General features: G+C 46.9%; 2 protein-coding genes and 1 non-coding gene across 3 annotated transcripts in view; 1 reads left to right on the plus strand and 2 right to left on the minus strand.

The window, feature by feature from the left end:
• Window positions 1-22,057: 22,057 nt before the first annotated feature.
• Window positions 22,058-49,579, minus strand: LOC149348874 (scoloptoxin SSD14-like). The gene is made up of 14 exons (XM_089541862.1): window positions 49,131-49,579; window positions 48,531-48,599; window positions 46,051-46,281; window positions 41,965-42,087; window positions 39,779-39,873; window positions 37,328-37,514; window positions 36,278-36,432; window positions 35,167-35,304; window positions 34,109-34,254; window positions 30,236-30,429; window positions 29,177-29,294; window positions 27,695-27,817; window positions 23,745-23,858; window positions 22,058-22,210 (listed from the first exon to the last, which is right to left on the minus strand). Exons 1-14 carry the CDS (start codon window positions 49,577-49,579, stop codon window positions 22,058-22,060), a joined length of 2,295 nt encoding a protein of 764 aa, XP_089397988.1.
• Window positions 49,580-53,395: 3,816 nt separating this feature from the next.
• Window positions 53,396-53,469, minus strand: TRNAI-AAU (transfer RNA isoleucine (anticodon AAU)). Its single transcript has one exon. It is a non-coding gene; the product is annotated as a tRNA-Ile (tRNA).
• Window positions 53,470-55,406: 1,937 nt separating this feature from the next.
• Window positions 55,407-71,764, plus strand: part of LOC149348876 (ESF1 homolog) — a 23,578-nt gene continuing 7,220 nt past the window's right edge. The window contains exons 1-7 of the mRNA XM_089540989.1: window positions 55,407-56,096; window positions 56,875-56,982; window positions 57,823-58,162; window positions 59,866-60,040; window positions 63,267-63,492; window positions 66,220-66,369; window positions 69,447-69,574. Coding sequence (XP_089397115.1) covers window positions 55,676-56,096; window positions 56,875-56,982; window positions 57,823-58,162; window positions 59,866-60,040; window positions 63,267-63,492; window positions 66,220-66,369; window positions 69,447-69,574 — 1,548 coding nt within the window. The 5' untranslated portion in view covers window positions 55,407-55,675. The remainder of the gene's footprint in view (window positions 56,097-56,874; window positions 56,983-57,822; window positions 58,163-59,865; window positions 60,041-63,266; window positions 63,493-66,219; window positions 66,370-69,446; window positions 69,575-71,764) is intronic.

Raw genomic sequence — 71,764 nt, forward strand, 5'->3', positions numbered from 1 at the left:
AGTAAGAAAGAAAGAAAGAAAGGAAGGAAAGAAAGAAAGGAAGGAAGGAAAGAAATAAGGAAAGAAATAAGGAAAGAAAGAAAGAAAGAAAGAAAGAAAGAAAGAAAGAAAGAAAGAAAGAAAGAAAGAAAGAAAGAAAGAAAGAAAGAAAGAAAAAGGAATTGTGGCTTTTGAGGAAAGGGAACGGCTCAGTACTGTCTCGAAAGACAGAAAAAAGAACGAAAAGGGCAAGTAAAGACAAAGGCAACGCTCTCTCGCCCGGTGACAAACGCGCGCTGTCCGATCCTTCCGCGCCCAGCCCGTGTAGTCGGCCTCCCACAACAGCAGACACTCCCCCTCCACTGAAAAGCGTACCCAGTGAATGAGAAAAAAAAAAAGGCTGACCGGAAGCGACGTGCCACACAGAGCGCGCCGTCGAGAAACACGGAAGCTTCTTCCCCCTCCTTATCGATGACCAAGACCGCCGAGCAAAGGCCGCGCCAGACGTGTTATTGTAAGGAAGTCTACACGCAGGCACGCCACAAGCCAGCGCCCTTCGACGTGCCGAGCTCCGTAACGCATCGCACACCACCTTCTGCGAGCTTTTATGGCGTGCCAGACCCGTGCGGCTCCTTTTTTCCGAACGGAGCTTTGAAAAGGGCAGAGCGCGCGCGCGTCTATTTTTCAATGCGAGAGGCTACAACAGTGAGTGATACGCCTACTGAGAGTACGGTTAGCGGCAATACGAATGCGGACGCATTGCGAGCGTTCAAGCAATGATTACTCCGTAAGTACGGCAGAGATTTCGCCTTTTTTTCTAAATAGTTCGGAAGAGGGCAGAGTGGGTGAGGGAGTGAGTGAGTGAAAACTTTATTAGATCTTTCAAGGGTTTCGCGGTTGTGAAGTCTCCGTCGTCTTCTCTGGCGCTGGCGACTTGAGGCTTCTCGTCAGCAAGGGTGGGCCCCTATTCCAAGGCTCCACTGAGTCGTGCTGCATCAGTCGCGTGCTGCACTAAGGCCCTTTGGGTCGCGAGCTCGCCTCTGGTGAGCCGACTTTCCCATTGCTCCGCACTCGGGTGTTCGTGTTGGTGGAATGCTTTGTTGCGTTCGCATTCCCACGTGATATGATAAAGTGTAGGTGTGGCATCGCACCAAGGGCAGGTGGCGCGGTTAATGACATCCCAGTCGAAATCAAGAGGAAGAAGTGGGCTTGAGCCGGGCATGTAATGCGAAGGCAAGATAACCGCTGGTCCTTAAGGGCAACGGAGTGGCATCCAAGAGAAGGCAAGCGTAGCGGGGGGCGGCAGGAAGTTAGGTGGGCGAACGAGATTAGAAAGTTTGCGGGGATACGGTGTCCGCAATTGGCGAAGGACAGGGTTAATTGGTGAGACATGGAGGAGGCCTTCGGCCTGCAGTGGACGTAGTCAGGCTGACGATGCTGGTGAGTTTCCGACCGGACGAAGAACACCGACGAGACCACGCGAATAAGGCTAAAATTCGTGCGTGCAAACTGAGAGGTGCCCTTCGTATTGCGTATTGCTTCTACCTGTATGCAAGTACCACCTCGGCCAAAAGTAGCCAGGCAGCAGTGGTTTGCTTCTCACTTGTGTAGTGGAGACCTCACGGTTTCCCTGAAGACCAAAAGGTGTTGGAAGGTGAGGAAAAGGGTTCTCCTTACCCTTGCACAGATTTACAGCTTGATGGGCAGCATAAGAGCTCCACTATACATTCTAAACAGCAACACGCCTGTATGGGTGTAAATAGGGAGTAATCTGTCCACTAGCGCTCTTTCTTTTATAAAGGAAGCGCGCTAGAGATCACCTTACTCCCTTTTTACACCTTTCTGCTTAGAGTGTATAAGCAAGAAGCAAACCATGCAGCCTGGTTACTTCTGGCGGAAACTGTACATGCAGGCAGGAGCAATACGAAAGGCACCTTTCAGCGCACTGGCATTTTAGCGCTATCTGTGCAATGAAGTTGAATGTTTTTTTTTTTACTTTTAGGTGCTCTTCGTCCGGAAGAAAACTGCTCAGAAAGAGGGCGAAATCTCACTCCTACTTAACGGAGTAATCATTCATTTAAACATTGAGCATCAGAATGATGCCCCAGGCTTCCGGCCTTGTCTCAGAAAATGTGACCGTGACCGCGCAGACCTATCTGCCTTACGATCTACCATGCCGATTCCTCCATTTATCCTAGGGAAAGTCTCTTTTCCCGTTTTCTACCTCTTGACTCAATTTTTTTCGTTCTTTTACGACCAGCTATATTTCCTGCCATTTTTTTTAATATGCTTTTATTCCACTCAACGTTCCCACCTTATCAAAAACTATGTATTTGTTGTTTTTTCGTTATCGCGCCGACATAACTCCCATCCATTGAAAACCTTCGGTCTTGGGGGTACCCCAAAATGACCTTGAAAAATAAATACACACCTGTCAATGTTTTATAAAAAGATAGTCTCTTAGCTCCCGTTTGAGTGTGGTACGTCACAAGCTTGAAAATGTGTATCATCGTGGCACCGTGCTAATTCGTCGGTAATAGCGGCACAACTTTAGCCGCGCACTGCTCTAACAACGTATGGTATAACGATGATACTCGATAATTATCGAAGCGGCGCGAGGAAAGGAGACAAACACCGATAATGAGGCACACACGAGCGCTCACGTGTGTCTAATTATTATTGTTTGTCTCTGTTCCTAGTGCCGCTTCGTTCGTTATGAAGTACCAACTAGCCCAACATTTCGATCTTGTGAGCAATGACACACTATACATACACGCCGCGGTGGTTACGGCATTCGGCTAGTGAGACCAAGGTCACGGGTACGAATTCCGGCCGCTGGGGCTACATTGCGATAGCAGGAAGAAAGGGGGGGCATGTGCCGTATACAAACCGAGGTAGCCGAAAACAAGACAGCGCACACCACTACGGCGTCCCGCTAAGCACAAATCTGCTCCTTAAAAGCGTCAAACGCCAACTTCTATGCCATAGCAATCAAGCCCAAGGACATCGATCAACAGTGCTACCTGCATCAGATCAAAGTTCTCAAACACAAAGTACACGGTCTCGGATCATACGTCGCACCCATTTCTAGTATCTGTGCGGTAGCAACATATACCATGCAAACATGGGTTCGTCGACACGTCACGTTACACATATCGTAAACGAAGAATTGAACAAAGCAGTCATTATAACCTTTGCAGACACAAAAAAAAAATATTTTTAACTAATATTTGCCTAACGCCGCTTCAGTTTTGACCAAAATGTTTTAGGGGAATCCCCCAAGGTGGAGTAGATTTGTAATAAGGGAGTAATTACTCATTGACGTCCACCCGAGCGCAGCCATATGGCCACGAAGGAAAGCTATACAGCTTTCTCAGAAACTTCGTAGTTAAAGAAAAATTCGTCCTGGTTGGACGTCAATGAGTAATTACTCCCTTATTACAAATCTACTCCACCTTGGGGGGATTCCCCTAAAACATTTTGGTCAACACTGTTCCCACTTCGAGTTATTGATCAATTCGCTCTCGCCCTACCATAAGCTTGCCGTCCCGGTTAGCTCAATTGGTAGAGCGACTGCTCCGGTGAAGCGGTGGTCCCGGGTTCGATCCCCGGACCAGGACGAATTTTTCTTTAACTACGAAGTTTCTGAGAAAGCTGTATAGCTTTCCTTTGTAGGCGCTCGGGTGGACGTCAATGAGTAATTACTCCCTTATTGCCGCTTCAGTTGTTGCATCGCAACAGAAAGCTCTGCGCGAGCGAAAAAAAAAATTCACCGTGAGCGCCGATGTAAATAAAAGAGAAAATATTAACGTTTACTCAGTTCTTGTCCGTTTTCTTTAATTGTTTTTGAACTAGTTTACTCCAGGCTCTCGAGCGTTAGCATAAGGCGTTTTCCTGTCTATCATCTAAGTAGGCATGAAAGCTCGTTTCGTTGCGTTAACGAGATATAAATATTCGCAGCGCGAAGCTGTCATCCTAAGAGTTTAAGCTGCACCAGTTAAAATTCAGAAAATCGGGTCTTAAGAGAGCGAGATAGAATCGCCATCGACCTCAACGACGAAACACGATTGGGAAGCCCACGCTTGGCCTTGATAGCATTCATTGAAAGAGCGATAAACCGATAACCTCGCTTGATCGTCGCGTCAAAATGCAGCAAGATTTTTTTAACCTCCCCGTGCTTAAAGTTGACTCGAACGCATTGGCGCGAAATTTGCGAGAACAGTCACATGGTTGTCCGCGCAGGGCGAAACGCGCTACAGTTGTTCCAGCACGGCGGAACGGCGAAAGTGGTTCAAGAGGAGGAGGGAGGGTTGGAAGAGGATGATGGAACGCATCTTCTCCGAGCGCGCTCCCGAACACTTACCGCTCAGGCTGCTTCTTCCGTCAACATCCCGTCACAATCGATGGCAGCATCGGTGGGGCACCTCCGCACGCGGGTTCTTCGGACAGCGCCAGGTTTCTTCGCATCCAGCGAAGGAATTCGTCAAGGTCCGCGCGTCGAAGCAGGGACTCACTAGCGGACCACACACACACGCACCGACAGGCGCGGACAGCAAATCGACGCGCGAATTCCGTAACTGGCCCTCTTCACTCCAAACGCGCGCCGCCGCCAACTGGGATGCCATGCGAAGCGGAGTCAGTGGCAGAGTCGTCGCCGTGCGCGGACGTCGTCGAGAACTGCAGCAGCGGCAGCTCGCCCGAGCCACGGCTGCTCCCGCACCAAACTCTCCTCTCGGCGTGAGTCATAATTTAATGGCAGCAGCGACGGTGGAGGCCCTCGGGAAGCCAAATTGCGAGCAGGGCCCGAGCCGATCCCAGCTCAAAGCAAGCACAAAAACGGAACGCGCCCGATCAACCCAGCGGAGAGCACCCGCTCGCCGCAGACGGCGTGATGCGAGTTGGGCGAGTGGCCTATTTGTGTGCGTGCAGTACTTCAGCGGCGCCACGCGCGTTCTCAGAACGAAGCGCTACTAAAGAGTTCCGCTTGACGTGAATTGGCGCTACAGTCGCTAGCGAGCATTTGATGTATGTACGAGATTTTTTGCTTGAGACGAGGAAGAGAAGGTTATGAATGAATGAATGAATGAATAAATGAATGAATGAATTTATTTCGGAAATGCTAAAATGCACAACTGCCGTCTCTGAGTAAACACATGAATGATGAAGGGGGCGGGCTTGTTTGGGAATCATCGTGGAAAGCGACAGCACGAAGCAACAATGACGAAAGAGAGACACGAGAACACAGGACAAGCGCTGAACTACCAGCTGAATTTTTATTGAAAACCGCTTACATTGAAAACGAGATGCAATGTACAGCACAAGAAATATAGCGCAATGGAACGTAAAAAACATACAGAACTTTCTATGGTAATCAAACATTAGAAAATAAACCACCGCGACTTCTTAACAAACTCGCACAAAACGATATTGACCTCCAAAATACTACACGCCACAAACTGTTCGAGTTTTTTTTACACGACACCTAACCTTTTTTTTCTGTGATTTGTTTACCAAATTCTTCTTTCTTTCACCATCATTGTAAGTTTTCTTTCCAGCCAGGACAATGCTGTTTATTTTATGCTGACTACTGTAACCTGATAAGAGCTTTGCTATATGTATTTTTTCCTTTGTTATCTGTATTTTCTGTATTTTCTTTTTTTGCGTGTGTGTGAAAAAAACCAAACCACTGCATTGCTGCCAAAGTGGGGGCCCGTGGCTTTGTCAAGCTGTCAAACGGCAGCTTTTACTACGGGTCCCCGCCATCATCTGTACCATGGTGGCAAAATAAAATTTGAATTTGTCCTGTGTTCTCGTGTCTCTCTTTCGTCCTTCTTGCTTCGCACAGCCGCCTTCCACATGAACAGTGGCTTTTGCTTGCATTGATCGATCATCCACGAAAGGCCCACTGCGCTCATCGAGCTTTCCTTACTGAAGAAGTGAGCGTTAGCGCATAAACTGAGATTAAAAAACATTCACAGGGTGTATGGTGTGAGCAAATGCCGTCCTTTAAACTGGAGTTTACGTTCACCTCTGACAACGCTCATAATCTTTTACAAATTCCGCTATAAAAGCTCGTTGCAGAGATTTCGCGTTTAATTGACGTTGAAATTAAACTTCTCCTTTGTACCCAACACATGCACGGAGGTGCATCAAGCAACAGATGCTGGTGCTTCATAATATTAAAAAGGATTAGGGTGGAGGGTCAACCAAAAGTCCGAAGGATGCACCGGCAATTGAATACACGCTTTGGACCTAGATTTTATGCTCGATCTGGTTACCCAACACTGCTTTCCTGTTCAACTCCATTGCCCTTGAGTTCCATCGTTTTCCTTTCTTTTTTTGTTTTTTGCACATAATCCCTTGCCAGTACATCAGTATTTTTTATAGCACGGTGTGCACAAGCTCTTCAAACAAATGAAGTATCACCAGTATCACGAGTCTCAACACTTGAGTGTGATTAGGAAAGTACACGGCGAAGAACCAGCGCTTTGTTTCACATTTTCCACACAAACGTAATTTTATTGAAGGCGCTTCATACCCAATTTTTTCCTTTTCCCTGACAAACAGAAAACAATCTCTACAATTTACTAGTGCGCATATAGTTACTAGAGAAATAACCGAGGACGGGCGAAAAAAAAAGCAAAATTACGAGAAATGACAAGAGCATCAAACCTAACGGGGCAGCATCTAAACCATACCTAAACCAACCTAAACCATGGCGGAAGCAAACTGTACAGTATGTGTCCGGCACACTTTAACTTAGTTTCGCGTCATACGCTGTCGTTATAACGACAGCGTATGACTCGTTAGGCCCGTGTTAGGCCCGTGTTAGGCCCCGCTGTCAATTAAGCTAACGTATATTTCTTTCCTTCAAATAACCTCGCTAAAAGATTTATATAAGCACCTCGCTGCAAAGTGCTCAGTCAAGCGCCTTGGCGACCGCCGCTTCTCGTCTGACTGCGGCGCCCCTAGCGGCACGTTCAGCGACAGGCGCAAGCGCTCCTCGCCGTTGTCTCACTATACCCTTGGAACAATGCAAGAGCGCGCGCTTGGCGCCCGCCGCGTTGCCGCGTGGCGCATGCGCGTTGCGCCCGGAAACAATAATGAGAGCGCGGTGGAAGAATGGAAAAGCGAAAGGAGGGTTTGCATCGTAACGGGAGGCGGCGGACGATATCGTTCGGAGTAGGAAGAGGCTCTCGGAGCGCGCTAAGAATGTAAAAAATGAAACGAGAAGCGACGCCCGTTCTCGTACGTTGCCTTCGAAAACTGAGCTGCCCGCCGCGACCCGCTACTTGCCGCTGCGCTGCCGTGCGTCGCGCTACGCTAAGCAACCCGCACGCTACACCGCACGTCACGCTCTGGCGGGCTCGAGGCCGCCGCCGCCGCATCAGAATGCCAAACTTGACTTCGAGAATGAAATCTCGGGGCGCTCTGTTGTGTTCGCCAGTCGGCGCTGCCGCCATTTCTGTGGCGCGGTCATTATCAGTGCTTTGCCTCGCGGATGCGCCGCGGAAATTGGCCGGAATCTTCTCTCACGCTGCAGTGCGTTTTCTGTTGAAACGGAACGAACACGGAGCCCCGGATGATGGATGGCTGTGGTCGTGACTTTCGAAATACAAAACCAGTGAATAAGTAGACAAATTGCGGCAGGAATTTAAAAATAAAAAAAGAAAGAGCGGGGGAATGCCTCCGCGAGCCGTCGTCGTGTTGAAGGCGAGAGCGGACCAGGACGATAACTTAGGCGTCATGTTTCGTGACGGCATTTTGTAGGGATTTCGGAGGACGGTACAAAATGGCACGTAATAGCATCCCTCTCGCTTTCTTGTGTGTTCAGTACCAGCACATGGGTACTCGCGGACACGATACTTGCAATACACCTTTGTTCACGACGTTGAATGCATTGGAAGAGACCGCTTCGACAGGGGAACGTGATATTGGTTTCCACCAAATGGCATGCTTTTAGAGTCGGTCCGCGTCGTTGCATCAGTAAGCTCGCCGGGCATCCTATAGCTGGGCCACTGCCGTTGTGGAATAGATGGTTCCCGGGGGCCGTCAAAAGGCCCTCTATGCCTTTCCCGTTGACCAAGTTTCGTTGTTTTTCATATAGACTTAAAAGACAGCACGAGGTTGTGCTACAACAAGCCGCACGATGGAGATCTTCGCCCAAGATTCTTACAGGCTCCCGCTTCCCAATTTGTCATACTGCAAAACGTCACATCACTTCATTCACCTTGAAGGCCCCCAATTTGTGTTTATTACATAAGAGGTGGGTAAAAGGTATAAACAAACTTATGTGCAAAAGTGTAATTTTTTTTTCATTCATTCTTTTTTATTTACACCAAAAAGATGTTGGTAGGCACCGGCAAAAAGCGAAAAAATTTTCGCTTGAAATGCGCCGGCGCCCCCCTGTACATGGCATACTGCGAAACAGCACACAAAGTAATCACATATCAATTCATACTCTGTTAGTTTGTAGATGAAAAACTATTAAGAAAACAAAAACAAAAATATACAATGGTACAGATCACTCTTCCACCATTCATTTACACTGACAAGTTATGAGAGGAACCTGGTTTTGATGGAACGCAAGCTGCATTTTTCCAATTGTACGTTGCTGGTACAAAAGGTATTTAAAAGTCGTGGCATAGTGGAACACAACATCTGGCAACCGAATCGAGTTCTAGAACTTGGAACGTGCCAGAATTCTTGATGCCGAAGTGTGTAAGTTAGTATATTGGCCTTAAGATCAGCTAGCAGCAGAAACACGTGCTGGTTATTATTGACAAATTTCTTGTACTTAACACATAAACAGTAGTCATATAAATTATGTACAGGAACAATATTGTAACGTTTAAATAGTCCGTTAGTATGAGAATAATAGTTTATGTTTGCAATATAACGGATTGACCTTTTTTGCAAAAGGTATACTCTGCTAACATTCTTCTGAGTAGAATTTCCCCATACCAAAAAACAGTAATTAAGATAAGAAAGAAACAAAGCGTTATAGATCAAAATCTTAATAGAAATAGGAAGAAAATAGCGAAATCTAGCGAGTATCCGGGCACTTTTTGAAAGTTGTACTTCGACATGTTCAAAGTGGGCATCCCATGACATGTTTGCGTTAAAGTAAACACCTAAAGTTTTTATTGTCTCAACAAATGTTATTCGGCAATTTCCAAATATAATTCATAGTTTGTTGGCATCACACGTTGCCGTGGACGAAAACAGACAGCTTTTGTTTTTGAGGTATTCATAAGTAGTGAGTCTAGTTCACTCAATTTATTTAATGCTAACAGGGTGTCATTAACTGTGTGCACCAAAGACTGCATTTCACTACCTTGAAATAATAATGTAGTATCGTCTGCATAGATAACATCGATTATCGATTAAATATGGCGGTTATATAGTTCAAAAACGTGGTTATCGATGTTGAATACCAATTTGCTCCTGCAGTTGGTAAGCGCCGTCTTCTTACAAAGTGGACTGGCTCAACAAGAGTAATACTGTGGTAGTGGTGAATAAGGTTGAGCGTCCCGAATGAGATAAGGTTATGAGGGACGCCGTAGTGGAGGGCTCCGGAATAATTTAGACCACCTGGGGATCTTTAACATGCACTGACATCACACAGCACAGGGGCGTTTTTAGCGTTTCGCCTTCATTCAAACACGACCGCCACGGCAGGGGTTGAATCCGGGTCCTTAACCACTAAGCCACCACTGAGGGTTTTGGGGATAATAAAATCTTCCACACCTACCACTTAAAAACAAACATGCAGGCAATTTCGATGGAGGCGAAATTCTAGAGGCCCGTGTACTGTGCGATGTCAGTGCACGTTAAAGGACCCCAGTTGGTCGAAATTTCCGGAGCCCTTCACTACGGCGTCCCTCATAGCATGAGTCGCTTTGGGACGTTAAACCCAAACAAACCTAAACAGTTAAATACTCCAATGTCGACACCATTGGATCCGGGGAAAACCATTATGTACCGATCCAACGAGCAGTTCACCGTGCAATGAAGGTAATTTTTTTTTTCACGCCTGCTCCACTGCATAAGACATTGCTTCACCGTCGAGTCTGGCTGTGAAAACGTAATTCCTCTTCACGCCCCGCTAACTGTTATGCAAGCAACAAATCCGCCCAAAATGCGTAGACCAACGATGTTGGCCTCTTTAAAGGCACTGTAGAGCGTTCCATCGGGCACACGAAGATGTCAGGACAACTGTCAGGTAGGACAAGATGTCAGGTAGTCTTTGTATACCTTTGCGAACAAGTAGATGCAGAACACCCGCGCTGCCAATTGCACCGTGCTACCGCCAGGTGCAGGCAACTATGCAGCGTGCAGCGTCCCAAGAAGCCCAATATTGCAAATGGCTCTCACTCTGGTCCCTTGTGGAACCGGCCTATGCCAACGCATTTCCAATATTGGGCCGACTAGTTGTGCTGCTTGGGGATGGCGGCGCCCACGCAGCCGGCATGACTTTGTCAAGAAAGAAACTAACCTAACCTAACCTAAGCGTGACAAGCAACATCACTGGCTGTCCCTCGTCAAGAGTTCCAGCGGAATAACACTCAGATCGTGGTGAAACAAGATACTTTGTGTATAGTATAGTATAGTATAGTATAGTATAGTATAGTATAGTATAGTATAGTATAGTATAGTATAGTATAGTATAGCATAGCATAGCATAGTATAGTATAGTATAGTATAGTATAGTATAGTATAGTATAGTATAGTATAGTATAGTATAGTATAGTATAGTATAGTATAGTATAGTATCAGAAGTGCTGCCAGAAATATTTTTCAGGGGGTGTTTTACGCCACTGGTAACCCAATAAAAAAGATCCTGCGCCCAAACAATATCTTACTCGATTTTTTGTTTTAATAAAGCCGAAGGGTTAGTTGTTTCGTTCACTCTAATATCTAAACCAAAATACGAGTGCCCACAGACCTCCAACGACGACGTGATTCGTAAAGAACTTTTATCTAAAAAAAAAAAAACACTCGTGCGAAAAGTCGCGGCTATTCACAATATTAAACTTCAACTTAATGGCGCTATCTGGTTTTTAGAACAGGAATCATTCTTGTCAACAAACCGACAATCTTATTATTTCCGTTTTTGCATTTAAATATATCGATGTGGTATGGAAATAGCATGGGCGAAAAAAAAGTCAAAAGGAGGAGCGGAGGGGTGGATGCAAAGCTCACAAAATTTCAGCGGTTGTTCTGACACCAAGACACCCTCCACCCACCTGGCTACGCACCTCTATAGTATAGTATAGTATAGTATAGTATAGTATAGTATAGTATAGTATAGTATAGTATAGTATAGTATAGTATAGTATAGTATAGTATAGTCAAGGGCGTCCGCAGAATTTTTTGCAGGGGGGGGCCCCATTGGTTGTTGGCGCCGGAGGGGGGGGGGTATACTCGTAGCAAAAAGGCACTATTTGCGGAGTAAATTTATTTATTTATATATAAATAAAAAAATAAGTAAAATACGCACATGAAAGAAAAATTACAAACAGCAAATTAAAGCGCGGCTAGGAGAGATACATTAAAGTTTATCAACGAAAAAACAATTAAAATTAATAAAAAATACAAAAAGATACTATCACTTCGTGGAGAAGAGTGCTCAGTCTTGCTGCATACGGGTTCTCGACTCACCCGGATTGATGACCAGCACACAGCACAATATGTTCACAAACACGCAACTACAGTCACTCAGTCAGTCTTCCTTGAACAGCAACTGTAGGCGCCTCGGATTTTTCTGGGCGAATTGTGTAATTACACGGGTGATAAATTCATTTCTGTGCTTCACTACACGCTCTCGGTGCATACTCATCATACACATTGAATGGAAAAACGGTTGAACGCGTACGTTGAAAACAAAAGACAACTATATATACAACAAAAACTTCTTTACAAGATAAATGCACGCTCGCCGCTTCATACACCTCGCTCCATCTTGCTCGCGCATCCGCACAGTCGAGCAACCGCACACACACTGCTCGCCGCTCGTCGTTTTCTCGTCCGCTGTCTTGGTTGTTCTGACCTTCGTTGACAACCGGCCACTAAAAACACCGAAGCACAAACACAGAGGCGCGCACACGTGCAAGGGCTTACTTGCCGCAATATCCCCGAATGCGCACTTTGGGGGGTGAAAGGAACGCCGCGCGACTTCCGAGGGGAAGGAACACTCGCCACTCCGGTCGGAAAATTTGTTGTTGTGTTTTTATGAGGTTCAGAGCCCCAAAACGCATCAGGCTATGAGGGACGGAGTAGTACAGAGTTCCGGATAATGTCGACCACCTGGGTCTGGGTCTCTTTACCGTGCACTGACACGCACAGTACATGGGCGCTGTTGTGATTTGAGACCCAGCCAGAGGTTACAGGCGAGCCAGGCAGGCGCCATCGGTCTGCGTTGACCAAAGGCGCTGGTTTTCGGAGAAGACGCAAGAAACGCTGGTGTGGGGGCGCCTCTGGAGACTGCGTCGCCGTGAACAAAAGCAGCTAATCCCCTTTGCCGAAGATTCTGAAAGCGGCGCTTCTACCGAACTGCGCTCTCCCGTGGATCGGAGGAGACAGCGAGCGGCGGCTGCGGCGCCAACCCACCGCCCGCTTGACCCTGAGCAGCCCGACAAAGCGGGGGTGGATACGGCTGATTTGTCCTTCCCTCCTGAAGAATTAATCGGTGGCCGGCGTACGAACGTATCCTGATTATAGCGAGCGACGAAGGCGAAAACAAGATGCCCTGTGCACTGTCTGCCTCCGTGTCGCTATCTGTCTAGAGATCAAAGAAACAGACACCCATCTCAAGGCGGCTCGAAACGCATGCTCGCCGGTGCCGCTGTATGTGTGCAACAGGTCGCCCTTCAACAGAGCTAACGACGGCGTGGTTTGAAAACGGCGGAACGACGCGTGCCTGGACGCGGCATTTCGCAGATATGTGACCCAAAGCGTGGAAGCGGGGCTGCTTTTGCCCTTTGGCTGAGCGCACCACCGCCCCTGGCGTGCGGCCATCACTCACGGTTCGAGTGAGTGATTTTCCAGGGGGGTGCAGCCGCCCCCCCTTGCCCCCCCCCTCCGGACGCCCATGAGTATAGTATAGTATAGTATAGTATAGTATAGTATAGTATAGTATAGTATAGTATAGTATAGTATAGTATAGTATAGTATAGTATAGTATAGTATAGTGTAGTGTAGTGTAGTGTAGTGTAGTGTAGTATAGTATAGTATAGTATAGTATAGTATAGTATAGTATAGTATAGTATAGTATAGTATAGTATAGTATAGTATTTATAGACTGATTTATCACGCCGTTAAAGAAATATAAAGAAAAAATCCAAGCGTGGTGACAACTGCCACTACCCTGTTTCAAAGGGGACGTCCTATCTTGCATGCACATTTATCAGCAGTCTTAACTGCTGTTCAACTTTGCAAGCCAGATCAACTTGTCGCTGAATATCCCTCATTACATTGTTATCAGGTTCAATGGTGTCTTGCGCTGTTGTCATAGAAGACTCCTTTTGCAGACAGTGGAGCCTTCAGAACATGCCCAGTATTTCGTATGCCCATTATAACGTTTTTGTTTTAATGTAGTGTTAGTAGTAGTAGCAGTAGCAGTAGTAGTATTAGTAGTGGTGGTAGTAGTAGTAGTAGTAGTAGTAGTAGTAGTGGTGGTGGTGGTGGTGGTGGTGGTGGTGGTGGTGGTGGTGGTGGTGGTGTTGGTGGTGGTGGTGGTGGTAGTAGTAGTAGTAGTAGTAGTAGTAGTAGTAGTAGTAGTAGTAGTAGTAGTAGTAGTAGTAGCAGTAGTAGTAGTAGTAGTGGTTTATTTAAAATAATAATAAAAGGAAAGAAAAATTTTTGCTAGCCGCGGCATCTGCCATCGCTACGGAGCACCTTAGCTGGGGCAGTGGAAATAAACATGGCTGAGGCTTAGCTAAGGTTAAGCCTAGTCAGATGCGAAGCATATTGATGGCTAGGCTTGGTAATACATGGCTTTCCTTGGTTGACGTTCATCCCGCTCTTCATCGGTCTCTGTGGCACGCTGAAGCTTTCGCTTCTCGTTCAAATCAGCCCTTCTTCTAGGCGGCATCCCAACACCTGGCCGCCTCGTAAGTGCCCGGAGAGCGAGGCAAGCTCAGTTTTATACCGCTGCTGTAGCGTCACGTGGTCAGCTGCAGCGCCTCTGATGCGGAGCCTCCACCGCCGCGGCCGACCGCGCGAGCCGGCAGCCCATCTCTCCTCTGCTGTGACGTCATGTTGTCACGTGGTCAGCCGCCGCGCCTCTGATGTGGAGCCTCCACCGCCGCGGCCGACCACGCGAGCCGGCAGCCCATCTCTCCTCTGCTGTGACGTCATGTTGTCACGTGGTGTCACGTGGTCACGCTAAAGGTCAATGGTAGCTCCACCGCCGCGCTCGACGGGCTGTAGTGTAGCTCTAGTAATATGCTTCGCATAAAAGCATAGCAGGCAGTCAAGAGAAATGAAATGGAAGAGCTGGACAGGCAGAAAGGATAGGGGGGAGAGAGAGGCACAATATACAAGTATTGAACTCTGCATTTTTTCCCTTCTGCAAAACACCTAATGTTCCACCTATTGAGACACCAGATGTTACTCTTTTTGAACGTTTTTTTCTCACAACTCTTATAAGAAGTGTTATGCCTAGCCATTTGTTTAATAGCTGCACATTAATATAGTCTTGTCTAAGTTTTCTCTGGCAATTAGTGCCAATATTTTTTTTTATCAAAATCATTTGTTTGTTTTTAATGGGTAGTCTATGAAAGCCTTTCCGTAGCTGAAGTTTTTGTTTTTTTGAAGCGATTATTATTGCCCGAGGGAATAAAAGGGTATGTAATGGTGGATAACGGTACGTAATATCATGATGGACTGACGCCAGCGTGACATTCTATCTTAACAGTGGCGCATTCTAGAAGTGTCAGACTGGATCTAGCCAAGCTTCTAGAAATTGCCAACTCTACTTGACCTTACTGAGCACTGTTTTCTTCTGATTACGGCAGTGTGTAATCTTTTCGCTTTCTACTGTAATGTCCAACCTGTAAGCCAAGCCTCACGGAGTTGTACTTTCAACTATTTATAAAACAGCGTTTTAAATAAAATTTCACCTTATTTTCCGTCTTTCATAATTAGCTCACAAACAATCCGAATTTCACCTGCAAAGCATTCGATTCGTAATCGATTCGGTTCTTTAATTATTCCATTTGTACTCGACTAGAACATCATCTGCATTATTCGTATTCAATTCGCGAACAAGGCTATATTAATCGTACTCAACTCGGTTTTTAAAAACTATTATTCGCAGCCCTTTTGTAGTTGTTACTCTTCGATACATCCGGTGTCACATAAGCGAGATAAAAAATGTTTGCGTGAGCATGATGGATATGTCTCAATTTCTCTCAGTCTTCCGCTTTTGTTGCCCTCAGTATTAACCGTTTCAGGGGCCGCTTAATGTGAAAGCCTTGGAAGGCTTTCACATTAAGCGGCCCCTGAATAGCACATAATAGCTAACTAAGCAGCACAGGTAATCGGCCTAATATTGGAAACAGATGGTTTCAATCTGGTTCCTTTGCGGGACCAGCCTCTGCCAATATATTCCCAATATTGGGCCAATTAGCTGTGCTGATGCTTGGGTGCCTAGGTACATCGCTGTTGAATTCTTCGATACCCAGTCTATACCCATTTAAAGAAATCAGAAAATATTACATGTCCAAGTGATCATGCCTGATTGTCACTGACAATCCGCAATTACACTTCTTTTTCTGTTTCTTAATACTTGAGTTTGTTTCTACACCCATATCCTTTTCAACTGAATAATTTCTCCTTACACTAAGTGACCATGTTTACCTACCGGATTTTTATTCTATTGTATCCATGCTATTTCCTCCTGACGAGTGAACTGTAATCTTGACTGTCTTCTCTTGCCTTACTAGACTATAACCGCCTGTGCATTTTGTTCTTATTAGTTCATAGAATTGATCTGTCATTGTTCCATGCCTTAAGCCAGGGTAATTTTATGTTTATCCATCATGTTGTATGTTCTATTCTATTTCTATTAATTTATGCCGTATATTACAAAATTTTACGCTGTGTTCTGTCTAGAAAATGGAATTTATTTATCAGGGTGTACTGTGAGCTGTACTGTGTATAGCATCTTTTTTTTTTTGCACATAAGCATTGCCACTGTACCGCTGCCAAGTGCATGGCGGCCTGCGGCTCTGTCAAGCTGTCGTTTGTGACAGCTTTTACTGCCGGCCTCCAGTGTCGACCGTGTACCCTACGACACAAATAAAGAGATTATTATTATTAACATGGCACATCCCTTTTACCGCGAGGCGCTAGATGCGCATGCGCGTACCCAACAGAACATGTGTATAGGTGACGCCAGATGAAACCGAACCACGGATCACGCTATGTCAAAAGATATCCACTGTCATTTTCGTCCCACTACGTATAGATCCTGTATGAATCTGAACGAAATCAGTCACATCTTTGGTATACCGGGTGTTTTTTTTTAGAAGGTCCAACATTTTTAAAGCAAGGTAAATTTCTTTAGATTTATTTTAACCCTGGGGCTATACTGAGGGCTACGGCGGACACCAGGTAAGAGGCAAACTACTTTAATTAGTTCGCTGATTAACTGAATACGTTAATTAACTTTTATAATTTTTATTTTAGGGGATATGTTGTATTAGGAGAATTGGAGATCGTCTTCCAAACAGTCCAGCCAAGAAAAAAGATTTTCATGAAAAATTTTTTGCGCGCGTAACGAAGCAAGAAAAAGTCACCCTGGTAGGCAGCTTCACACTGTAACACAGCGTCTGTGAGCGCCTGTGACGTAGCTCGCTCCGCCCTGCACTTCGTGTCAATGCGTTTTTGTTCCAGCGCGGCATTCCGTGAGGCCGCGGAGCGAAGCGAGATAAGCAGCGATAGCGTAGGCCGCCAGTCCGGGACGCGTGACGCAAAGCCCAGGGCGGAGTGAACTACGTCAGAGGCGCTCCCGCCGCTGCGTTACGGTGTGAAGATGCCTACCAGGGTGACTTTTTCGCGCCTCGTAACGTGCGTGAAAAATTTTTAAATAAAATTGTTTTTTCTCGGTTGGACTGTTTAGAGGACGATCTCCAATTCTGCGAACATATCCTTTAAAACAAAAATTAAAAAAGTTAATTAACATATTTAGTTAATCAGCGAACTAATTAAAGCAGTTTTCCTCTTGCCTGGCGCCCGCCGCAGCCTCCAGTATAGCCCCAGTGCTAAAATAAATCTAAAGCAATTTACCTTTTCTTAAAAATTTTGGACCTTCTAAAAAAAAAACACCCGGTATATTTAACTGCGCTCCACCTTGGCCGTTTCGTGCCAGAAGCGCTGCCTCTCCTAATTCAGTGCCCGATATTGTTAATTTCTGAGATTTTTATAATTATTTTTTTGTGCGTGATATAGGAAATGCGTAGAAACAACGCGTTCGGCACCAGACCCGTTTAACCGCCAGCCCTTACACATATAAATTATGCGGTCATGTGACTTGTCCAATTTCGGTGAGACCGTCTGCAAGCAGCGTTCCTCGGCGTCCCGCCACAAGGTGCCAGTCGGTAACTTGAGACAGTCTATAGACTCTCCATAGACTTTTGTCTATCAAGTCTATATACTGGCTGTAGACAAATCCTAGAGCATAGTCTATGCGGTCATGTGACTTGTCCAATTTCGGTGAGACCGTCTGCAAGCAGCGTTCCTCGGCGTCCCGCCACAAGGTGCCAGTCGGTAACTTGAGACAGTCTATAGACTCTCCATAGACTTTTGTCTATCAAGTCTATATACTGGCTGTAGACAAATCCTAGAGCATAGTCTATGCGGTCATGTGACTTGTCCAATTTCGGTGAGACCGTCTGCAAGCAGCGTTCCTCGGCGTCCCGCCACAAGGTGCCAGTCGGTAACTTGAGACAGTCTATAGACTCTCCATAGACTTTTGTCTATCAAGTCTATATACTGGCTGTAGACAAATCCTAGAGCATAGTCTATGCGGTCATGTGACTTGTCCAATTTCGGTGAGACCGTCTGCAAGCAGCGTTCCTCGGCGTCCCGCCACAAGGTGCCAGTCGGTAACTTGAGACAGTCTATAGACTCTCCATAAACTTTTGTCTATCAAGTCTATATACTGGCTGTAGACAAATTCTAGAGCATAGTCTATAGACAATACAAATCCTATATAGAAAGTCTATAGCCAATCTATAGATTGATGGTCATACACTTTCACTAGACTTTTGTCTATAGTATTTTGTCCATAAAGTCTACATACTAGCCATAGACAAATCCTAGAGAACAGTCTATAGGCAATACAAATCCTATATAGATATTCTACTATAACCAATCTATATATTGATGGCCATAAACTTTTACTAGACTTATGTCTATAGTCTTTGGTCTATAAAGTCTACAGAATGGCTATCGATAAATCTTAGAGCATAGTCTATAGACAATACAAATCCTATATAGAAAGTCTATAGCCAATCTATAGATTGATGGTCATACACTTTCACTAGACTTTTGTCTATAGTATTTTGTCCATAAAGTCTACATACTAGCCATAGACAAATCCTAGAGAACAGTCTATAGGCAATACAAATCCTATATAGATATTCTACTATAACCAATCTATATATTGATGGCCATAAACTTTTACTAGACTTATGTCTATAGTCTTTGGTCTATAAAGTCTACAGAATGGCTATCGATAAATCTTAGAGCATAGTCTATAGACAATACAAATCCTATAGACAGTCTATATTTATGGCTATATACTTTTACTAAACTTTTGTCTATACTCTTTGGTCTAAAAAGTCTACAGACTGGCTATAGACCAATCCTAGAATCTAGACAATACAAATCCTATAGAAAGTCTATAACCAACCTATAGATTGATGGCCATACACTTTTACTAGACTTTTGTCTGTAGTCATTGGTGTATAAGTTCTACAGACTGGCTATAGACAAATCCTAGAGCATAGACTATAGAAAATAGAAATCCTATAGACAGTCTATAACCAACCTATAGATTGATGGCCATACACTTTTACTAGAATTTTGCCCATAGACAGTCTATAGACTGTGATCAGACAAAAGGGCATATCTATAGGAAGGCAATAGAGTCTACAAGAACTCTATAGACTCTCTACTGACCACTTTTCTAAGGGGTGACCTTTGCTATACACTCAACGCCACCCTAAAAAAAAGATGCCCAGGCTTAGCTTGGTTAAGCCAAGAATGCGTTGCATATTGCGCGGTCTTTTTGAGCGAGGTATTGCTCGGCGGCACTCGATTTTCTCAGCAGCTTTTCCTCCGTGACGTATGTATGGATGGATGGATGGATAGGAGCGCCCCCTTTGAAACGGGGCGGTGGCAACCGCCACCATGCTAAGCCGTTCTTTTTTTCCTTTTTTATTTTTTTTCTTTCTTTTATTTCTTTTCCTGTTTACTGTGTTTGCAATTCTCATCAAGAATCGCCATCATCATTACGTACGGTTTTTCCTTCGGCTGTCGTGACGTCACGTCACGTGGTTTGGTGGCTGCCCGGCCGCGCCCAAGGGCTGAACTGAGTGATTGCAATATGCTACGCATAAAAGGTTACATGCTCTCGGTCGGGAGACCACCAGCGATCGGGGGCGTGTGTTTGCCCTTCTTCGAGATACTCGTTAAGCCGAACCGACGCTGACCTGACCGCCCTCGTCTGCACGGGGCGAAGGCGTGGGAAAGCGAACTTTGCCGTCCGCGCAAGCGGGTGCGCTGTATACAGTGGGAGGCCAACGCCGACGCCGAAGACGTTACCGGGGCGTTCGCGGAACGCTGCGCGCTGCAACAGCGCCGAATCACGCATGAACTGGTATCGAAACTAGTTCCGGGATGCGACTTGAAAGGGAGCCGACGGCGAAGAGAGAACAACAGTGAAAGAAAGACGGAAAAGAATGAGCGAACGAATGAAAGGAAAGAAGCACCGCTGACAGCGTCTGTGTGAACGAGTTTTGAGCCGGCCCCAATCGTCGCCGGTCCACGCAGCGAAGGCTTGCACGGCGTCTCCCGTGTACAATGTTGTTCCGGTTGCGGAAGATACACTCTTCCTTCTATTCTTATTTCTATTCATCTTTTCGCGAGGAGAAAGAGAAACAGGGTCCCCACCGGTCTCTTTTCGAAGAAGCGGATCGAATTTCGATTTCAGCGCCGGCGGTGGTGGTGGCGGCTGCAATTTCGCGATTATCCCCGGGGAGGTCGAAATATCTCCTCCGTCAGTGACGCTTTCCAAAGCTCCGAATCGCTCGGTGCTTCCTCGCCAGCTCGTCTTTTTTGAAGAAAAGCGTCTCCATCTGTCTTAGAGAAAAAAAAAACAGCTCTCCAGCCTGTGAAGAATGGAGAGACGGAGATTCCAAGCTTTTCTCGAGAAAGCGCCACCATTCCTCGCCTACGAACGGAGGCAGTAAGATCTCTATGTGAGATACCGTGCTCGCGTATCGCCCGTGACGTAACAGGCTTCCTGCACCGCGAGCGCCACCTATGCGATATGAAGAAACAGAAAAAAAAAGCGGGTGAGAGAAAGACTTCACAGAGTGAAATTGAAGGGGCTTCAACAGTTTGAGTAGAAGTTCATTCCATTCTATTCCACTCTTCGTCGTATCCGCCCCGATGATTGGCTGATCCACGCGATAAGAAGCACCTGGTGGCGCTGCAGGCAAAGAGATAAAAGGAATAGAAATATAATCTTTAAATCAAACGAACCATGCCATCATCATCATCAGCCTAACTACGCCCACTGCAGACCAAACGCCTCTTCCATGCCTCACCAACTATCCCTGTCCAACTTTCTGCCGACCCCCGCTACGTTTGCCTTCTCTTGGAGTCCACACCATTACCCTTAGGGACCAGCGGTCATCTTTCCTTCGCACTACATGCCCTGCCCAAGCCCATTTCTTCCTCGCGATTTTGACTAGGATGTCATTAACACGCGTTTATTCCCTCAACCACTCCGCCCGCTTCCGATCTCTTAACGTCACACCTATCGTTTTTATTTTCATAGCTCGTTGCGTTGTCCTTAACTTAAGCTGAACCCTCTTTGTTAGTTAGCCTCCACGTTTCTACCCCATTTGCGAGTACCGATAAGATACAGCTGTCGTATACTTTTCTCTTGAGGGGCCATTCATGATATGAGAGAGCCTACTACATGCGGTCTACCCCATTCTTATTATTCTAGTTATTTCCCTCTCATGATCCGGATCAGCGGTCGCTATCTGCCTTAAGTAAACGTATTCCCTCACCACTTCCCGCACCCCGCTACTAATTGTGAACTGTTGTGCCCTTGCGAGACTGTTGAACATTACTTTGGTTTTCTGCATGTTACTTTTAAGACCTACCGTTCTGCTGGGCCTGACTAACTCATTGACCATGCCTTGCAGTTCACCTCCTGGCTGACTTAGCAAGGCAATGTCATCAGCAAATCGTAGATCACTTAGCTATTCTCTATTAACTCTTATCCCCAGCTGTTCCCATTCCAGGCCTCGGAAGACCTCCTATAAACAGGAGGTGCACATACATCGTGTCTTCCTACCTGACACCCTTCCTTACTGGAATTTTATTGCTGACTCTATTAAGGACTGTGGTAGCTGTGCAGTTATAGATATCTTCCAGTATTTTCACAGACTCTTCTACACCCTGCTTCCGCAGTGCGTGCATGACTGCTGAGGTTTCCACTGAGTCAAATGCTTTCTCGTAATCGACGAAAGCTATATACAGAGGTTGGTTAAATTCTGCACATTTCTCTATCCCCTAGTTGATAGTGTGAATACGGTCTACTGTCGAGTATTCTTTATGAAAGCCCGCCTGATCATTTGGTTGATTGATGCTAAGGTTGTCCGGATTCTATTTGCGATTACCTTAGTAAACAGCTTGTATATAGCAACGGACAGTAAGATGATCGGTCTGTAATTTTTCAAGTCCTTGACATCTCGTCTCATGGCGTCCATAGTTCTTATTTCCACGTATAGCATATAGTAGACAAGTAAGCGATCGCTTCATCTGAAGCTCACTCCCCGTCCACAAAATTGTTCGTCTGGCGCCTGTAGTCGTAGGCGGCGTAGATGCGCCCCAAGCGACGCTCCATGGCCATGACGTCATTGGGCCACGAATCCTGCAACTCGGTGGCGTGGCCGAGGAACTTGAGCGTGTCAACGATCGCCTGCGCGTGTAATGCGCATGCGCGCAGCAGTGTATTAAGGCGACAGCCTTTAATGGCTCATACTGTCGTCAGTTAACAAAGCGTGTCACATGCGTTTAACTCGGGAACTAAAAAGATAGAATAATATCAATGATTGCATCAGATAGAGGAGTAAGAAATGAACCAAGAAGCCAAGTTTGATGACTGTAGGTTAATTAGTTAATTAATTATAGGCAAAAATGTCGAAATTGCGTCGAAATAGCGCGCACGTCGATATAGCCACGGGAATGGTGTGACGTCACATCCACCGGAAGTGGTCACGGCATAGTGAAAATTTTCACAGAATGGTCGGAAAAACGTCAGATTTGTGTCAAATTAGATGGAGGAATGTGTAGTTAAGCGTGATTAACACTTAAGATCCCCGAGAAATGTACAATTTGGGCATCAATATAGCCACGGGAACGGTGTGACGTCACATCCACCGGAAGTCACCACAGCATAGTGTTCTCGGCTTTCGCCTCTCAACACTTTAGTTGCCACAGTGCCCACGCAATTTTTAGTACTTCGTTTAGAACAGTCTCAATACCCGTACGACCGTCTCGAACAGTTAACGGGACACTGAGTAGTGACTCAGATTGGACTGTATTGATGGATATGGTCGTTTTGACGACGGTGAAGCTACATTCGCTGTAAAAAAGCCTTTACGAGCTAGAAACTATCAAAACCTGCAAGACAGGTGTTGCCACTACAAGCCATTTTCACTAACTGAACTGCGGTGTCATCGCATACTTTTAACGCGGATTTCAGGGGCTAAACCATGTTGCCAACTATATCTACGCGGCGATCACGGAGTCTCCAACTCATTCGACGTCATCATCAACGGCATGAGCTTGATTCAAGTGGCAAGAAAAAAAGTATTCAAAATTTAACTCTAATTTCCTCAGGCACAAATACGATTACTTTCTCCGGACAAACGCCAAATGGGTTACCAAAATCCAAGCTATCAAAGTTTGCTGAAAATATAAATTAGTTACGAACTTTCCTTAGTGTCGATCCTTTTGAAAAAAAAGAGCAAAACGCTGAGGCATCGTGTGAATATCGAGCGTTAGCAATATCGAACGAATATATTGCGCAATTAGCTATCTTCGCTGTATCTGATACAAACTTTTCGTTATATCCGGATATCCACTTCTGCAATGCCAACGTATACAGCGCAAGAAGACAAATCGTTTGATACCACTTCGAATGTCCTACGTCGATTAGTTTGGCCGTAATGGACGTTTGAAGCTTCAAGAAGTCACGGTTTGGGGAACCCGTCAATGCGAATCCCTCTAATAAGCTACGCTAAGATTCGACTAGTACTCGTGTGCTCTGTAAAACGCTGAATCGTTTGATACCACACTGAACATTCTACGCCAATTAGGTGGTCCACAATCTGAGTACCAACGGTACCACCCAGTGGTCACACTTGAATCACCTTGTATTTCATGCTAACGCGACCTTGAGTAATGCGAGTATTGGAGCTAACTCTCTTCTACACTGAGGCGGAACTTACGCGGCTGACCAGATTCTCAGCGTACAACGTCTCCGGTATGAACTGGTGATGCAGGCGACCCGAGTCGACGGCCTGCTTCACCGTCTGGCCCATCCACAGCACCCGCATCACTACCTGCGCACGGAAAGGCGAGTTCTTAAAATTTCGAGGACACTTTGGCAACTAAAGTGTTGAGAGGCGGAAGCCGAGGACACTATGCCGTGACGACTTACGGTGGGTGTGACGTTACGCCGTTCCCGTGGCTATATCGATAACCAAATTATACGTCTTTCGGAGATCTTAGGTGTTAATTTCGCTTAATTACACATTTTCTCATCTAATTTGCCACAAATCTGACGTTTTTCAGACCATTCTGTGACAATTTTGACTATGCCTTGACGACTTCCGGTGGATGTGACGTCACATCGTTCTTATGGCTATATCGACACCCAACTTGTACGTCTTTTGGAGATCTTACGTGCTATTACGCTTAATTACACATTTTCCCATCTAATTTGGCACAAATTCGACGTTTTTCAGACCATTCTGTGACAATTTTGACTATGCCGTGACGACTTCCGGTGGATGTGACGTCACAGCATTCCCGTGGTTATATCGTCGTCCGCGCTATTTCGACGCATTTTCGACATTTTTGCCTATAATTAATTAATTCTTCTAGAGTCATAAAACTTAGCTTCTAGGTTCATTTTTATCTCCTCTATGTGAAGCAACCATTCCTTTTCTCCTGTCTTTTTTAGTTCCCGAGTTGACACACTGCCAAAGGTGTGACTCCCTCTGCTAGCGGACGACAGTATGAGCCATTAAAGGCTTTCGCGTTAAAATTTCAGGACACCTTCGCCATTCTTTTCACGCCGTGTAAATCAGGCTTGCAGCCTACGCCACGGACCCAATTGTGGCGCCATCTCTTGAGCAATTTCGCAAACTGGCAGCTCTCACACTTTCTGACCGGCCAGTAAATCGTGGTATGAACGCCACAGCGTAACGATCAGGGTATGTGGCATATTTACGGGTTCTTCTCTTCACGAAAAAAAAAAACGAACCTTTAACGCTACCACGGGGAGAATAATTGACAGTATTTGTACCCTACTCCCTTCCCATGAGTGCGCACGAACCAATCCCACATGCCTGCTGAAAGCACAAAGAAAGAAATAAAAACGAATAACCGACCCTTCGACGTAACGGACGGCTTCGTCATTATCGTCACCATCGCCAGCCCATCTACGTACACAACTCTGTAGAGGTGGTCTCTGCGAGTATTCTAGTCTGATTCAGAAAGCTGTGCGTGGAACCAATAATTTACAAACAATTTTTCAAACTTGCCGCTCACAGCCGATTAGGGCGACACCTCACCGCGCGTTTTTACCCGCCCCTACCACATGACGTAAACTGGGCAGCCTTGGCCATGGACTGGGCGACCCTTCTCATTGGCTCTGCCAAATGACGTCACGCGCAATTTTTGCAATATTTCATTTGAAACTGAGCACTGATGCTCCTTGAAATACTATTTTATTGAATGCTTATTATTTTTTAGAACACACGTATACAGAGGTGAGAATCCAGCGCATTTCTTGAAATTAATGTGGTACTTCCGGTAAAGAAGGAAATCCGTCTGCTCACAAAAGCATGTGTTCTCGTCAAATCTTGGCGCCCGCCTTTGCGAGTTTCCTAGCTGCGCGGACGAGCCGTTGCTATAGTGTACTAGAATTATATATATCGCTGCTGTCGTCGCCCTGTGGGTCTCGGTATGGCGTGTACTGAAAGGCTCGAAGCCCATCTCAGCGGTGGCTGCACGCAGCCGCGCTTCGAGCTCCGGATCCATGCCGTTCGAGCAGCAATCAGGAGACACATGTGCGAAAACTTGGACGGCGCGCCGCACCGATCGTCATCAGAAAGACTGCCAGCTATACTCGAGCAGCGACAAAGCATGCCTGCTTATGTTGGGAGCTTTCGGCAACGGCACCGCTCGCGGGCTCTCCGAGCGACGAGCTCTGCTGCTGCCTGGCTGCCGTGGTCGTCGCTGGGCTCGTTTCGCGTCGAAGCCGCAGCGGCCGGCGCTTCGGAAGTCGCCTGAGCTATAATAAAAAGCTTACTCTACACATCGCTTTACAGTCAACAGCATCATCTCACAATAAAGTAATAGTATGGTCACTTTCCGCGACGCCTTCAGCCTCGAAGCGAGCGGGCGCCAGGCGAGCCGGACCCCAACGTCAGGCCAGCGCAGCTGCAAGGCGGTTGTGGCCAGAAATTTGCTCGTATCACAGTTGTTACCTTTACCAGCAGCTCAGCTAGTATTGGTCAGTGATCCTCAAAAATGACACATTTTTCACATTTCTTGGCCTAGGGTTTATTATTTACGTCAAGAACACTCTTTAGCTCATTTTTTATGACGCCGGCAGACCTGATCCAAACCGGTCGGCCGGCCGGCATGTTCGGCGTACTTTTGACGTTCGCACAAGGAAATACAAAACAGCCATTCTACAAGAGATGATGCTTCCTAGATTCGAGCAACGACATGTCTGTTCAAAAGTGGATCTTTCGGCAACGACACCGACTGCGGCAACGCCGGGCGACGAACTGCGCGCTGGTCCCAGGCTGCCCTAGTCGTCGCTAGGCCTAATGGTTTCGCATCGAAGCCGCGGCTGACTGCGCTTCGGAAGTCGCTTGCGCTATATCAAAAGGCCTACTCTTCACATCGCTTTACTGCGAACTCGTCCCATAATAGAATATATATTCGATTTCCACGACGCCTTCAGCAACAGAGCTAGCAGGCGGCAGGCGAAGCGCCGCAGCAGCACCAAAGCGGCTATGGGATGAAATTTGCTAATTTCGCATTCATGACTTTTACGATCAGCTCAGTATTGGCCAACGACCGTCAGAAGTGATGCATTTTTGACATGCATCTATCCCAGGGCTTGCTATAAACGTGAACAAACAATACTAGCGCGTTTTTCACTCGCCGGCGGCCGGCATCAAGGCTAGCAGGCCGGCCCGGCGTGGCTCGGCCCCGAGCGCCTTGAGGAGCGCGCTGTACGTCATCACGACGCTGCCGCTCTCCGCGCTCGATTTTGCTCCCGCTTCCCGTCGTTGCGTCTGCCGCGCGCGGCTCGTCGTTGACATCTAGCAAGTTGCACGCAGGCGACGAGCTGCGATCGGACGTTGCGACGCCGTTCGCAACAGCGCACCGCAGTGAATCGCACTCACTTTCGCACATGTGTCTACGACCACCGGAAGTAAACAAGCAGAGCGCCATTGCTTGACGTATACATGGGCGGAGCATCGGCCCGTCTTTTCTTTTTTTTTTCGGAGCGAGCCCCGCGTGTATGAGCTGAGGGTGGTATGTCGGGGAGAGGAGGAACATCATTTTTAATCGGCGATATCTTCGGTGTTGATGGAGTTTGCTTAACAATTTTTGCGGTGCGGCGAGAAGTGATGGAATACCGATCTCTCGTGGGCTTTTGCTAACCTTGGCAAAGAGCTTTTGAGGGTCCCTTTAAGGACCAGTGGTTATCTTGCCTCCGCATTACATGCCCTGCCCATACGCCAATTCTGCATCTCAGCTAGGATGTCATCAACTCGAGTTTGTTCCCTGGCTCATTCCGATCTCTTCCTGTCTCTTAACGTTACACCTACCATATTCCTTTCCACAGCTCGATGCGCTGTCCTTAACTTAAGCTGAACCCTTTTCGTTAGCCTCCCCGTTTCTGCCCCATAGGCGAGCACTGGCAATATATAACTTTCATATTCTGTCCTCCTCAGCATTGTTGGTAACTTGTTATTCATGTCCAGAGACCACGTTACCAGTATCACTCCAGATGAAAGCATGTTATTGTTCTATCTCCTGTGGGCGGCGCCATACATTTAGACTCGTCGGAGAGCCGGATTCCAAGACTTAATGCCTAAAAGGTTCCTTAACTGACGTGACTTGAGAATCGAGTGCACTCTGACGTCACCTGCGCAATGCCGGAGATGATGCGTCCGCCGCCACTGGCAGACAGGGCCATGACAACGCCCTCGCCCTCTCTCACGACCAGGGACGGGGCCAGCGAAGAGATAGGCCTGCGCCCAGGTGCCACCTGCAAGATAGGGTCACGCACACCATTTGTTTGTTTGCTTGTTTGTATGCTTGTTTGTTTGCTTGTTTGTTTGTTTGCTTGTTTGTTTGTTTCTTTGCTTGCTTGTTTGTTTGTTTCTTTGCTTGTTTGTTTGTTTCTTTGTTTGATTGCTTGTTTGCTTGCTTGTTTGTTTGCTTGCTTGTTCGTTTGCTTGTTTGTTTGCTTGTTTGCTTGCTTGCTTATTGCTTGCTTGCTTGTTTGCTTGCTTGTTAGCTTGCTTGATTGTTTGCTTGCTTGTTTGCTTGCTTGATTCCTTGCTTGCTTGTTTGCTTGCTTGCTTGCTTGTTTGCTTGCTTGTTTGCTTGTTTGCTTGCTTGCTTGCTTGTTTGTTTGTTTGTTATGTCCGTGTGCGTGATTATGTGTGTGGCTTGCTTTTTTATTCGTTTCCTTGAAAACTTAGGGTGTTTCACCTAAGGCTTTGCACAATTTTTAAAAATAGGCTTTCGATTTAAAAGAGCACTTTTTTTCTGCGTAGCATCGCCAGCGGTTTACAGGCTGGCTTTACAGATTTGCAGGTTGGCTTAGCACGAGACAAACGGGGACAAGAGTCCTGTGCCCCTCCCCCGTCCTCGTTTGCCTCGCGCTAAGCCAACCCTCAAATCATGAATCGCCAACTGGCCCAAAATCTCCACTTTGATAAAATCCTCGAGGTTTTTAACCAATCAGAGCGCGAGATTTTGAAATATGGGGCCATGGGGGAAGTTTCGCAACTATACAGGGTGTTTCACCTAAGACTTTCTGCAATTTTTAAAAATAAGCTATTTGAATTAGATGCGCGCTTTTTCTGGCATAGCATTGTCAGTGGTGTAGTACATCATAATGCAGCTAAGACGTGCTAACTAGCAGGCTGGTTAACCAATATTTAATAGTTAACTTCGAGAACGCGATTATCCTCGGCGCTGTGGCCCAACAAATTTTGGCTATCTCGACGAGTTAGGTTCACTGGAGAGGTTGCTTTGCCTGCAAACTTCTCAAACCGCATGTATTTTGGCGCGATGTAGGCGAAATTTGTTGGGCCACAGCGCCAAGGGTAACCGCGTTTTCGAAATTCTAAAAACTGATATGGGTATTACTTACGGTGGACTACATGCCTGTCAATAATTAAGGAAACCAACGGTAATAGTTTAAAAGTTAACTATTAAATATTGGTAAACCAGCCTGCTAGTTAGCAGGTCTTAGCTGCATTATGATGTACTACACCACTGACAATGCTATGCCAGAAAAAGCGCGCATCTAATTCAAATAACTTATTTTTAAAAATTGCATAAAGTCTTAGGTGAAACACCCTGTATATGATCAAAGAGCTCTGACTTGACGTACCTGGTTTCGCAGCCCCTTCGTCAAGTTGTACTGGTCGAACTCGAGAGGCAGGTCAAAGTCACGTATGACGTCATTGAAGAGCACGCCCGTCCTAGGGGACAGCACTGTCGAGCCGAACCTGTCAGCACGCGGACGAGCGCACAATTAAGTGATTCGGACGAAAAAGCTCTTCAGTCGCATAATACACCAGCGGTGAAACACTCGGTTGAAAACCCATGCATACCTCGTGGAAGCAATATCTGTCGGAAGTCAATAGAGTCAATAAGACTGTCTATAGATCATCGTGCCAAAATACATGCGCTTTCGAGAAGCTTGCAGGTAAATACCCCGTTAAAATCAAACAAAATTATATCATTATTATTACAGCGGAAATTTACTAGCACGGTCATTTGCCACACTAGCCTGGAACTAGTTGCTCGTGCGCATGTGGTCTCAGGCTCGTCCTGTATGTGCGGTATGTGGTATATGGGGTTTAACGACCCAAAAAGGCAGGAGCTGTGAGGTACGCCATATCCATGAGATCTCCGGATCAATTTCAGGGCTCTCCACACGGCATCAATCTATGCTGATACGTCTCTGCTGCGATGAAACTCTCACCTAACAAAAAATGTTTTAGACAGTTTATAGATTGTCTACAGACTTCTGTCTATATCTTACAAAAAAATGTTTTAGACAGTTTATAGATTGTCTATAGATTTCTGTCTATAAAATCTATAGACTGTCTGTAGACAAATCCTAGAGAACAGTCTATAGACACTACAAATTTCATAGACAGTCTGTAGACAATCTATAGATTTATGGCCATACACTTTTAATAGACTTTTGTCTATAGACAGTCTATCGACTATGAATAGACAAAAAGCAATATCTATAGGAAGTCAATAGAGTCAATAAGAAGTCTATACACTGTCTATAGACCATTTTTATGGGAGTCTATACCGAAGTTACGTCGCTGGATAAGAACATCAGTGAGCTACGTAGACAACGTCAAGCAGAGCAGCCTGCATCCCTGACTACGCGATTTCGTTACAGAGGGAGTTCGCTATGTGCGCGCCTCACATGGAGTTGAGCGAGGAGGAGAGCACGACGGCGTCCCCGTTAGGTGCCATGAAGCCGAAGTGTGCAGTGCCGGCACCCAGCGAGCCGCTGAATGGCGACCCGTAGTAGCCGGCCTCCGAAGAAGGCCCCAGGTGGCTGGCTATAGTGCGAGCTATCAATGCCCCGGTTGCCTGAGACGAGGCCTCGGCGACCACCTGCAGAAGAGCGCGTGAACAGTGACGTCACGTGGCTCTGCGCTGGCGGCAGCAGCGGCTAGCGCGCGTGGCGAGGGTATACGGTAGCGAGGCGACGGCGAACGCGCGTAAACCCGCGAGGCGAGGCTCGCCAGCTCTGCGCAGTGACGTCACTCGCGCATGCGCAGTATGGTCGACAGAGGGAGCACCCGAAACGGCCAGACTGTGGCCAATGTAGCTCACGCTACAAAAATTAGCAGGGAATTTTGATGATCTAAAATGCGCGAGGCGAAAACCTTTTAGCGCCGATGTGACTGCCTCTGTTGCTGATTGCACGCTATTAACGTCTAGGAACGTCTTGGAATGGCGAATGAATAATTACTAATTGATAACTAATTGCTAATTAATGAATATTTACTAATTAATGGTTACGACATACTATGCCACGATTAATTCAATGATTTTTGGTTACGGCGTATTACATCCCTGATGGCGTCATCAGGACGATTGACAGCTATAGTGTGATAGTTTTCGCGGACGGACGGACGGACAACGATGAGCCATTAAAGGTTTTCGCCTTAAAAGGCGGTCATACAGTACAACGCGAGCGGTTCACTGCGGGATTTATATGAAAAAAGAAGAATCTGCTCACTAACGCGAGAGATCAAGATGTATGGCAGCAACCATAGAAGTGAAGACGCGGAAACACATCACCTACCGCAAGGAATGCCGGGAACGGGTGGATTCGTACTTGACTTGGCTAGTGTTGGGTCGAAAATTCGGATTGAGTCGATGCAGCGCAACTTTTATTAAGGCAGTCTTCACAGAAGTGCTTCATTAATTTCTACGAGTCTAATACCAAGCATTCGCTTGCATGTGAAGCGAACGAAGTGAAAAAGCGGTCACGGCGGCCGAATCTATATTTTCGCCCAATACTAGGTGAACTGAACACGTAGCCACATCCCGGCATCCCCGCGGTGGATGAAGTGCGCTTTGAGAAACTCGCATAGAGAGTGGCGCCACTTTCTCCCCTATAGGTAATTGTGAGAAGCTGTATGGCAGTGACAGAGGCGACTCTACCGCGCAGCCAAGGGACTCCCTCCATTGAAAGAAAGCGATCTCGGGGCCATTAATTAGTCTTTGCCTCCATCACATTCTCTCTTCCCTCACCACATATACGCGCATGCAGTTTTCCTAGCTAATGTGGAAAATAGGATTATGGCCATTTTCTGATTATTACTTTTTGGTTTGGTTTAAGGGAGTTCAACGTCCCAAAGCGACTCAGGCTATGAGGGACACCATAGTGAAGGGCTCCGGAAATTTGGACCACCTGGGGTTCTTTAACGTGCACTGACGTCGCAAAGTACACGGGCCTCTAGAATTTCGCCTCCATTGAAATTGTACCGCCGCGGCCGGGATCGAACCCGCGTCTTTCGGGTCAGCAGCCGAGTACCATAACCACTAAGCCACCGCGGCGACATTACACTTTCAATGTATTTTCTTCTCGTTAACATGAACGCACGCTGTTCGAAAAATGAACTGTGTGAAAATGTTCAGAACCTGTTGGGGCACATATATATTCTTGGTGCGTTGACATAGACAATGACAAGAAGAAAATTTCGACTATACCTCAACCAGGACGGTAATTCCTTTCCTGCCGTCTGAGTGCAGGACGCCAGCGAAAAGGCAGTGGTGAAAATGGCTAAGTGGTGACTTTCAGTTTTCGTTTATTTTTTTTTTCCTTTTTTTTTGGGGGGGGGGGGGGTGGGGGTTGCGTTGACTTGGTAAGGTACCTATTCGATGAGCTCTTTCAATTGCCGCATTGCATAAATGGCTGCGCAGGAATTGTTCTGAGCAGCTTCTGCGACGCTGAAAGACGCGTTGAGCAGCTGTCAAAAGACTCCGCACAGATGTGTTCGCGGGAGCAGTCGTGGTAAGAGACGCATTATCAAGCCGTGAGACAACGTGATGCATCTCATTAACCGTTAAGCGTTTTTAACTGCGGTGTATTTTTTAACTTCCCACTAATCACACTGTATGTGGTTAACACCGATTTTGCTTCGAATAAGATTCTGTTATCTTTTCCTCTTTGAAGTTGAAAGAGTGAAAAAAAAATTAAAGTTTCAACGCCGTTAAGCTGAGTATGGCGAGGGAAATCACCTGGTTTCGCATTAGCATAACATTTGCCTAAATATTGCCCTAACCTGTCCTTCGAATTCGCTTGACGCTTGCCTATAGACATTGCCTTCCATTGTCTTCCAAGACAATTTCTTTTAAGCGAGGTGGTCTTTACAGACAGGGATCGCATGGTGACCTACAGAGAAATTACACAACACTATCGTTTGCAACGAGCTAGACTTCCTCCAGCGGATAGATCCTTGTCCAGATACCAAGCCATCAACTACTTACACCTTTCCAAACCCGGCCCTCTGGAGTCTTATGTACCCAGGGCAATTTTCAGAAAAATGCGCAAACTGCGAACTTAGGGCCACCTTGGACCACATACTATGGGAATGTCCTCATGCTCCCCGGGAGGGACGAGGTATAAACACAAAAGATCAATGGGAGACCTTGCTACTGAGCTCCGACCCGGCGACTCAGTTACAACTCGTCCGACTGGCCGAAGCCGCCGCCGAGAGTCAAGACCTTTCGGCCGTCGTCTAGGCGGGTAGCCCTCTGGCTACCCTCTTTCTGTTGGACATTAAAAGTTTTCCTATCCTATCCTAAACTTTCCTACCACGTGACCTTACCCTGGCCACACCGTGTTCAAGAGCTTTCAACTCAAAGGTCAAAAGGTCAAGGGTCAAAGGTCGAGGCTTCACAAACCTGTCGGCTTTTTCAGGCTTGCTAGTGAAGCAGTGCTTTCGCACTGAAAAATTACATTCGGAGTAAAAAAGGTGTGTTAACCACATATCAGTCCTTTTTTACACCCTCTCAGAACCCACGGAATAAAGCTTAACAGCAATACATGACTTCTGGCAGCTTTCCCAAGCAGCACACGTATTTGGCCCAACAATGAAAATGGCTGGTGTCACCCTGGTCCTTTGTAAGACCAGCCTTTGCCAATACGTTTCCAATATTGGGCCCATTTCCGGTACTGCTTGGGAGCCCAGGTAATTGGCCCAGTATTGTAAATGGCTGGTGCCACCCCTGGTCCTTTGCAGGACCGGTCTTTCCCAATACGTTTCCAATATTGGGCCAATTACCGGTACTGCTTGGGGCCCAGGTAATTGGCCCAGTATTGTAAATGGCTGGTGTCACCCCTGGTCCTTTGCAGGACCGGCCTTTGCCAATACGTTTCCAATATTGGGCCAATTACCGGTACTGCTTGGGAGCCCAGGTAATTGGCCCAGTATTGTAAATGGCTGGTGTCACCCCTGGTCCTTTGCAGGACCGGCCTTTGCCAATACGTTTCCAATATTGGGCCCATTTCCGGTACTGCTTGGGGTCCAGGTAATTGGCCCAGTATTGTAAATGGCTGGTGCCACCCCTGGTCCTTTGCAGGACCGGTCTTTCCCAATACGTTTCCAATATTGGGCCAATTACCGGTACTGCTTGGGGCCCAGGTAATTGGCCCAGTATTGTAAATGGCTGTTGCCCCCCCCTGGTCCTTTGCAGGACCGGCCTTTGCCAATACATTTCCAATATTGGGACGACTAGCCGTGCTGCTAGGGGTTGCGTGTCCCTGCCTGCAACGCACCCCGTCCATGTCGGTGTAGTGTGGGTCTCCCAGAACGCTGCGTCGTCCGAAGGCGAACTTGAGCGCCTCGACGAGTCTGTGCGCCGTCATGCTGTCGTCGGGTAACGAACTGTCGGGATGCTGCTCCACGAACTGACTCAGCACGCCTGCACGGGGGACCAGGAATGGTGTGCCGAGATTGTTTCAGGAGCATCCGTCTTGTCGTCGATCCGTGCCTTCTCAGGCGATTTCACCTTACACTTGAACGTATATGGAAAGCGCAGGCAGGACACAGACGTGAAGACGAAAGGGTGGCTCGATCCAGCTTCCTTCCCCTATTGTGGTGACATCTCCGGCATTTGAACCACGCGTTCATTCAGCCACGTCAAAATATTTCTTCGGAACTCGGGATTTCGCCCTCTTTGACACATGTGAGCGTTCAATACTACTTCCGCACATAAAACACCGTGGAGCCACCTACAGGCAACCAAACACACTGAAGCCTGCACATACGACGAAAACATTTTACATTTCTTGTTATTCTGTAGCCAAATGTTACTTCGCTGGCATCCGCGGTTGCCGTTATCGAAGGAATAACTCTCGCGCAGCTTTACCACCGTGTCTAATCAGATTGACCTCCATGGTTCTCTTGTAGTGCGAAAAAGAGTTATAACCACGAGGATGATCGCTGACGACGAATTGATTAGATATACTGACAAGAAGTGTGCGAGTACTTCTTAGATGTAATGAGATAAACTCATTAATTAGTATGGGGGTTGAACGTTCCAAAGCGACTCAGGCTATGAAGGTCGCCGTAGTGAAGGGCTCCGGAAATTTTGACCCCCCGCGTTTCTTTAACGTGCGCTGACATCGTATAGTGCACGGGCCTCTAAAATTTCGCTCCCATCGAAATTCGACCGCCGCGGCCGGGATCTAACCCGCGTCTTTCGGGTCAGCAGCCGAGCGCCATAACCACTGAGCCACCGCGGCGGCTCATTAGTTAGCAATAAGAACATGCGCTCACTCTTTGGAAATGATGCCGTCTAAATTGAGCCGGCATCCGTTTCGCTTATACTCACTGAGCACGAGGCCCAAGTAGATGCCTCCAGCCGGAGGCCTGGGGGCCAGTAACGTATACCCTCCGGCCAGTGGAAAGCGGATGGGTTCGGTCACGTTGACATTGTACGTGCCCAGGTCCTCCAAGGTCATGTGACTGCCTGCGGCGATGGCAACGGAGGAAACGGAAGGAAGAGCAATTGCCAAAGAGTTCCCTTCCTCCAATATTCCCACTTCCTTCTTTTCTTCATTCCTTGTCATTTACCGGGTTTGGTTTGGTTTGGTTTATGGGGTTTAACGTCCCAAAGCGACTCAGGCTATGAGAGACGCCGTAGAGAAGGGCTCCGGAAATTTCGACCACCTGGGGTTCTTCAACGTGCTCTGACATCGCACAGTACACGAGCCTCTAGCATTTCTCCTCCAAAGAAATTCTAGCCGCCGCGGCCGGGGTCGAACCCATCAGCTGCGATGTGACCCAGTAAGTGTAACACAAACCAAGCAACCCAAGTTCCACCGATTGCAAAACCTGTCGTGTGCCACTGCGCCACTCCTCCATGCCCACCAGCTACACCTAGGCAAGTAAGCCAACCGGTGGCCAGGTGAGCAGTGGCGAAGTGGCACAAGACAGGTGCTATGGCAGGTGTGGCCATGTCCTCCTTTCATTTTTGCATGAAAGAACACACACACACACCAACGACCACCTGAACCTTGTAGAGTAGCGAAGCACCGATGCACATCTCGCTAGAACACACATTCGCATTCGGGCTAATTACTCAAATAGACTGACATTTTTTTGCGCTTCGTATAAAGTACAAAACATCCAAAACCTTCGCCCAGCAGGGTTGTTTGTTTTGATCATTTTATTAATATTGAGTTTTGATTTGATAATTGTTGAAGCCGTTCGCGCTAGATGGGGCGACACGTGCGCGGGAGTCTGCGACCCTCGGATCCGTTCGGTGTTTCGCGCACTTCGCTCAAGGCGTGGAGAGACAAAAAGCTATCTTTCAAGAACTAGCGGCCCTTACAGGCTCGGCTGCTAGTTAGAGAAACCCCACCCAGGATCTTTAGTCAACTAATATCCAGAGCTGACTGCCGTCCAAAACTCTTGCACGCAGTACAGTCTAGGCTGCGTACCTTCAGCTCGCAGGTCTTGGACGAGTGTTCCGGCCAGTGTTCCATCGTAGACGGAGGCGTTCTCCTGGGCCAGCTCGCGTAGTGTTCCGGCCAGGGCCCTCTGAACGAGCACCTCGCCTGCCTTGAGTGGCCGCCCGTCACGCCAGAAGATGTCGCTGCATGCATCAATATGTTAGAGTCACTGAATCGAGTAACTCTACAATATGTGATTCTACAATACGGTAGGGTGCTTCGATATCATGGAGACAGTTTTGTTGGTTAGGGCTGTGACAATTGCGCCATTTTGTTTCATAAGTTAAACTTTCGGCGCCCGTTTATTACTCCTGAAGGCCGCATTTCCGGCTGCCTGGGTAGCCAGATCAACTAACACAGCTGCCAGCTGCAGAAGTATTCTTCTATTTGGAAGTTAAAAAGCTTCATATCTCTGTCAAAGACCCACGGACTCCTTGAGACCCAAAATGACGGCTCTCGACCGAACAGTCACCACCATTAATGAAGGCGTCACTATATGGGTCATTGGTGATGAGGAGAGGAAAGGCACAATAACTGGTCCATACAGAGTAGGCACGTCGACCACGCCGAATAAGATATATGGGGTGAAAAGATAGCGAGAAACAAGAACCGTAGTTGAGGGCTCCGTATTATTTCGGCCACCTGGGTTTCTTTGACGTGTACTGCTTCAAAAGGCACCCGTGTACTGTGCGATGTCAGGGCATTTTAAAGAACCCTGGGTGCTCGAAATATATCCGGAGCTTTCACTGTGGAGCCTCTTTATCTCTTCCTTCTTTCACTCCCTCCTTCATCCTTTCCTTCATGGCTCGGTTGAGGTGTCCACCGAGAAGAGAGACAGTTACTACGTCTTTCCATCCCTCATAATCAATTTACACCTCACAGCACACGGGCGCATTTTGCTTTTCACCTGCATCAAACCTGGATCAAACCAGCGACTTGGATTTGATAACGCGTCCTCGTGCCCAGCAGCCGAACGCCATAACCACTGAGCCAACGCAGAGTTGACGGACTAGTCCAACTGCAACCGCATACACATACCTCAGGTTGCTGGTTTCGGTGTTCAGTTCGGAGGCAATGATGTCGGCCAGCTCTTGGCCGATGGGAAAGCCCCTTTCCGCCAGATTGATGGCGTCGGTGAAGAGGTCTGCCCAAGGAACGGACGTGCCGGTAAGGTTGAGCAGCTTCTCCAGGGCGATCATCTGACCTGGCACACCAACGTAGACGGCTGCACACGAGGAGAAGCCGCAGAGGTGAGCGAAGTACCGCCATCATCATCATCAGAGGCAGCAGCATCCCGGTTAAATCCACTGCAAGAGACAGGCCTCTTCAACTTATCTCAAATTAGGCTTGCTCAAGCTGCGGCCACCCTATCCCTCGATAAATTCTACACGTCCTCCCTACGGTGGCTTTCTGGCTTCCCCTGCTGTTTTCCTTATTTCAGAAACCACTACCCATGTCCAACATTCTTGGGCTAAAAAGTTTGATAATTGGAAAGCTCTGAGGTTCTGATATGGAAATCTTGATGATAATGGTCCATTCTTCTGATATGTAACAAAATCTTTTTTCGTAGTGTTTCCATCGCTCGCATCGAGCAGTTAAACCAATAGGCATCGCTTTTTGACGATGGAGAAATCGTCAATAGCAAGAAAAAATGCAATCCTGCCGACGGGAGATCAGCGGATATATTGGCTGTTATAGTGAAATCTTACAATGTATGAAAAAATTGCGTTCATGAACTCTTTCCCGTTCAAAAATGCTTTTGTCCAGAATTGTTGGGTATAACGGCTGAGCGCTGGATACCCATCCTAAGTCTTTTTTCTTTTCTTCGCTAGTAGGCGGCGTAGCAGTGGCATCGCAATTAGAAAACTTGACACAGAGCACATGCCATGACCTCAGTTGACCAGCGTCTCTCGCTCTTTTGCCAGAAATGCCCTAGTGCCTTAAAAAAAAATTCGCTGTGGCTTAGCTCTGGTTAAGCCTGAGTGATTGCGAAAGCAATAGCTCCCTGGCTGCGCTTGGCTCTGCTGGTGGTTTGGCATGGCTTCGCCTTTTGTGCAACTAAAGGATTTACTCTGGACACAACACGGGAACTTCACTTTACCCGGCGTTGTTAATGTCGCGTATGCACTCGAGGAGTTCGGCCTTGGTTACACCGCTAGTGTACTTGACCTTTACCTCCATAATTCTCTCTTGTGTGGTTATTCTTTCTTCTGTGGTAATTATATCACTCTGCACTACTCATAGACGATTCTTCGGCATTCAGAGTCCATGAAACTACTCTCGCTCACTGAACTTGTAGAACGCCGCCGGGCTCGCCATTCTGCGGCATAGGCGCGTTGCTTAGCCAACCGCTCTTGCCGGTCTTCATCTGTCTCCTCGGCACGGCGCTGGCGTTTGCGCGCAGCACGCCGCTCCAGCGACGCCTTGTACGACTCCTCTGACATGACTAAGCGGAGCGCGCCTGCGGCGCCCCGTTTATCCTCTCCTAGCGAGCGCCCTCACGCGGCGGGCTGAGGAGGCCGTCATGTGGTAGCCGCCGCGCCGAGCGAAGGAACGACTACGGCCGAAGAGACGAGTTGGGGCCCCTGCTCTCCTCTGGTCATGACGTCACGCTGTCACGTGGTTGTGCGCCGCAGCTGCGCCGGAGCGAAGGAACGACCTCCACCGACGGCAGGAAAGTGCTAGCAGTATTGCTTTCGCAATAAAACCACTATCACCATCATCGAGATTCTACTGCACTGCCGGCAATCTACTGCAGAGCAGATCGTAAGCCTGTAGAACACCAGGATTACGTCTACTTGAGGACAAATGCCCCTTACAATAACTTCCAGTTTAGCCCTGAATTGTAGCGGTCAAAAATTTTGCCCATCTCTATCCCAGCATGCTCCTTGATGCATTCCCCCTCGACTTCCAGCCGTCCTCGGCTATACGACTTGAGCGATGCAACAGTGAGTATTGGCCGGCATTTTGCCCGCAGAGTAACAACTGACTATCAAGAGGCGTTACCATAACGGCTGCTACCGTGTTTGGCAAAAAAACATCGTCGGGTGTGCGTCGGAGAACGGCCGTTAAATCCGGCCCTGGCAGCTGGCAACCATGGAGAAATGAAAGAGAGTAAGAGAGGTCGTACACCAATGCTGTACACCTCGAAGAAAAGTGCGACGATTACGCAAATTGCACGGTGTTCGAAGCCATCTTGTCCAGGCATTCTTAGCGACGTTATAGTTGCTATGGCGGAGGGTCCCGTGGCATCTTCCTGTAAAAGTTCTATATACGTCTCGAAACCCCTAAATGCGACTGCACTGCTACTATGCAGAGAAAGGTGAACTAGAAGATATAAAATCGTGAGAAGAATATTATGTCCCCGGACAAGATGGCGCCGTACTCCTTTCCAGCTTCATATTAAGTGACGTCAACGGCTTTTCTGGCTTTTTTTCCCCTTCCTTCATATCTCCACAGCCACTTCCGGAAAAGATCTAAGGAGGTCACCTTCGGGTGGCTTGTTCTTTTTGTCGAAGACCTTCCAATTTGTGGCAGATGGCGCTGTTTCTCGACCGTCGATGACGACCGCACGCCTCGTCTTCCTGCGTCGCAAGTATTTGGTGTCACTGAAAATGCACTGCCCGATCCTCTTTCGCTGGGTGCGATGGTCAACAAGCCCCACATCATCATCATCATCATCATTATCAGCCAACCTGCGTCCACCTGCAGGTGTTTTTAAGTGAAAAAATGCTACACGCGTATTGGACTGCATGAACAGACTTGCTATAAAGTCTTCAGGCAACAGCATTTGAGACACCTATGTATCTCTAGATCTCTCAGGGTGACGCAAACTTCTTTCGGCACACACATACTGTAAGCTAACGCTTACTGAACCTGCTGTGTGCATCCGGTATTTTTTATCATTTCGTTTTCGGAAATCTACGATGTTTATCATATTATGCAGTTGTTCCTTGTGGTGTCTTTTCATTTCTGCACTTGTATTCATGTATATATAACTCTCCCCGCTGTTACAAGTTCGAATTGTACTGTATTCGAGTGTCGGTATGATTGTATTTTTTGGACCCATGACTAGCCCACGGCTACGGGTCCACTCAGTGTTAGACACATCTTTTTGTTCTTTGTAATATAAATAAAGAATTGAATTTGAACTCTCATCCTCACCTTATGGTTTGAAGACTATTGACAAATACTGTACACTGTGATAAAATAAGGATGATTTACCATGCACTTGTATCGTTTTTGTTTGTATGTTATTATAAATAACTCATAGGCTGCAGTGTTGAAGTGTTTCGTGAGCAGAAGTGCAGTTATCAGAATTAGCGGACGCACTGATTACGTAACAAGAAACAGTACCGAATATAAATGAAAGCATTGGTCACAACGTCCACAAAACAAGGAAGAACAAGCTACACACTGGTACAACAGCGCAAAAAAAAGAAAGCGATGGACAACAAGAAAGGAAGACAGAGGACAGACGCTGTCCTGTGTCCTCGCCAAACTAGATAGTTTGCTAAGAACAAGCAACGCCCATCATAAGCAGCTACGGGACAAGACTGGAGGGGCAAAACTGACCCTCGAGAGAGGTAGCAGCAAAGGTGAGATAGAAAATAAGCAAAAAAAAGGAAGTGGTTAATGAAATCAGACGTGCTGAAGCAATCCTCGGGGCTACGAGAAAGCACATTATTCCAGCGCGAAGGAACGAGGACTGGAGAAAACACACAACACCGGACGGGCCTTGACGGGCGCGTAGTCAGTTTGCATGCACAATGGCATTCGCTTCCGGGAGTATCGTTATAACAAAGTCGCCTCATTCGCAATATCGCTTATTTCGAATCACTTTCTCCGGGTTTCCTTTTTGTTTGGTACGGTACGGTATGGTATAGTATGGTATAGTATGGTATGGTATGATGTTGTATGGTTGGTTGGTTGGTTGGTTTATTGGGGTTTAACGTCCCAAAGCGACTCAGGCTATGAGGGACGCCGTAGTGAAGGGCTCCGGAAATTTCGACCACCTGGGGTTCTTTAACGTGCACTGACATCGCATAGTACACGGGCCTCTAGAATTTCGCCTTCATCGAAATTCAGCCGCCGCGGCCGGGATCGAACCCGCGTCTTTCGGGTCAGCAGCCGAGCGCCGTAACCACTGAGCCACCGCGGCGGGGCTGATGTTGTATGGTATGGTATGGTATGGTATGGTATGGTATGGTATGGTATGGTATGGTATGGTATGGTTCCCGAAGCTGGCACGTGAACGATGAGAGACGGCAAAATGAAGGGCTCCGGACGAATTTCCACCACCAAAATCCTTTGGTACGCACTTTTGTTTAGTTAGCCGTTAATTAACATTCCGAACATACAGTCGCGCTCAGTATGAGCTGCAACACAGGAGCTGTGGCCGGAGGTCAGTTCTAGAAGCAGTTCTGGAACCTTCGCGCTGGAGTAATCTGCTGTATCAATGAACCAACTAGCCTCGAGCAACATCCTGATTCTACGATACAGGCAGCATTAGTGGATTCTGGACTGATTTCAACCAAATCCCCCCCCCCTCCTTCCTTTTTTATATTTAGTGCACGCTGAAACCTCAGCTACACGGGCGTTTTCGTGTTTCGCCTATAGCATCCCCGAAATGCGACCGTCGGAGCTCAGCATGCGAAGGAAGAAAAGACACTGACGCCTTGTAGTAGATGGCGAAGAGGCCCCCGCCGATTCCGCAGCGGTTGGGCAGTGCGACACACATGCACAGGGTCACTGCCACCGCCACGTCTCCCACGGTGCCGTTCTTGCGCAGGATATTCCTGCAACGAACACAAATTGCCGTCATCGTCGTTATTAGCACCCATGAGACGCCCACTGCAGGACAAAGAGCTATATAATCCAGTGGTCTATAAACTGTAATCTCCGTCCTGTACTAGTTTCGGCCGAAATGTCCCAGCGTGTTTCCTCTGCTCGCAGGGTTATGGTGAACTCACTTCATGCAAAATATCACCTAAATTGATTCCCTTCGTCCTACTGTACTAAGCGCGATTCTTCCATTGCGTCATGGAGCGTTTGCTTCGTCGCTTCGCTTAAGCGAAGGTATTCGTGCACCGCTGTAGCGTTATAACGAACCTGCTTTATTCGAAATATCGCTTATTTCGAAGCACTTCGTCATACGTGACTACGCGCTGTTATTTTGTGGTTTCCTGAGACAGTTTTCGCAGTCATTTTGGATGCACGATGCCATTCGAGCCAAGGAGTATCGTTATACCAAAGTCACTTCATTCTCAGTATCGCTTATTTCGAATACCTTCTCCGATTTTCCTTTTGTTAGGTTCTGTTTGTTGGGGTTTAACGTCCCGAAGCGACTCAGGCTCTGAGGGACGCCGTAGCGAAGGGCTCCGGAAATTTCCACCACCTGGCTTTGGTATGGTATGGCATGGTATGGTATGGTTTGGTTTGGTTTTATGGGGTTTAACGTCCCAAAGCGACTCAGGGTATGGTATGGTATGGTATGGTATGGTATGGTATGGTATGGTATGGTATGGTATGGTATGGTATGGTATGGTATGGTATGGTATGGTGTACGCAGTGTTGTAGGCGTTACCGAAAAAAAGTAACTAAATACGCTACTCGTTACGCTATGAAAAAAAGAACGCGTTACCGCCCTACGTTACCTACAAAAAAAGGTAGCGCGTTGCCGTTACCGTTACCGAAAAAAAGTATCGCACGTTACTTTGCCGTTACTCCATGGCCATAAATTTTAATCAGTGCGTCTTCGCTGTAACTGTAACCTTTAACTCGTCTTCTCTGTAAGGCTTGTTTTCCAACCAAAAGATCTCAAACCCTGACGACACGCTCATATTCTTCAAGCGAATGGAAACTCCAGGTGGTCGCACTCCGCCTGCAACAGAGTCTAGGCAGGAAAAGGAGGGAAGCCGTCCTTAGTCATAGTGCTGTGGGGAGTGCGTTGTTCCTTGTCCTGGCTAGGGGAGAATAGGGGGGGGGGGGGGGGGGGGTTGACTATGACGGGAGAAAGTTGGAGCGACAGTGTTGTTGAGCAGAAAATTTTTAGAAAGTTTAGTATGAGGTTGCTCACTACTGCCGGCTCAGGAATTAACAAAGGCGCATTTCCTTTTTTCCTCTACTTCGGTGCTAGAGCCGGTTGACTGCAATCCCCTTTTCTGTGCTGTACCATTGTACTCTTTCGACGGCTCTCTTGGGGCCATCTTGAAGTAAAGTGGCGACATTCCTGAGTTTACTCAAAAGAGGGAACTGCTTCCACAAAGAATGCGAGAGTGTCGCCTGAGTGGGCTGGAAAACAAGCTTACGGAGATTCTGCAAATGGTCCATTGGTGGCTCGGCAAGCGTCCACTCTTTAGAGTTGTGTGTGTGAGTGGTTTGGGGGTGAAGACAAGTGTGTGAATGCGTGTTCGTACTTTTTGTTTTTTAGTTGAGTGCGTCGTCAAGGGTAGGTGTTTTCTGGCGTGCATGCGAGCCAGAAAACACCTTCCCTTGACGACGCAACAAGGGTCGTCGAGAGTACCAGTATAGGTTTTGTTTATTTGCAACATCACTTTCGGCTTTTTTTTCTGAAAAAGAGGCGGAGGGGGAGAATTGAAATAAAAAGTAACTAGTAACGTGACACCTCACGTTAGCGGAAAGTGTTAACGTAAGTACGTTACCCGTTACAGTTCCGAAATGGTAACGAGTACGTTACTAAGTTACCCAAAAAAGCAACGTGTTACCGGTAACGCCGTTACTTGTAACGCGTTACCGACAACACTGGGTATATGGTACGGTGTGGTATACGGTATGGTATGGTACGGTACACTCTAAACACGAATACGCCTATGTGGGAGTAAAACGGGAGTAAGCTGTCCTCTAGCGCACTTCAGTCTATGCAAGGGAGTCTGCTGGAGGACAACTTTACTCCCTTTTTACTCCTTTCTATTTAGAGCGCACGGTATGCTACGGTGTGGTGTGGTATGGAGTGGAGTGGAGTGGAGTGTTGTGTTGTGGTGTGCTGTGGTGTGCTGTGGTGTGCTGTGGTGTGCTGTGTTGTGATGTGATGTGATGTGCTGTGCTGTGCTGTGCTGTGCTGTGATGTGTTGTGTTGTGATGTGTTGTAATGTGTTGTGTTGTGTTGTGTTGTGATGTGATGTGATGTGATGTGTTGTGTTGTGTTGTGTTGTGTTGTTTTGTGTTGTGTTGTGTTGTGTTGTGATGTGATGTGATGTGATGTGATGTGATGTGTTGTGTTGTGTTGTGTTGTGTTGTGTTGTGTTGTGTTGCGATGTGATGTGGTGTGATGTGATGTGTTGTGTTGTGTTGTTGTGTTGTTGTGTTGTTGTTGTGTTGTTGTGTTGTTGTGTTGTGATGTGATGTGATGTGATGTGATGTGATGTGTTGTGATGTGATGTGATGTGATGTGTGGTGTGGTGTGATGAGATAACGCTCCGAAGGTGGCAGGTGAGCGATGAGGGACGGCAAACCAGAGAGCTCCGGACGAATTTCGACCAGAAGGGTTCTTTGATACGCGCTTTTGTTTAGTTAGCCGTTAATTAACAGCCCGCACATACAATCGCGCTCAATATGAGCTGCAACACAGGATCTGTAGCCGAAGGTCAGTTCTAGAAGCATTGCCAGTTCAGCGCTGTTGGAAATTTGTGCTCTTATCCGTTGATGCAAAGAACAATGTACACTCGGTGTTTGTGTAACTTCGGTGCCCTGTATAAGGGTGCATTATTTTCTTATACAGCGGAATCACCAGCAGGTTCATTCCGCGGACGCGGTAAAAGTCAGTACTGTGACGACCCCACATAATGCGCAGGTCCACACGGGACGGAGAGGCAAGAAGACACCGTATGGCTCAGTTTAAACAAAGTGATGTATTCAATAATTACACATTGTACATCAGAGGCTGGGGCGTCCGAGCTTACGTGGCGACGCCTTCATGGGGGCGATGGAGGGGCTCCGGAGTTGCGATCCGTCGGTGGCTGGCAGAAACCGCGCGCCGTCCGGCTTCGGCGCTCAAGGACCCTTTTTGTGTACGATGTCGTCCTGAGCGTCCTTTTCGTCCGCACTGGCCAGCTATATCTGCTCCGCCGGCCACGCCCGATCTCCTGTCTTCCTGGCTGGATTGTTTCCTTCTTCCTCCTTTCCACGGCGGCGCCTGCGGCACCCCCGACCTCCCTCGTTGGGATGTCGTTTGTCTCCCGCCGGCAGCTTTCTTCTCTTGTCGGGTTGTCAGCCTCTACTGTGTCCTTGTACGGCCAGGCAGCCTAATTGGGCTGGCTTTCCCTCCCGCCGGCGTCTTTGTACCATTGTACCCCTTCAGTGGCTTTGCCGCCGCTGGGGGCTCCGTCAACGCGGCGCCGTCGAACGCGGACCGTTTAAGGGGAGACAAGGGAGTATAGACGGAACGAGCTGCGTCCTTTGCCGGGGTGCCTCCGGGGTTCAGCACAGGGAAGATTCCGCCGAAGATATGGGCCCTCGTAGCGCACGCTCGGAACGTCACAGTACACTTCATCATCGTCAGCCTGACTGCGCCCACAGCAGCGCAAAGGCCTCTCCCATGCATGTCTCTGCTATTAACCCTGTCCTGTGCCAGCTGCGGCCACCGTACCTCCGCAAACTTCTTAATCTCCTACGCCCACCTAACTTTCTGCCGCTCCCTGCTACGTGTGCCTTCTCTTGGAGTACACTTAGTACGCATGCAGTACACATGCACTTAGCACACATGCAGTACACTTAGCATGACGCATAACACTATGATATACCTGGTGGTCTTCGCGCACTCCCGGTGGCCCACGATCCCCCAGCTGGAGAAGACACCCATCTTGGTCGGCGACACCGGCGGCCGGTGAAGCGGGCCGCGCCCCTTGAACACGCGCGTCAGGTTCAAGGTGAGCAACGACAGAACCACTACCGCGAACACCACGCCAGCCACGGTGCGCCAGATACGGTAAGCCTGGTCCATAGAGGTCGTGCTCGTCGCCCGGCCGCCTCCGCTGTATGCCATCAGTCGTAGCAGGGACAGAGGTAGAGAGCAGAAAGTAGAAAAAAAAGGTAGAATTGTAGAGTTACCCGCTAAACGCTGTGTGTATAACTTCTGCTCAAATGCGTTCCCAGAATACCGACTTCCTTGCCATGAATGGCAGCTAAACAATGGCATTCGCCGGTTGCGGTATCAAATCTTGCTTGCCATGTTTGCAGTTCGCTTGGTGTTATGCATATATTGTGGTTTCATGTTTTCTAATTTTAATAATAATAATGAGGGTCGTGATGTAATAACCACATGACCTCCCCACGCCAAAACGATTACACAGTACAACAGTGATGACGTCACTAAACAATTCCTCATTGGTCTGCAGATCGTTACGTCGTCGCACCACTATTACATAGTGCCTCTGAAAGAAAAGCAATTGCGTTGAAAAGGTTATTGTTCGAGCCGCGAATCGGGCCGCTGCCCGTTGTGCCGTAAGCTGGGCGCACTACCCATCGACCGCAGAGGAACGTTGGTTAATTAAGGGACTTTATATATATATATATATATATATATATATATATATATATATATATATATATATATATATACATACCGGGTGTTTCAGCGAACACTAAAAATTCTCATAAGTAGAATTTTTTTGGTAAAGATATGGCTTTTGCAGCACAGTATTACCAATGTTGGCGGACACCAGAAAACCGGTAAATCATATTAGGTAGTAAACTGGTTCACTAATTTTTTATAATTAACTTTTTAACTATAACAGTTAGGCGCCTAGTTGCAATTAGATATTTGTAGCCGGTCGTTAGTAATAGCCATAACAGTTTTTAGAATTTCGAAAATGCGATTATCCTCGGCGCTGTGGCTCGACAAAATTTGGCTTTTCCGACTAGTTACGTGCACTGGAGGGTATGCTTTGCCTGCATGCTTTCGATAGCGCATGTATTTTTCGCACGAAACAGCGAGACTTTGTCGAGCCACAGCGGTGATGGTAATTGCGTTTTCGAAATTCTAAAAACTGATATGGCTATTACTAACGACCGGCTACAAATATCTAATTGCAACTAGGTGCCTAACTGTAATAGTTAAAAAGTTATTTATAAAAAATTAGTGATCCAGTTTACTACCTAATATGATTTACCGGTTTTCTGGTGTCCGCCAACATTGGTAATATTATGCTGCAAAAGCCATATCTTTACCAAGAAAATTCTACTTATGAGAATTTTTGAAAGTGTTCGCTGAAACACCCTGTATGTATATATATATATATATATATATATATATATATATATATATATATATATATATATATATATATATAGGAAGCGGAGTTTGAGGGGCTCGTTCGTTTCTGTCATACATATATATATATATATATATATATATATATATATATATATATATATATTGTGGGGACGCCTTCGTCCCCTGTGTTCACTTTCCCGCATTGCACCCCACTGTTGTTAGCTGCCCCCGAAAAGCACTCCTCTCGGTTCGGTTACTTTTAACTAACAGGGGAGGGCGCTCGCGTCGCAGCGACACCAGCGCCGCTCTTCGTCGACGGGCGCCGCTTGGTCGGAACTTGCTCCCGCCGAGCCCGTCCCGCTCGGCCTCGGAGTTTATCCCTTTGCCCTACTGTGGGCGAACGTTCGCTCGTAACCGTGCTGGTGAGTCGGACATCCTCGATTCCTCAGTGTATTTTGTTGCTAGCTGGCGTTATTGTTGTTATAGCAATAAATGCCTTGTTTGTGTCAGCCAGTGTGTCGTTCCTTTGTTCCCGCAGAGCAAGGCCCGCCGTGGTCGGCGTGCGCTCGGTAGCGCTCGCGACCACGGGGTGGGGTCCGGGCGGCTTTGAACTGTGTCAGCCGCGGTTAAAAGGGGAGAACGCATTTATCTCTCCCGATTGAAACCCCATAATATATATATATATATATATATATATATATATATATATATATATATATATTGGAGGATCGTCTTCCGATCGAAACGCCGAGTCAAATAAATATGTTCCTTTGACGAATCGTATACTTCGTTATGGGTGCGTATATATATAATTTTTACTTTCAGCCATAAAGTAATTACATTATTGATTTCCCATTCATCAACACTACAAAAATAATATAAGTTTCAAGCATTGTTTCGTGCTTTCCTTGATATCTTGTGTGTCTGTGTGCGTTTGCGAGTGTGTTGTTTTGTTTCGTTTCCAGTGTATCGTTTTATCGCCGCAGAGGACCGACAAGATTGACTCACGGTTTTGGTGCCACAGATGTGGAACTCGAGCCGCTGGATTCCTGAATTCCCGTCTCCTCCTCACGCACACTGTTATCCGGTGGGCCAGTCCTCACAGGGCGAGCCGGACTCGGCTTGCCACTAGGGGAACAACTACCACGCCTCGATGACCTCCCCCGAAAAGCGCCAGTCAGAACGGAAGAACCGCCAATCAGACACCCCATTTTTGATGACGCAGATCTTTGCGCAGCCTTTCGTAGTCTTCTCGAAGTACCAGCAATTCCTGTGGCATCCTTGGGCCCTTCAGGGGGTTTTGACGTCTTACGGCTTACATTAGGTTGGCTTGTAGCAGACATCTCTCCTTTTCTATCCTTTGCTTCGCCGTCCAGACATTTAGAAGTTACGGGCTTCCCCGCATCCTCAAACACATCGTAGCGTTTGGTGTCTTCCGCCACTGGCGGCAGATCTGCGGCAGGCGCCTCCTGTTTTTCAGAGTCCTGGAGGAGGGCGTTATCTTCTTTGGGACATTCTGTCCCACATGCCTTAGAACTCTCAGGCTCCTGGGATTTCCTAGCTTTTCGAAAATCTGACAACGCTTTCTTAACTTTTAGAAAGCCTGACATTTTGCTTCCAGCAGTGGGAGAGTTCTTTTGACCTGTGGCACCGTCTTCTGGGTTTAGAGTTGTTCCCTCGTTACCACATCGCTTGGTGAGCGTCACAGCTTCAGTGCTGGCTGAAGAACCCGGATTGCTGGTTGCATCTATGTAGGAAAAATTGCACCGGCTGGCCCCAATCGCAAGACTCTGAGACTCGTCGCGACCCTCAGGACCGATGACACTTTCAGGACACCGGTTTCTCGTCCCCGACTCGGCAGTGGAGTTGCTTGCGGCAGCTGTGGTTCTCTCCGGCTTCTTTGCCTGCTTTGAGCCACGGTATTTTTTGCGACGACTTAGGCCCCTGTTCCTTCCATCGGAGCCTCCTGGACTGTCGATTCCTGTCTTGCTTTTGGCTTCCTTGTCGACCTTATGAACATATGTCACAGCTCCAGGGCTCGATGTACCGTTGGTCATTTTCCGACGCTTGTCGACGTTGACGTCATCGAGAACCGTCGACAACTTCGAAGCCCTTAGCTGGGAAGCACTGATCGACCTCCGAATATGCAGCTCAGGTTTGCTGGTCCTCTTGGAGTTCTTGCGACCGGAAGCCGCCTTGGAGTCTGGCGAAACTCGTGGTTGTGCGGTTCCGGTGGGATTCGTGGGATTCGTGGAAGATTCCATCAGATCTGTCACGTGTACGTTCCAGGCTTCAGGCGCCTGAACGGGCCTCGAGGTGAGTCTGTGTTTAAAACCAAGGCTGCCTGGAGGCCTTTTCCGGGCGCAAAGATTTTGTCCAAGCCCTGGTTGAGGTGAGGCTTGTCGATTCCGCGCCAGTGGTAGCAGCCAGGGGATCCGGATAAGGAGGGTTGTTGCTTCAGGATTTCTTGCAGATATCGAGCGCTAAGAGTTAGGTCAGTGGATTTCACGGTGCCCCTGATAATTCGAGACGTTAGGGGCGTGCGATGAAATGCAGTCGTACTCAATTTCCGGTTCAAGGACAGTTGAGTAGGCCTTTCTTTAAGCAAGTCGCTTTCTTCTTCTTCTTCTTCTCCTCAGTAAACTTGAAGAAGTGTTTCTCTTCGTCTTTTGTCACTGGCGCGTCTCCAAAGTCACAGGTTGACCACATCTGTATTGCAGCGTCGGCTCTTAAATATTTTGTTGTGCGGGGATCGTGTCGTTCGCATGAACTGACATAGCACGTGACCACCGTCTGTAATGTCATCGTCAGTCATGTGACCCATCAGTCACGCGACCAATAGGTCACAGGACCCCTCGGCGCCGGTCATGTTAATTCGGTATGTGGCTTATTAATTTTCATGTAACCCACTGTCAGTGAGTCATGCAATTGATCAGTCACGCGGCCAGTGGTTCGCAGGACCCCTCGCCATCAGTCACGTTAATGAGTTATGTGATTCATTTTCACGTGACCCGCTGTCAGTGAGCCACGTGACTCATCATTCACGTGGCCCCCTATGTAGGAACCAGGACGGGGCCTCGCAGGAACCTTCGTCATCGGTGACATTAATGTGTCACGCGCAAGGGCGTCCGCAGAATTTTTTGCAGGGGGGGGCCCCGTTGGTGCCCCGGGGGGGGGGGGGGTATGTTCGTAGCAAAAAGGCGCTATTTGCGGAGTAAATTTATTTATTTATATATAAATAAAAATTAAACAAAATGCACACATGAAAGAAAAATTACAAACAGCAAATTAAAGCGCGGCTAGGAGAGGTACATTGGAGTTTATCAACGAAGAAACAACTAAAATTAATAAAAAAATGCAAAAAGATGCTATATCACTTCGTAGAGAAGAGTGCTCAGTCTTCCTGCATACGGGTTCTCGACTCACCCGGATTGATGACCAGCACACAGCACAATATGTTCGCAAACACGCAACTACAGTCACTCAGTCAGTCTTCCTTGAACAGCAACTGTAGGCGCCTCGGATTTTTCTGGGCGAATTGCGTAATTACACGTGTGATAAATTCACTTCTGTGCTTCATTACACGCTCTCGGTGCACACTCATCATACACATTGATTGGAAAAACTGTTGAACGCGTACGTTGAAAACAAAAGATGACTATATATACAACGAAAACTTATTTACAAGATAAATGCACGCTCGCAGCTTCATACACCTCGCTCCATCTTGCTTGCGCATCCGCACAGTCGAGCAACCCCACACACACTGCTCGCCGCTCGTCGTTTTCTCGTCCGCTGTCTTGGTTGTTCTCAGCTTCGCTGACAACCGGCCACTAAAAACACCCAAGCACAAACACAGAGGCGCGCACACGTGCGAGGGCTTACTTGCCGCAGTATCCCCGAATGCGCACTTTGGGGGTGAAAGGAACGCCGCGCAACTTCCGAGGGGAAGGGACACTCGCCACTCCGGTCGGAAAATTTGTTTTTGTGTTTTTATGGGGTTCAGAGCCCCAAAACGACTCAGGCTATGAGGGATGGAGTAGTACAGAGTTCCGGGTAATGTCGACCACCTGGGTCTCTTTACCATGCACTGACACGCACAGTACATGAGCGCTGTTGTGATTTGAGGCCCAGCCAGAGGTGACAGGCGAGCCAGGCAGGCGCCATCGGGCTGCGTTGACCAAAGGCGCTGGTTTTCACAGAAGACGCAAAGAACGCTGGTGTGGGGGCGCCTCGGGAGACTGCGTCGCCGTGAACAAAAGCAGCTAATCCCCTTTGCCGGAGATTCTGAAAGCGGCGCTTCTACCGAACTGCGCTACACGTGGATCGGAGGAGACAGCGAGCGGCGGCGGCGCCAACTCATCGCCCGCTTGCCCCTGAGCAGCCCGACAAAGCGGGGGTGGACACGGCTGATTTGTCCTTCCCTCCTTAAGAATTCATCGGTGACCGGCGTAACGACATAGGCGAAAACAAGATGCCCCGTGCACTGTCTGCCTCCGTGTCGCTATCTCTCTAGAGATCAAAGAAACAGACACCCATCTCAAGGCGGCTCGAAACACATGCTCGCCGGTGCCGCTGTATGTCTGGAACAGGTCGCCCTTCAGTAGAGCTAACGATGGCGTGGTTTGAAAACGGCGGAACGACGCACGCCCGGACGCGGCATTTCGCAGATGTGACCATGCGGGGCTGCTTTTACCCTTTTGACTGAGCGCACCACCGCCCCTGGTGTGCGGCCATCACTCACGGTTCGAGTGAGTGATTTTCCAGGGGGGTGCAACCGCCCCCCCCTTGCCCCCCCCTCCGGACGCCCATGGTCACGCGACCCACTATATGCCTTGAACATTACTTTACGCATCTTCCCTCGCGCTTAACACGCTAACCCTTTTTGCAGGCAGAGCAGGAAGTGCCAACACACTCTGTTAACGCGGGTTTTTAGTTGGAAAATATCTTGCTGTTAAGTCAGCTTTCCCGCGATTTTGCAAGTTTTCTATCATTTTATTGTTTATGAAGTGTGAGTGTGCACGGTTTCAGAACATTTGAAATGCCCAACCATTCTTAGAGAAGGAGTAAAAATGAATTCATTTTGGATAATTAATAATAAAATAATGAATGAATGAATACAGAAATAAATAAGTAAATATATAAATGGTCACATTGCAAAAGAAAACCAAAATAAAATAAAATTACCTGAAAGAAAAGCACAAATAAAAATATAAAAAATGCCTCCTGGTATTGTACCTCGCCCCCTCCCCCTGGGTCAGAAAACTGTTCATGAGTCCCTGATTGGGGTGACACTATCTAACCACAGCACGCCTACGTTATCAAGGCATCTTATAAAGATTTATAAACTGTCTCAGGGGACAGTTCAGACGTCTTTGAGACAGCTAGTTTATCTTGGCGAGGTGCCGTATAGACGTCCAGTGGACAGGTTAGTGTTCAGTGGGTATAGTGTTCAGTGGGCATATCAGAAGACAGTGCCTTAATTCTTCTGTCGGACTAAGGTTTGATATTGTGCGATATCTGTTGCAGCAAAAAAATACTGATGCTGAGCGCACAACTAAAACGTAAGAAATTGCGCGCTTAGTGAGGAAATCTAACCTTTTAAGTTATCTCGCTGTAGAATCGCTTGCCTTCGCGCAGGCTGTCATATATGCGCTAAAGTTTGGGCAACTTTGAATGAATGAATGAATGAATGAATGAATGAATGAAAGTTTCTATTTTGTTCATTATCGTTGAGAATCGATGGACGCGTATGACCGAAATTCTAGCCGGCTATAAAAGTGGCAGCATTACGTTGATGCTTGGCTTTGCCTGAAGCTACTGCGAGCATACAACAATAAGAAGTTTTCTTCCGGAAAAAAAAAAAAAAAGAGTGGCCTGCGCAGGGATCGAACCTACGACCTTCGCGTTATTAGTACGACGCTCTAACCGACTGAGCTAGCAGGCCAACGGGAACGTGCAGCACATAAAATTTTTTTAACCTTACAGATGTACCAGTATAATGGTGAATTCCAATGGCAGATCGGGATCAAGTTTTTCTGCTCGGTTTGGATCAGTCGTATTCCAATGGTAAAATGGGAGCGCGAGTTGTATGTTCCAATGGCAGATCGGGATCAGACGGAAATCCCGGATCGCTCCGTGGAGCAGCGATTCTTGATCTGCCGAAATCGGCGGATTTGACCGGAACCTCGCGTGACGTTTTCTTTTCCGCCGCGTCTGCTTCCGGTCGCGACCGGCAGCAGCCGCTTCGTTCCTGTCGTCGCTACGTGGTGAGCTGGGCGAGCCGGGACAGACGGGCACTTTCCAGTCAACAGTGGACGGCAATGATCTTGCTTCGAGCCGTGCGGCACTAATTTTGCTTCATGGAAGTGACAGTTCCGACTCGGGCACTGAAAGCTCAGAGCCCAGCAGTGAAGATTCGTCTGAAACGGACAGCGAGTGTGAAGCTGCCGGCCTGTATATGCATGCCTGCCGCCGGCGTCAGAAAAATGCGCTAATATTCTTTGTTCGCGTTCATAACAAGCCCTGGAGTAGAGGAATGTAACAAATGAATCATTTTTGAGGATCGTTGGCCAATACCGAGTTGCTGGTAGAAGTGATAACTGCGATACAAGCAAATTTCTTCCTGATGCCCAGTGCGGCTGGCCTGCTGTCTGCTAGCTCCGCTGTTGGAGGCGTCGCAGAAATCGATCATGTCTTTATTTTATTATGAGACGAGGAACACAGTAAAACGGTGACGCGAGTAGCACCTTTACTACAGCGCTGGCCAATTCCGAAGCGCCCTCAGCTGCGGCATCGATGAAAAACAGTTAGGCTTAGCGACGACTACGGCAGCCAGGGAGAAACGTTGGCCGGGGGGCAGCGCAGTTAGTCGCTCGGCGTGTCCGCGGGCGGCGTCGTTGCCGAAAGCTCGACTGTCTCGCTGATTGGTTCAGCGGCTTGCGTCTCGCAGTCGCAAGGCTGGAAAATCGAGCAGCGAGCAAATTGCCTGCGCGTCGTCCGCCACTTCTTTCGTGAACGGTAGGGACAGGCTCACCGGCTCTCCGAAGACCGCGGCCGCATACTCGCGTGTTCACGGAGAGTGGACCATCCTGTACATACGCTTTGGTTTTGGTTTTACATTACGGCCTTCGTACTACCCCCTTTTTGTTTCGCCGAGACGGCGTAACGCAGAGATCGCGCCTCGCGCAACTCCTGTCGCACTCGAGCAGCGCTAGCAGGGCGTCCGCTCCGCCGGCGCGCCTAGTTTCCGCGGTCGCCGCTGCGGCGCTGGCGTCGCGCTCCCGAGGGATCACTGGCATTCCAATCGCAAACTGGGAGGTGGCAAATCTACGCGATCTGACGCGCTCCGTACGCGATCCGACGGAGCGGTCTCGATCTGCCATTGGAATTCAGCATAATATTGAAGTGGCTTTTAAGAAGTTTTTCAGTTCCACAGCAGCAGTGAGGTTAAAATTCGGCCAGGAGCACACAATTTTTTTTTCTTGATCCCTGCGGTTGCTTGCTTCTTTACGTCCTTTTTACGGTCCTTGTCGCTGGTTTTTGCTCGACTCTCCGGTATCACCGGCAACGGCGTATGCAGCACTAGTAATCGTTTATTTAAGTTCTGCTATACAAAACTATCGCCATTATAAGCTTTTAAACTCTTTCTACGAAGTATGGGCAGTATGGGCATCTCTACAAGCACAACCGCAAAATACAAGTTTCGGTTTCTTTTCCATCAACTTCATTTGAAATAAAGTTGCAATATTAAAACAAAATAAATAATAAATATCTGTACGTCAAAGTTATTAATTAAGTTTCTTTTTCACAAAACGCGCTTGCTTTTAGAGGTTTTTTTTTGGGGGGGGGGGGGGGGTTAGCAAGAAGCAAGAAAAAGCAAACAAAACACCTCGAACATGGCTGCCTCCATGGTAATCGAGCACGCAGTGACAGTCGTGACGGTACGACGCAGTTCGTGTCTTGTTTCAGACTGCCTCGTGCAGTTAAAGTAGTAAAAACTATTGTTGTGCTGTAGCTCTCAAACTGTAAGCATTACAGACCTGGTCGAAAAAGTGATCGCTTTCAGTGCTAGAGGAATCGACAGTAGAACGTGCTACCCGTCGCCGACGCACTTTCGGTTTACCGGAGTCTCCACGTGAGTCGTTTTGAACATGAGGCGGAAGGGAGGCAGAAAAATCGACGATGAGCGCTTCAAGCACGTCGCCACGGACCCGCGATTCCGTGGCGTTCCGCGATCGCAGCGAAAGGTCAAGATTGACAACCGATTCGCTGCCATGTTCGACGACAAGCGCTTCAAGCTCAAATATGTCATGGACAAACGCGGTCGCCCGATTCACAGCACGACGACGGAGGACCTGAAGAAATACTACGCCGTCACGTCGTCCGAGTCTGAAAACGAAGGCGATGAGAATGTGGAGAAGCCCGAAGAGGAGGGAGATAACGTCGAGGACCGTCAGGAATCGAAGGTGGAGCACCAGGATTCAAAGCCACGATCTACTGGGGACATCGCTTCCGAAGGTGAAGACGCCGAAGATTCAGAAGCGACCGAAGGTTCTGAAGATGAGGAGGAAGGTAAAGATCATTGGATCATCTGGTTTGCGTTATTTTTGTCCCTCTCTCACTCGTTTGCAAATCTGACGGATCCTCTCCATATTCCTTTTGCTGTACTGCTTTTGTTTGTTTGTTTGTTTGTTTGTTTGTTTGTTTGTTTGTTTGTTTGTTTGTTTGTTTGTAACGCTGTCAGCCTTAAAAAGGACTGCTACAGGAGTATAAGTGGAAGATGTATGCATGCAATGCCAACAAATATGGTTACAGAAAATGTGCAGCACATCGAAAGCAACAACTTACAACAGTAGGCAACAAAGTTGGATGTTATTGGAAGCATGTATTGTACTTTCTTGCATGGAGCAAAAGTGTATCATTCTGTTGTCTCACATGCTTCACAACACACTAGACGGACAGAAATAAACAAAGAGGCAGCGTAAGAAACAAATAGCGCATAGTTTTTATTGTTATAACCCTTTTTGCCAGTGAATGAGCTTAAGTATTATATTTGGTAGGCTGTGTCGCTGTGTATTGTGTCAGTACAGGCAGCATTTTTGTATTTTCTCCTACATCTCTGCTTTTCGAAAGCACGAGTGAAACAACAGTCCTCGCTTGTAGTAGCGTCGCCAACCTTAGCACTGGCTTATTTTTCCTGTGTGCATAAACCCGTCCTTCTCAGTACAGTGAACCCTGTCCTTGCTCAGAGGCACATCCTCATTTCAGCCTATTCAGCTTGAGCTCCTTTTGTGTGGCAACTCGAAACCACCTACGCATGTTGAGAGTCCAAATTTTGTTTCCTTTACAGATAATGAATCTTTGGAGAGCCCCGATGAAGAAGAGGAACCAGAAAGGGATCCAGCACGAGGCATCGGCAACGTCGAGACGAGCTCTGAGGATGACGAAAGCAGCGAAGGTATTTATGATCGGCAACTGCCATAGTAACGTGATGGACTACTGATCAGGCATGCAGTTTTCCTAACCTCAGTAAATATTATTTCATGGTCCCTTAAAGGGACTCAAAAATACACTTTTGTAAGAAAATGCGGAATCCTTACTACACTGATGTGACCATTTTCTGTTGTGCAGCTTGCGCGTTGGGCTTGCTTTTCTTGGCAAACACAGAAGGAGCTACACAGGTGCTTTAACTATGATTTTAATGAGTTATTGAAACAAGAGGAGTTAGAACAGTTTCTGGCCTAATGCCTAACCTGACGTAACCTGCTAATAATTCTGCTGGTCGTCTAGTTTATGTGCTGAGAAAAGGAGATCACTTTAATGTCTACACAGTTTTATATTATGTTCCAAGATGATTGCTGTCCTAGCAAGCTTTCTGTAGAGACCAATACAGTTCACTTTGTCAGTTTTTCCTGTACCATATTGCTAGTTGCAAAGTATTTGTTCTATCATTATTTAAAAACAGCTTTCAAATAATTAAGAAAGAAAGACATCCACCTTAAATTGAAAGGTCACTGTTTGTATGTCATCATCATCAACCTGACTTCGTCCACAGCAGGGCAAAGACCCCTCCCATGTCTCTCCAATTAACCCTGTCCTTTGCCATTTGCGGCCACTGTATCCCCGCAAACTTCTTAATCTCATCTGCCTACCTAACTTTCTGCCGCCCCCTGCTACGCTTGCCTTCTCTTGTAATCCACTCCGTTACCCTTAAGGACCAGTGGTTTGCACCTGCCAAAAGGTAGTTATTCGATACAGCAACGCTGCACGCCAAGGCTCAGTGCTGGTTCTTGTGCAGATGAGGCAGAGGGCGCCGATGACGACGGGGTGGCCTGGGGCGAGCTCGACCGAGATGCCCCTCAGTCGGACCACGTGAGTCGGCGACTGGCGCTGTGCAACCTCGACTGGGACAAGCTGCGTGCCCAGGACCTTTTTGTGCTGCTCGACTCCTTCAAGCCACCCGGCGGAGTCATCCATCGGGTCAGCGTCTATCCGTCCGAGTTTGGCAAGGAGCGCATGGCGCACGAGCAAGTGAGCGGCCCCACGGAGTTGGTCGAGGCTGCTCACCGTGGCGACAAGCAGGCCTCTTCCTCCAAGGTTGTCGAGGATGAGGAGGAAATCGACGCCAAGAAGAAGAGGTGCAGTGCCAGTTGTGCTTGTCTCAGCTCCAGCTCTTCTGTCACAGCAGTTGGTTACACTCCGCGCAGAGCCCGTGTATTGAAATTTGGCTGTCTTGTTGGGTCAAAGCATGGAGGCTATCTGATTGTTGCTGCGTCCATGGACAGTGAGATAAACTGTGGACATGTTACATACATCATGGGGGGTACAGCGTGAAGAAGACGTAGGACGAAGCAAGAAGACTACACAGACGAGCACTCGTCTGTATAGTCTTCTTGCTTCGTCTTTCGTCTTGTTCGCGCTGTACCCCCACGATGAATTATTACAAACTCGCCCAGCTATCCATCCTTCTTACATGTTACGTACTCTAAGATGATTCAAAACCACGGCAGTGCCATGGCACCTCGCAACAGAATCAGTGAAAGTGATGTATCATCATCATCATCATGAGCCTCACTACGCCCACTGCAGGGCAAAGGCTTCTCCCACATCTCTTCAATTAACCATGACCTTTGCCAGTTGCGGCCACCCTATCCCCGCAAACTTCTTAATCTCATCCGCGCACCTAACTTTCTGCCACCCCCTGTTATACGCTTGCCTTCTCTTGGAATCTACCCCTTTGCACTAATGGACCAGCGATTATCTTGTCATCGCATTACATGCCCTGCCCAAGCCCATTTCTTCCTCTTGGTTTCGACTAGGATGTCATTAACCTGCATTTGATTCCTCACCCACTTCGCCCTATGCGGTAACAAAAAATTTATGCATTTAACAGTTCGAGAGATAGAAGCTAAAACAAGCAGAACATTTCACTGCTTCTGATGTTAGTGGCGACGTTTTTTATCTGGCACCGTTAGCTGGTGCCGCCGACTGTTAACCTCTGCAGTGTAGCCATGAGGAACAGCCAGGTTTCAATGTAGAGCCTCAGAGATCTGAAACCAAAAATCAGCATTGACGACATTGCAGTTCGCTTATGACACCGGCCGATGACAGCGATATCTGTATTTAACTGACTTTTTTAGCTCCTAAAAGCTGTGTTTTTAATTAAGGTATCCTCTTTGTCATTAGAATGCAGTTATAATTTGAAGATATATAGTGTACTGCATTCTAATTGCACAGAGACCACTCTCACAGTAAAACAGAGCTTTTACAAACTAGAAAAGACTGAGAAAAAGAAATAGTGCAGATGTCGCCATCGCCGCCCAATTTCACTAGTAAACTGCATGCGTCGACACCGAATATTTTTTGTGGGTTCCTAAGGCTACTCTGCACTACCATTCACTTTACCATTCACTTCAAAGTAACAGCAACCAGTCCTTCTCTGTGTGGACATCACGAGTTTGATTTGAGCGACGAGAAGATTTTTAATTCAATTTTTTCTAGCCAAAAACTTTTGTTTTTCTGTAGGATAAAGGTTGACACACCCATAAAAAGCCAGAGAAGGAATTTTTATTGGGAGCAATAATTACATGTAGTTGTTCTTAAAATAAAAACAGATGCCTGCTACATGTGTTTTTCTATGTGCGTTAACCGCTGCCTAGTATGAGATGAAAGCTAACACAAGATGAGAACTGACTGTTACCGATACAAGAGTGTCAATTTAGCCTGCATGCACCAAAACAATTTTTTTTTCTGTCTTTGTTGCTGTTAACAGTGTGTCTGGAGGGTAATTAAAGAAATCTGCGTAGGCATAAATGTCCATGTTTCTATTTCTATTTGACAGGGAAGCACTGCGGCAATATCAGCTCAGTCGGCTGCGATACTACTACGCCATCGCAGAGTGTGATTCAGCAGAGACGGCCGACCACCTGTACCGAGAGCTGGACGGCCGCGAATACGAGAGCAGCGGCACTTGCTTGGACCTGCGCTTTGTACCCGACGACATGACCTTCACTGATGTAAGCTCATCCTGAAGTCTGACCCTAGACTCTATTCTGGGACTGCCGTGTTTCACAATTTCCAGACTACAGTTTGCGCACAGTTTGCAGGACTAAATTCTCATTGAAAAAACTACAGAGAATGTTTACTGCATTCGAAGCGGAGTGAAAGCACGGATTTGTGCTGCGTACAAGACGACGGCAAGCAAGCAGTGCCGCGGGACGGAGCAGATGGAAGTTGATGAAGACGACGCTGTCCAATGCACAGCGCGAGGGTGTGGTGCAGTTTAACATGAGGTGTGTTGGTTGCGGCGATAGCATGTAATGGTCTCGCTGAGCGGCCGTTAAAAGAGATCTGTTCGCACAGCTGCGGGTTTGACTCCCGGTCATGAATATTGATTCAATTTCTTTTTCTCTTTTTCATGGTTTGACCTCTAACTCAGGTGAAGGTCAAAACTAGGCATGCGGCGATCGAAGCACTAGGAGGTCCTGTAATAAAACTTTCGCTTCAAAACCAAATTTATTCTTTTACTTGAGTGTCCACACCTAGTACCATAGCCTGAAGAGACCATATGCACAGACCACGAACCCATAAGGTTTCTAAAATGTCTGTTTTCTTTGTTGGAGAGCATACTGTTTTTTTTTTTTAAGCACTACAAAAAAAAATAATGTAATCTCAGAGCTCATCATGGTCAGCGTTATCAAGGCTGGTGGAGCAAACAAGGCCTCTCATTTCTGTGTGGACAAAAAGCTCATCTTCACTACTGACTTTCGCTTTTTTTATTTTTACTGTGAAAACAGTACCAGTGTCACAGTGCAAAAATCCTGGCATCTGCCTGTAGCTTCAGAGAGAGAGGCCTGCACCCTCCAGAATTGCCACCCACCACCCACCTCCCCACCCGCACCCTCGACCCACTTCCCCACCCCATTACCACCCTCCCGAACAATTCTGTCGCATGTGCAAAGCTTCGCCTTAAGAGTGAAGGCATTCATTACAGTCATATCATCAAAGACATCATCAAGGGTAAATCCAACTGCTTTTTGCAGAATTGTCATATCAGAAGCCTGATCGTCCTGTAATTGTTTCTCTGCATAATGGGAGCTGTAATGCTTGTACTCAATGGAAATTCAGTGGGTAATCAGTGCAACTGAGGGCTTAAAGGAGTATAGACACCGAACTTTTGGGTGCGTGTTTTCTTTTTTGCAATGATGCATAAGGCATTATTATGCACGGATTACCCCGTGGTATTCTCCTACGACCGCAAAATAGTTTATATAATCGAATTTCTTTCTCAGGCTGTTTCAGTTTCAACAGTTGTTGAACGATGGCTGCGACGTCAAAGAGAGGTTATAGGTCACTTGAAGGATATGAAAAATTGCAATATAGTGGGTGCTGTTACATACGTTGTCATTCCGGCTCTTGAAGAAAGCTGGCTTCAGCACTGCAGTGAATTAATACGATGAAGCAGTGATTATGTTGCAGTTTTTCCATGACTCACGTGACCTATAACCTCTCTTTGACATCACAACCATCATTCGGCTGTTGAAACCGAAACAGCATGAGAAAAAAATTCGATTATAAATTATTTAGCGGTCGTTGGCGAACACCACATGGTGATTTGTGCATAGCAGTGTCTTCCGCATCATTGTAAAGAAGAAAATATGCCACAAAAATTGGGTGTCTATACTCCTTTAAGAGGGGACACTGGTCTTAAAAAAAAATTTTTATTAATTAAGTCACAGTTACGAAATCTTCAGGGAATATGTATTTTTCTGTGCTGATTCTAAATATGTCATTTAATTTCATGCAAAACAATTCCTTGAGCACTTATGCACTTTTTCTGCTAGTATTTTGCGGAGAGTCTTGAAGAAAATTTGCTGTGGGAAGCAAAAAATGGGCTGAAATGCATGCCATTGGGTTCTCTTGACACCAAGGAATACAATAAGGGTGAAATTGTCTTCCTGCCTATCATAGAACTTAAGTTATAGAGTTTTGAAGTTGTCGCTTCAGAAATGAGAAGGAAAGTGTGTACAGTCAAGTCCACTTATAACAATACTGGTTATAACAATATATTGGATATAACAATGGTCAGTCATGGCACCATCAGCTTTGCCATGTGTTCTATGGTAAAATAAACTGCTTATAGCAATGCTGTCAAGGCACATTATTGGTTATAACAATTAAATCTGGTAATTGAGTGTCAACCATTATAGAAAAAAAAAAAAGGAAATGCTACAACCACACCATCAAAGCCATGCTTACAACACAAAAGCATGCACGTGTGGGGCTGACCAATGGACTAAGCTGGTGCAGCAACGCCATGATAGCAAAAGAGGCAGGCGTCATCACGTCAGTAGAGCTGCTGCATTGCTGCATTGGCTACGCACACCCCAAATCAGTCTGTGTAGTGCGCGTGCATGCAGCCAGCGCCGTTTTTTTTCTCTTGTCAGCTGTCACCGCAGCCTTAGTTCTGCATGCTTCTTGAATTTCCCATACGAATGATTCCTGTAACGTGGAGGTGCGCGAAGCTCCTGGTGGCGCAGTGATGGCGGTGCTTTGGTCATCAGTGAACATTGTTCCGGTTTCCTGAAGTTCGAATTAACAAGCTTTTACAGGCATTAGAACAATCGAATCCCTCCAGGTCCTTCCTGTCAATAAATTCTCTAAAGTTTGTCATCTTTTATTTTTTTCGGCACAACCCTGTTATAACAATTATTGGTTATAACAATGGTATTTCCATGGCACTTGAATATTGTTATAAGTGGGCTGGACTGTATTCCTGTTTCTGAAGTGGCAGTTTCAGTACCCTATTACTCAAGTTCTATGAGAGCCAGGATGATAATTTTACCCTTATTGCATTCCTTGGTGTCAAGAGAACCCAATGGCATACATTTCAGCGAGTTTCCTGCAGCAAATTTTCTTCAAAACTCTCCGCAAAATACTTGCATAAAAAGTGCATAAGTGCTCAAGGAATTGTTTTGCATGAAATTAAACGACATATCTAGAATCAGCGCACAGAAATACATGTGCCCTGGAAATTTCATAACTATGACTAAATTAATAAAATTTTCTTTTCAAGACCAGTGTCCCCCCTTAAGCCCTGCGCCTGCCGCATACGGGGCAGCTGCTCAAACCACTAAGCCACCGTTGCAGCCCACAGTAGTGCAATATTGCCTTGTGCTGGAGCTGTCTGCTGTTTACATTGTTGTTTACACAACGGACACTTGTTTAAATTGTCTTTTGCAGGAGCCAAGCAGCGTCGCTGAAAGCCTTCCCGATCCCCAGAGCTACAAGCCACTGACATTCGTGACCTCTGCACTCATGTCAGTCAACCCAGAGTTAACTTGGGATGAGGATGACCCTCGTAGGTCAGAGGCCATGCAGCGAGCCTTCAAGGAGGATGGTGACCATGACGACCTCAACGTGTACCTAGCTTCATCCTCTTCAGAAGATGAAGAAAACCAAGAACAAAGTGAGTGCCGTTAGCCCCTACTGGGTAGAATATCTGAAGACGGCATTTCAGGAGTGCCGTAAGCAACGTCTTAACATAACTTCTAACTTCCACGAACTTGACGTTAGCATTTAATTTTTATTTTTGCCTGGTCTGTGTGCCTATTGTTGGATACAACTTAAAGAAACAGCAGTTGTCAACACTGGACCATGGTCCACCGAGTCTTGTATTACTCCACTAGCCAGTCACAAAAGTAAACGAAATCAGCTTTTTGAATGTTTGACTTAAGCAAGCCAGGTGTGAAAATTCTAGAGCTTCTAACTTTTTTTCTTGATTAGCTTCTTGTTTAGGTGACAAGAGCAGTTTTAACGATGGACTACTTATTTGTCGCGAAGGAATTCTATGCGCGGAGGTTCTGTGCGCCGGTCCTGAATGTGGGCGGAGCTTCGCTGCAGACTTAAGTTGTCTCCGACCACAGAGAGACCAGGGCAGCCCTAGGGAACTAGGGAAGGAAGGTTAGCGTCTAGGGTAACAAGTTGGTCGAGTCAAGCGACTAGCCTGCGGTGCAGAAAGCTGATGCATTGAGCAGTGGAGAACGCAGCTTCCAAAGTCGAGAGAGGATCGTAGGAGTGTTGGCACACATTACTCTGCTAAGTTGCATCACGCAAAGCCAGGTGGCGCCACGTTACAGCACCAAACATTGCTGACACACACTGGAAATATTTTGGCCTCGCATCTTTTCTAGATGACGAGATGAACAAGCAGTTACGAGCTCTGGGATAAGCGTCGCATTTTTTGTTAGCTCTCTCTCTTTCTCTTTTTTTTTGCAAGCAAACATTTATGTGGGCTGTGGCATAAGGACTGCCTTTGAGCCGTCTCACACTACTCATGGTTCAGCGTGTATGCAGTACTTTTTATCAGAGTTCGGTTTATGCGATAGGGGATCACAGCCTGCAACACTGGAAAAGAGCAACTAAACAGCATGTATATAGGTGCATTTGTGCACAGATATGTAGCAGTACTTTATTCGGTGTGTGCTGTCAGACTATCAACAAGTAATAATTGCACACACGTGCATATTGCAGTAGAATCACATTACCATATTTAGAGAGAGGGTGTGGTAGATGGTCCTTGGCGATCACAAAATGAACAAGGGAGGGGAAAACCTCAGGTTGCTTGAGCCAACGTTTCGACAAGGGGACTTGTCTTTGTCTGGGCAAAGCGTTCATCATTGGCAGGGATTAAATAGGGATTAAATAGCGAAGGCCCTATTTAATCCCTGCCAATGATGAATGCTTTGCCCAGACAAAGACAAGTCCCCTTGTCGAAACGTTGGCTCTAGCAACCTGAGGTTTTCCCCTCCCTTGTTCATTTTGTGATTACCATATTTAGTCGCATATAGGTCGACTTATTTTACCAAAGCTGTGCTCTCCAAACTCTGAGGTCTACCAGTGCGTTAGACAGTGCACAAAACACACAAAAGGAACCGAGGGAATGGTAGCAATGGTGCTGCTGCGGAAAGACTTGCATTTCGGCCACCTCCAAGCCTTCACAGAGTATTACAGTTGCTGCCACCATTACTGCACAAAGGTTTCAGAACACCTTTTTTTTTTTTTTCAAGAACCGTGCAAAAATTCTCAGGTAAAGCCAATATGAAGGTAAGCATGAAGACCCCGCCACAGTGTCCCAGCACCAACTGTGTCATCATAAAAACAAACTTTTCAAAGTCGTTGAACCACGCGGCAAATCACACCTTCCGAACTTCGGTGACTGTCACCAAAAGCATTCCAGGATGCAAGGAAGGAATTTACGTCTCGCGTATTCTGTAGCATGTTCTTTGGGACGAAGTTTTCTGCTGTATTATTTGCTCTGCTTTCTTTTATGCATTTTTGCCTCTCCTGCTGGGTCCCATTTTAGGAAGTCCGCAGTATATACTTTAAATAAAGAGTTGAATTTGCCCTTAGTGCGCTAATGTGCTGACTTCTGTGTAATGTTTCTGATGCCACCGCTTGTGCTCCATTGTATGGTGTACTCTGCCAGTTGCGTTAATTGAATGTTGGAGGATTGAAGTTTCCATTCAATAGCCAGCACAACATTTCAGCATTTTTTTCTTTTTTGCCAGTCCTGGAAGGTGGGGATGTCAACATATACAACACGGCAACCAAATATGTGAATAAATACGGTATAGTTGAAAGTCGCCTAGCTTCAACTTCAAGCCATTTCGAAGCAAGGGATGTTTTCATCCCTGTGAGCCTCAGCTGTACTGAGCGAAAACCAGTCAGGTTCTCCTTAATTCAGTTTCTGCTTTTTTTTTGTTTCTTTATGAATCTATCCCCTTCTTGAAAGGGACACATTATTGGCCCCTTTGAGGTTTGGAGTACTGAGATTTAACTCTATTACAACCAAGAAGAAAATATGTTGTGTTTGGTGCTGAGTACCTGTAGTGGCTGTGTTGTGTATTTTGTTGTTGTAGGATTAACCAAAAATTGAAGTTGAAAATGCAAAAATTGGCATTTAAATTTAAAATGTCGCACACACTTGACCTTTGCACTGTTGCCATATGTAATTGCCACTTTGTGCATCTAACCTGATTTATAACCAAGTTTTACTTTGTTTGTTTTTCAAAAGACTTGGAGCTGTCATCCATCAGTCTTCTGTGGGTCCACTTTTTTTTTCCTAATGGTTTTGCTTGTCTGTCCCAGATTTGCCTTGTTGCAAAGTAGACCATTGTGTTTGCCCTGTTGACAGGTGACGATAAGCAGGGGACAGGGAAAAAGGCCTCCATGGAGGCCCAAATCCAGAAGTACCGCGACCTGCTGAAGAGCATCGATGAAGGAGAAAAGAAGGCTGACAACGACGACGACGACGATGTTGAGATGGAGGTCACTTGGAATCCTGGTCAGTGCATCACCCCGTGCTGCCAACCATTGCATGTTGCTGTTATATTTACCGTATTTTCCGGTGTATAAGACGCATCCTTGTTTAAGACGCACCCGCCATATATGCAAGCTGTCATTGAAAAAGTTTGTATATAAGACGCACCCGTGTATAAGACGCACCCCAGTTTACCCAGTTAGGCTAGTGAGGCTTAACTAAACACGCTTGCGCGACCATCGCAAAAAAATGCACTGTACCTATGAGAAATTCGTAAGCAACGCTAAGTGATCGAAAAAGGCAACACTCACGCCATACCTGCCGACGTTTTAGCAAAAAAGAAAGAAAAAACGAACGAGATCCCCATATGTCCATAACAACATTTTATTTCTACTTGAAACCTTCGAAGTCTTCATCTTCAGATGCGCTATCAAAAGGTTCACCCATTTCTGGCGGCAACACGGCTGAAACATTCTCTTCGTACTACGTACACGGAGCAAAGTTGCAAAGGGTGACTAAAAAAGAACGCCGGCTTGTCTTGGCTTGTCTTGACAATGGCGAGAAGCGCGATTGTCGCCATCTTTTGGCGTTTCTCATTACTTTTGCTTGGGGCCTCTGAAATGGCCGCGCGTTTGTGATCCCGGAAGTCGTCATCCCCACCGTTTCATGATAAAGATTACATAAAAAAGTCGCGCACAGTGGTCCTGGTATTGAAGTATTAACCGTGTTACAACCGCATTATTGGTAGTGATATTTTTTTTGGTGAAACAATCTTAAGCATGAACCTGAATAATCTGTGAACTCGCAAAAAAGATGAAAAATTCGCATATAAGACGCACCCTTGTATAGGAGGTATTCACATGACGTCATCCGCTAGGGGCGCTAGCGGCCGGCGCGGCATTCGCCATGTTGGTGGTCGCGCGCGCGGCCGCCGCAGCCAGCCGCAGCGTTTGAATAGCTGGTGATGGGTGAAATGTGAGTGTATTTCGCGTCTCGCCGCACGTAATTTCTGTCCGACCCGTGCCGCCGCGTGACTGAGTGAATATTCCGTGAACTGTGCGAAGCAGAAAAGAGCGGGCACGCTCAGAAGGTTCTACTTTGTGAAAAGGTCGACCCCCTTGGAATGCGCGGAGGCACCGGCATGGTGTGCGACGTATACAAGACTGCTGCCGCGCGTTGAATTCACCGGTATCGAAGCCCACCTTGTGCACGGCTTAAGTTTGCTGGCAGGCCAAGGAATTAAAGGATATAAACCTATGAGAGGGTGCAATTACTTGACAAGCGGGTGAGTCCAAGAGCCGTGCTGTGGGTGCCGACGTCCGCGGTGCCGACGGCCGAAGTGCCGTTTTTGAAGAGGTGAGTAATTCGAAGGGTCTGTTCACTTAGCTGTAGCTTAACTTGTCATCTCTACCTGCTGAAAGTGACGTGTTACAACTGAATCTAGCGGAATGGCTGTACACTGCGTTGCTGCGAAAACGGTCTTGTGCATACGAAGCAGCGCTACGTAGCTACAATTAAAACTGCAAAACATTCTCCCTGTGTCTGCCGTTCGTGCTGCGAGCGCATGGCAGTATTTGTTTGGCCGTTCTGTCGGGTAAATAAGGCAGCTATGACGCTTTGCCTTTCTGCTGAAAGACTGTACGTCTGAGAAGCGTCAGCAGTTCGCGGACTACAGCTAGGCGCTTGAATTATCTATTTCTGCGGTGGCAGTTCTGGAATTTCGGTAATCAATCGTGCTGTTTATCCACGATGTGCCCTGCATGACTAGCTGACAGTTATCAACTGATATTAAAAGCTGCAAGTCGTGTACGTTCTTGCGTGCAGCGCAGCCAGCCAGTTTTGCTGCCGAGTTGAGGCAGCTCGGTTATAACACGGCGCAGAAGAATTCTGCTGCAAGCTTCGTGCACAATACGCGCTCCACAAAGATAAGTGGTCGCTGACGTATTCAACAACGTACAAATATGTTACGGATCACTAACAGTTCAGGCCGGGTACCTCACGGCGCACCGTGACATTGCGCGAGCTGGCCTGAAACGACCGCAAACATGGCGCGCCTGCCGCGACGACGCTCGCGCCGTCTGGTAGCGCGGCCTCAGTGAATACCTCCTATAGGATGCACCAGCAAGATTTTTGAAAAAAAGTCGCGTGTTATACACCGGAAAATACGGTACTCGCACTATGAACGCGCTTTCTTTCCCAAAATTAGTACAAAAAGTTGAGGTGGGGGCGGTGGGGTGGGGATTTATTATGCAAATGTGCGTGCTATTACGTGAGTAAATATGGCATTTCTTTTCTCACGCTACTATGCTCATCAAGATGGATGCAGAATTAGTTCATCATTAAGGCATCACCAGAAGCCACATTCTCTCCACTACCTTCACTGACCACCAAATCATACGCTTCCATGACTTTTCAGGCATTCTTTCTCGAGTGTGCAAACATGCTGCTCACATATATATGTCATTTATAGCTGAAACAAAAGAAACTGAAAAATGCTTAAATGATGAAATTTTCTTATCTGAAAGGAAAAAGAAAGGAAACGGCTTCTTCTCTCATAAGGTAGTCTTGAAGTGCCTTGATATATTGTGAATGAGTTCGACAAGAACAAACACAGATATAACTGATAGAAAGACAAATGTAGTTGTGACATGCGCTTCATCATCATCATCATCAGCCTGACTATACCCACTGCAGGGCAATGGCCTCTCACATGTCTCTCCAATTAACCCCGTCCTTTGCCAGTTGTGGCCACTGTATCCCCGCAAACTTCTTAATCTCATCCGCCCACCTAACTTTCTGCCGCCCCCTGCTACGCTTGCCCTCTCTTGGAATCTACTCCGTTACCCTTAAGGACCAGCGGTTATCTTGCCTTCACATTGCATGCCCTGCCCAATCCCATTTCTTCCTCTTGATTTCGACTAGGATGTCATTAGCCCACATTTGTTTCCTCACCCACTCTGCCCGCTTCCGATCTCTTAACGTTACGCCTATACACTTATACACTCATGTTGAAGTAGTTGACACTGATGTCTTGAGATCATGTTTTAGTTCGTTGCCCGATTGTCTGGCATACATCCAATGATGTCCTCGTATGCTTGCAGGTCTCAACAAGCAGGTTGAAAACCTGGTGAGGAAGAAACAGGAGCAGCCTGAGGAAAAGACTCCGTTCCAGGAATTCCTCGAAAAACGCAAGGAGAAGCGGAAGCTCAAGCGAAGCCTCAACAAGCAGGTTAGCAGCTGGGCCACTGGCCTGTACCGTCGTAAACTCAGCATTAGATGCATTGTGGCAGTGTCGCCATTTTGCCGCTAATCTTCGCCTCACCAACTGAGGATTGCGCAATAACAAGGGTAAGTCAGGATAGGTTTGTGTGCTTTGTTTTAAGAGCGCTCTTACTCATCACGTTTCGAGATTTCGTGGGGTCTGCTACCACCCCAAGATCACAGCGCCATCTGTGGCAGCAACTAGAAAACAGCACATCTCGCTCCGAGACTTGTAGCACCATCTACAATAGCATTGTAGAAACAACCACCTGCCGTGTGCCAATGATGACGTCACAGTCTAATATGGTGGATAGAGGTGGAACTATGTGAGTATAACCACAGCTAATGCTTGTTACTTCAACGTCTTCCAGATAGTGGCAGCCTTTTTTTACTGTATTTTTAAGCCACTTGACTTAAATTATGGTTTTGTTTTCTCAGCAGGAGTTATAACATGCTTTGGTAATACAGCATCCGTGTCTAAAAGTTCAAGATGATCAGCCTTTAGTAGAAGTTGGCAACGCATCCAAGGCACTTCCCAAATGTGGACTGACATGGCAGCTTTAGAAATGGTTTAGCCGCGACAAGCGATTGCGAACGAGAGATGCGAGTGCCTGAAGAAAAACCTCGAAAAACTTGGGAAGGACTTCTTTTCTTCATTTTTTTTTTCTCATTTCATTGTTCAGAAGAATAAAAAAAAATGCCAGAATTTCCAAACAAAATTTTTTCCAGAGTATCACTGCACTACGCAAACCGTTTGGGAGTCTGCTTAGCACATGAAGGTCTTTATGCATAGCAACGAACTGCTGATGTCAGTCGCATGTCGTGGCTACTCCCAATTTTCCCATCGTTTGCGTCATGTGAAAGAAACTGATCGCAGTTCAGTACTGTGCATACAAAACTGTGCGACATGCTTGTGAAAGAGCGCTTGCAAAACGTGTGCAGTCATGGACAAAATTTTGCGGGATGCAGATTCATGGAAAAAGTTTTTTTATGCATTACCTCGCTTGTCAACTGCTATTTGTTCCAGTGGATGTAGCTTGCATGTCTCCTCATGGTTCTATGACATCCATCAATTTGCTCTGCCTGGCCGCACAGAAATCATTCATTTTCTGCAAATCGACATCCCGCAAACTTTTGTTTATTGTGTTACGTAAACTTGAACATGAGAAAAAGTGCACAAGTAAGCATTGCATTCAGACGAGTCAAACAGATGCAATTCTTGTCAAACTGATGCAATTCTTTGCGTTGATTATATTTTATACAGTACCTTATCTTTTCTTGGAAAGGTTTTGTAATATCTTTGTTTTGGTGCAGAAAACAATTTTCTTATTTCTTATGTAATACATAAGCTTAATGAAATTGTGCATTCTCGTTTTTTGTTTTTTTTCCAAAATTTCGTATTTTTGTAAAAAAAAAAGAAAACTTTTCCGAGCTTCCAAAATTTCTTCAAAGTTTACATCACTATTGCCAACTGTCGTTTGGCAACATTGTAGCATTAAGCCATCAAATTCAGTTAAACCTCCTTTCTTCTTGTTTTGATCCCTAACATGCTTAAAGGTGCACTAAAGAGGAATCTGAACTCGTCTTTTTGCCGCGGAAACGGTGTACATGTTCCGAGCATTCTTAGAAACTTAGAATTATTGTCCTGTGTGGCCAATTTTTCCGATTTCAATCGGATTAAACGTTCCGGCTCCCGCCTTTTTTTGAACTCGCCGCTGACGGTAAGAGGATTCAACTAACGCGTTGAGTGCCTTTCAGGTAGTGTCTTTCCACGCATTTATTTTGTTTCTTTTAGGTTTCCATGAATAAATAGGTCTAGTCAGAGACTACATAGCTGCAAATTAGGCCCACGGAAATAAAAATACGCGTGGACTCTTTGCCTTTGCCGATCGCTACGTATCACTCCGCCGATGGCAGAGTGGCAAGCCGACACAGAAGTGGCTGATCGACTCCTCCTACCTTCTGCAGTGAGTTCAAAAAAAGGCGGGAACTGGAACGTTTAATCCGATTTAAATTAGGGAAATCAGCTGCACAGGAGAATAATTTGAAGTTTATAAGAATGCTCAGAACGTGTAGATAGAGCTTCTGCAGTAAAAAGAAGAGTTCAGATTCCTCATCAGTGCACCTTTAAGCATGAAAATAGTTTACCAACTCCTCT

Source organism: Amblyomma mixtum, chromosome 4 (assembly GCF_055824585.1).
Source record: "Amblyomma mixtum isolate Tamu chromosome 4, ASM5582458v1, whole genome shotgun sequence".
NCBI lineage: Eukaryota > Metazoa > Arthropoda > Arachnida > Ixodida > Ixodidae > Amblyomma > Amblyomma mixtum.

Bases quoted from the DNA above. Each gene is read 5' to 3' on its own strand.
- LOC149348874 (XM_089541862.1), bottom strand. From the start codon at position 49,579: ATGACCAACGGTACATCGAGCCCTGGAGCTGTGACATATGTTCATAAG. The intron at 37,515-39,778 runs GTGACCTCCTTA...CCTCGTGTGCAG, and splicing joins AAAGAACAAGCCACCCGAAG to CCGTCTACGTTGGTGTGCCA. The intron at 36,433-37,327 runs GTATGTGTATGC...TGATGCATGCAG, and splicing joins ACCGAAACCAGCAACCTGAG to CGACATCTTCTGGCGTGACG.